The sequence below is a fragment of the Trachurus japonicus genome, unplaced genomic scaffold, assembly GCF_045865225.1.
Source record: "Trachurus japonicus isolate A0001 unplaced genomic scaffold, Traja_1.0 AP030420.1".
Classification (NCBI taxonomy): domain Eukaryota; kingdom Metazoa; phylum Chordata; class Actinopteri; order Carangiformes; family Carangidae; genus Trachurus; species Trachurus japonicus.
This window is the reverse complement of record NW_028220553.1, coordinates 1-70,074: the sequence shown is the minus strand read 5'-3', so window position 1 is coordinate 70,074 and position 70,074 is coordinate 1. Positions and strand designations below refer to the sequence as shown.

General features: G+C 42.4%; 6 protein-coding genes across 6 annotated transcripts in view; 3 read left to right on the top strand and 3 right to left on the bottom strand.

Annotated features, from left to right (window-relative positions):
• LOC146960396 (disintegrin and metalloproteinase domain-containing protein 17-like) overlaps positions 1 to 2,377 on the top strand; it is a 3,402-nt gene extending 1,025 nt beyond the window's left edge. The window contains exons 3-6 of the mRNA XM_085772412.1: positions 137 to 304; positions 861 to 917; positions 1,885 to 1,964; positions 2,079 to 2,377. Coding sequence (XP_085628538.1) covers positions 137 to 304; positions 861 to 917; positions 1,885 to 1,964; positions 2,079 to 2,361 — 588 coding nt within the window. The 3' untranslated portion in view covers positions 2,362 to 2,377. The remainder of the gene's footprint in view (positions 1 to 136; positions 305 to 860; positions 918 to 1,884; positions 1,965 to 2,078) is intronic.
• A 3,779-nt stretch (positions 2,378 to 6,156) lies between these two features.
• On the bottom strand, positions 6,157 to 21,681 carry LOC146960395 (cleavage and polyadenylation specificity factor subunit 3-like). Its single transcript, XM_085772411.1, has 14 exons — positions 21,583 to 21,681; positions 18,065 to 18,154; positions 17,795 to 17,945; positions 15,972 to 16,147; positions 14,482 to 14,640; positions 13,618 to 13,764; positions 12,438 to 12,590; positions 12,217 to 12,325; positions 10,241 to 10,339; positions 8,056 to 8,150; positions 7,435 to 7,522; positions 7,258 to 7,324; positions 6,962 to 7,058; positions 6,157 to 6,306 (listed from the first exon to the last, which is right to left on the bottom strand). The coding sequence occupies exons 1-14, from the start codon at positions 21,679 to 21,681 to the stop codon at positions 6,157 to 6,159; spliced, it is 1,680 nt and encodes a 559-aa protein (XP_085628537.1).
• A 7,544-nt stretch (positions 21,682 to 29,225) lies between these two features.
• Positions 29,226 to 32,400, bottom strand: LOC146960394 (disintegrin and metalloproteinase domain-containing protein 17-like). Its single transcript, XM_085772410.1, has 6 exons — positions 32,250 to 32,400; positions 32,022 to 32,152; positions 31,045 to 31,212; positions 30,676 to 30,732; positions 29,631 to 29,710; positions 29,226 to 29,519 (listed from the first exon to the last, which is right to left on the bottom strand). Exons 1-6 carry the CDS (start codon positions 32,398 to 32,400, stop codon positions 29,237 to 29,239), a joined length of 870 nt encoding a protein of 289 aa, XP_085628536.1. The 3' UTR covers positions 29,226 to 29,236.
• A 438-nt stretch (positions 32,401 to 32,838) lies between these two features.
• Positions 32,839 to 53,075, top strand: LOC146960393 (cleavage and polyadenylation specificity factor subunit 3-like). Its single transcript, XM_085772408.1, has 14 exons — positions 32,839 to 33,013; positions 39,773 to 39,862; positions 39,996 to 40,146; positions 41,786 to 41,961; positions 42,610 to 42,768; positions 43,502 to 43,648; positions 44,819 to 44,971; positions 45,078 to 45,186; positions 47,157 to 47,255; positions 49,080 to 49,174; positions 49,720 to 49,807; positions 49,930 to 49,996; positions 50,196 to 50,292; positions 52,870 to 53,075. The coding sequence occupies exons 1-14, from the start codon at positions 32,855 to 32,857 to the stop codon at positions 53,020 to 53,022; spliced, it is 1,743 nt and encodes a 580-aa protein (XP_085628534.1). The 5' UTR covers positions 32,839 to 32,854; the 3' UTR covers positions 53,023 to 53,075.
• Positions 53,076 to 59,191: 6,116 nt separating this feature from the next.
• On the bottom strand, positions 59,192 to 62,883 carry LOC146960392 (disintegrin and metalloproteinase domain-containing protein 17-like). Its single transcript, XM_085772409.1, has 6 exons — positions 62,733 to 62,883; positions 62,505 to 62,635; positions 61,598 to 61,765; positions 61,235 to 61,291; positions 59,471 to 59,665; positions 59,192 to 59,389 (listed from the first exon to the last, which is right to left on the bottom strand). The coding sequence occupies exons 1-6, from the start codon at positions 62,881 to 62,883 to the stop codon at positions 59,192 to 59,194; spliced, it is 900 nt and encodes a 299-aa protein (XP_085628535.1).
• A 378-nt stretch (positions 62,884 to 63,261) lies between these two features.
• On the top strand, positions 63,262 to 68,722 carry LOC146960391 (cleavage and polyadenylation specificity factor subunit 3-like; the record flags this gene model as incomplete). Its single annotated transcript, XM_085772407.1, has 3 exons — positions 63,262 to 63,436; positions 68,347 to 68,436; positions 68,572 to 68,722. Coding segments are annotated over exons 1-3 (400 nt in total), but the record flags the coding sequence as incomplete, so codon positions are not given.
• Between the last annotated feature and the right edge of the window lie 1,352 nt (positions 68,723 to 70,074).

Sequence of the window (70,074 nt, the reverse complement as noted above, 5' to 3'; positions counted from 1 at the left end):
TTTGGCTCCATGTAAACACAGCTTGTGTGTGTATGTGTGTAAACACAGCTTGTGTGTGTGTGTGTGTGTGTGTGTGTGTGTGTGTGTGTGTGTGTGTGTGTGTGTATGTGTGTGTGTGTGTGTGTGTCTCCTGCAGGGGAAGTGCATGAAGCAGGTGCAGGACGTGGTGGAGCGTCTGTGGGACTTCATCGACAAACTGGACATCAACACGTTTGGGAAGTTTCTGGCCGACAACATCGTGGGGTCGGTGGTGGCGTTCTCTCTGCTCTTCTGGGTTCCTATCAGCATCCTGGTCCACTGTGTGGTGAGTCGCTCCGTTCTGTCTCTGTCAGGAACTAAACTAAACTACACTCAGTCACACTGTCTGACTGACGCGTTACAGAGATGTATTACGACTAATACTAAGGGATTAAGGTGCTACAGCCAGAATCTGAAGATGATAAAGTCTTTCCTGTCTTTAGTCTGTATAGATCAGGTGGACAGTCATTTAAATATATATTTTACGGAGCTAATTAATTTAGTAGAGTAGAGCTGAGTTCTGTTTAGTTTACTCTTGTCTTTTCTTCTTTGCACTAAAATCAACACTGCCAATTTGTTGTATATACATTCGTACATAGCATTTTATCTGCTATTGCTATTTTGCTATTTTATTATGTATAGTTTGTTCTTTATATTCGTATCCTATATGTTGTTATCGTCACTGTAATGCTGCTGCTGCACTGTAATTTCCCAGGTTGGGATCAATAAAGTATATCTATCTGCCTGTCTGTCTGCCTGCCTGCCTGCCTGCCTGCCTGTCTGTCTGTCTAAACAACCTCCTTCAGGATTAATAAAGTTTCTTCTTTATCTTCTTCTCTCAGGACAAGAAGCTGGATAAACAATACGAGCAAACCACAAAGTCTCTGTTCTTCCCCAGTGTGAGTATCTGATTGTGTGTATTTTAGGGATGTCACAATTACTTGTTTTTCACAATTAATGTAATGAAATTGCAGCAAAAGGAGGAAATATGTCTGATACGAATCATTACCTGGGAGAATGGAGGCTCTCTGCCTTCCACCTAGCGTCTCTTGGCTGAAAACCAACCTTGTAAGATCAGAGCCTCCGACCCGGTGTCCCAGCTCTCGTCTCTGCGACACCGCCACACAAACGTAACCCGTAATCTCTTGTTTATGACAGATAAGACTACACAGATATACACATGGTAACATGGTAGATGATAAATAACGTTATCCACCGCTCCATGGATTGATTTCTCACCGGCTTCGTTGTTGAAAACAAACGCACATGGAGGAGAGGAGGGTTAGAGACACAGAGAGTTCATCTTTAACCATCAAACTAGGGATGTCACGATTACTTATTGTCACAATTAATCGTGGTATTAAACGCCACAATTAATCTATCGTAAAGATTTCTAAATACTGTCACTCTCCAAAAAAGATTGTCGGAACCGTATCGGCAGATGTGGCGCCAAAGTAAAGGTAAATGCACAGAAACTGGTCCATTTACCTCACGTAACATTAAATTGGTAGGAATTTAAATGTCAGTGTGCCATTTGTAATAATAAAATGTAAAAAATTATTAAAATAAACTCAAACATTTGGTATAGATGACAATTAATGACTTCAATATTTCAAATACTTCCTCTGGGGGAGTAATAATTGGTCCTATATTAATAGATACTTAAAATATTTTGTGTATATTATCAATAATGTAGTTATATTTTGACTATATTTGATTTTACACATTCATATATAGTGTTGTGAAATTAATTAATGCATAATAATCGTGGTAATCGTACTACCGTGATTATTTATCCAAGAAAATTTATAATCGTGACATCCCTACATCAAACTCAACTGACTCTGACTCTGTTCATTTTCCCAGAATGCCGAGCTCCTGAGCAGCCTGGAGTCCGCGTCCGTCCGGATCTTCAAGCCTCCGACCTTCCCGACCACCAACCTGCGCTTCCAGCCGTCCGGTCCGCAGCAGACCAGCACGCCGCCGGTCTCCGGCTTCGGCTTCGGCCCCGGTCCAGACTCCTGCTGTCATCATCCTCCTCTTCCTCCTCACCATCCTCCTCCTCCTCCTGCGGTGGCGGCCCCTCCCCCTCCCCCTCCTCCCCCACCTCCCCCTCTGGACTCCCCCCGCATGGCCACCATCCAGGAGGACCCGAGCTTCGACTCCCACCTGGACGAGGAGGCGCTGCAGGAGGCGTTCGGCCGCCCGGCGCAGCGCTCGGAGCAGCGGCGGCGCTCCTTCGAGGACCTGACGGAGACGAGCGCGGTGAGTCGCAGCGAGAAGGCGCTGATGTTCCGGCTGCAGAGGCAACACCAGATCGACACCAAGGAGACGCAGTGCTGAGGGACGGGACGGGACGGGACGGACGGTGCCCGGTTTGTCCCGCTCACGTCCTCCTGTGCTGGTTTCACAAACTTTTACGACTTTTTTTATTTTTTATTTTCTTAAAGCGGCTCCGTCCTGAAGCCGCCGCACTGACGCTTTGTTGCTGCAGCAGATCTCAGTCTGATCACATCGAGACACATTCAATCAGAAAAACGTTTTTAATGAATTTAATTACAATCAGAGTTCAACCGATTATCGACCGATATTTCCCTTTTTTTTTTTTTGATAATCGATATCGGCCGTTTTTTTTTCACCGGTAACCAATAAAATAAATGTATTTTTAAACGCATAAACGCACTCCTTTGGCTCTAACGAAGCCGTCTCTCTTGGCTGTTTAACAATGTCCCAAAGGTTTTCACAGTGAACAAAACAGAAACAAACTGTTGACTGTATTCAGTCTGATCCCTGGTGTGTTATTTTTAAATTCTGACACCAAAGTTTTCATTTTTACTGCAAATGAATATCGGTTAAATATCGGTTTCCTTGATTACTAATGATCGGTATCAGTATCGACCCTGATAAAACCATATCAGTTGATCCCTAATTATAATAAGAGAAAGAAAAAGAAACAAAACGTCTCCTTCCAGTCGTCCTCCTGTGTGGTCAGACCGTGGTTTCAAATCGCTGCTCCGTCCGTCCTCTCCGCGTCTCTTTAACGTCCTTTAGTGACTCGAACTAACATATTGTCCTGTTGAAGCTGTGGCAGCGAGGGGCCGCTGCTGGGTATCGAACCTTCTCCAGGTATCAAACCGTCGTTGGTGCTGATTGAACGGTGCTCAGATCAGATGTTGCTTCCACAATCAAACTGTGTTTAACTGTGGTGATCGATCATCTGGTCAATACTTTTATTCGTCCAATAAAATGTCGCTAAAGCTCCGATTGGTCCCCGCCAGCCACCGTACAAACTCAGACCAACTCGTCTTCTGATGACACACTACACGATACGACCAGCAACTGTACGCTCCTACGTCCGTTTTTAGTTCTTGAACGTCCCACCAAAGATTTTTTTTGCTCCTGAATGTTACACGTTTATTTCTGTTACATAAAGTCGTCGTTCACTTTTATAGCTGAAGCCCGGCTCTCGTTTTAGTTCCCTAAAGGCCAAATGTAACGCTTGTTGTAGCTCAGTCATCAGTCAAACTGTTGCTGAGTTGAACTTAAAGTTTTAAAAAGGTTCAACTTCAATGTGACAATCATTTATGTGCACGAGTTTCTGTCTAATGAGAGAAAAACATTTATTTCTAACTGACGCTATTGAGACAAAGTGTTTGTCACCAGCATTTTATAGAAACAGCATCAACACAACATGTTGTAATAATGGATAATGTTGTTAAAAGCTTTAGAAATATTATATATTTTTTATCACAACAGCACAAAAAATGCCAAAGATTTGACATTGTCAACTTCTAATTTGTGGTTATTTGATGTTTTTTTTTTGTCTTTACATCAGAATCAATTTTTACTGTGTGATAGACTAATTGATTAATTAATAGTCAAAATGATTATTAGTTGCAGCTTCAAAAGGTCAAAGTGCACTGAGAGTCAATGACACGTGCAGCTGCCAAATAAAAAAACAGTAAAAGTCAAAAACACAGAGGTCAAAGTTTTATTTTTAAGGATCAAAATGTTTTTATATTCTATAAATGATATTAATAAAGTACAAATAGGGTTAAAATAGGTTTGGAGAGTTTAAAGGGTTAAAAAGTGTTTCTGTTTTAAGACTCAGTGGGAATCGAACCCTTGAACGTGACAGTGTTAAGTGCCTTCAACTCGACCCACTGAGCTACATGACACCGTATTTTATATCACATAAATGTTCATCATCTCCTTAAAACCACTAAAACCTGTCAATCAATTTTATTTACTGTGTATCACATCTGCAACAATAAGCTGATTAATTGATTGAATGTTGATCAGCAATGAAACAAATAATTTCAGTCGTTTTTCAGTCAATAATTGTGATTGATAAATGGATGGCTCAACTGTTTTTTTTTTTTTTTATAATAAATTGAATATTTGATTGAAGGGACTTTTGATACATTTTAAGTTACATTGGGCATTTTTTTTTTTTTTTTACTATTTTGTAAATTTTTATAGACAAAATGTTAAATCACTTAATAAAAATAAAGGAAAAACTTAAAACTTCAGTATAAAATTGTCCTAACCTAAACAGTTTTAAAACACCTCTGTTATTTTATTTTATCCTGGTTTGAGGTCAGTTATCTGAACATTTCACCTGTTTGTTTCTTACTGTACGAGGGCAGATTATTATTATTATTACTGTGTGTATATATATATCTTTGTATAAAATATCGTTGTGTTGTTGCTTTTGTTGCTTTTATTTTTGTGACTGTGTCTGTTTTTTTTTTGGGGGGGGGGGGGGGGGATAAAGACACAGATGTTAAACTTCAGAGTGTTTTCAGCTGTTTGGTTTGTGTCACTCGAGCTGTTTGGTACCAGAGTTTATTCTCATCACATGTTTTTACTGTGTCAGATTTATTTTGTGGTAAGTTTTGTGTTTTTTTTTTTGTTTTTTTGTCGATTGATTGAAGCCATATTATCGTTTTAAATGTTTATTTTTGACATGTCAGAGCTCAAAGTGCCTTCTCTTCTCTTCTGTGGTATTCAAATGCACTTGTCAGTATTTTTAATATTGTGTCTATCTGATACTGTGTGTGTGTGTGTGTGTGTGTTGAGTCCTGTACACTGTGATGTGTGTGTCTGTGTGTTATGTACATGCTGACGATCGTCTGTATTGATCCAATTAAAGGTCGGTTGCGAGTCATGTTGTTAACGTCACTGTGTCGTCGTCGGACTGAGGCGTCCGCTCAGTCTGCCCTTTCACAATAAAACGTTCTACTGTCTGATTTAAAGTGCTGATCGATAAAGAGTTTTTATTGATATTCTGATATTTTATCAACTCACGTTTCTACCTGAGCTTTCAGCAAGATCTCATGGTTCTCATTAATAATAATGGATCATTATTTTGTCAAAACATTTTTAAATATTCTGCTTTAATGTAATTTATTGACTATTTTAATCTCTGGTGATTTTATTTTTATATTTTAATCTAAAAATATCAATATTCAGACCAAGATGAGATCGACTTGCATCATAGAAACATAAAACCTGTAGCCAAAAAATATTAAAGTTAGTGTAAAAAAGAAAATACTCTAAATTATTTATCAATAATTAAAATATTTTGCAGATAAATTCTTGTAGAAAATCTAAATTAATGAAAAAAAAAAAAAAAAATTCTGCCTCCAGTTTCTAAAATGCAACAATTTTCTGCTTTTATTTAACAATACGAACATTTTTGATGATTTTAACCTTAATTTTGTTTCATAGAAAACAAGATGATTGATAAATTATCTGCAGTATTGATGATGTCGTTGTTTCACTCACATTAACTCACTTTTTTATCTTCGAGGACAAAAACTCAGTGACCCTCTCTCTCTCTCTCTCTGGACAAATGTTTATTTTCCTTGTGAAGAACTCAAACTTTTGTTTTATAGACAAATCAAGTACAAAAACAATCAATCAATAAAGGTATTGGTGGTCCGTCTCCTGAAGCCGATTCCTTTGGAACCAAGTTTCCAACGAAGAAGCTGGAAAAACTCAAAAGTCCTCGAGTCAAAGAAATGAACGAACGAACATCTGCATCGGTCCGTTATCGACCGATTATTGCCGATCGATCGATACTACGAGGACTGAAGAGAGTGTGACAGAGAAACGTCAGTTCATCGTCCACCGCTACATCACCGACGGCAACGCGCTGCTGCTGCTGCTGATGACATCACAGAGGGGGCGTGGCGTGAAGGCGGGGCTTAGGGCGTCGTAGAGACGGTGGACGGCCACTTCCACCATCTCCCTCAGAGAGTCGTCGTCCGCGCAGGTCACGGCCTGAGGGTCAGAGGTCAGAGGTCAGAGGTCAGAGGTCACCATGGTGTTATCAGCTGATTATTGAGTATTGATTTATACCATTATGATGAACCAGACGTTAAAGGGATAGTTCAACATTTTGGCAAATTCTCCTATCACCATAATCCCTTGGTCGACCAATAGTCGTCATTAGTCGACTAATCATGTCACGACTTCCTGTATCTGGCCCTTCAAATTAAAAGCCCTATAGCCTTTATATATAGTTCAGTTATATTGATTTTGACTTCATTTTAACCAGACACGGCTCCAAATGTTTTTTTTTTTTTTCCTGCGACCAATCGACCAATGAAATTTTGGTTGGCTAATGATTTTTTGGTCGACCAGTGCTTGGTCGACTATTTGGGGGCAGCCCTATTAAATTCTGTGCAAAAAGATGTTGAAACAGTTTTCAATAAAGTAGCTAGTGAATTTAAAAGTACATGGGTTCTGTTTTGTTTTCGTTTTTTTAATCGTGGTATCGAATTAGTATCGAGAATCGTGGAAATTCACAGGTATTGGTATCGACTACTGAAATTCTGGTATCGTGACAACCCCTATACTGTAGGCGAATTTGCCAAAATATTGAACTATCCCTTTAATGTTCGTGTATAGAATAGATGTCAGAAGCTGGACTCACTCTGGTCTCTGGGTCGATGCACGCCGTGACTCCGTCCACCGTCACACTCAGGCTTTTACTGTCTTTGAAATTCACGCAGTCGTCCCCGAACATGTCGCTGAAACAGAAAAAAAAACATTTTACCAGGTGAAAACAGAAAATCTTTCATCTTTACCTTCATTTAAAAGTTTTATTCTCTTATATTTGGATCAATTAGGTTTAATTTTAACTTAAAAAGTGTCAGATTCTACAGTTTTGTCCGATATTTTAACCATTAAAACCATTTTCGAGGTGTAGCTACAGGTGTTCAGACTCACTGCAGCATCAGCTCCAGTCGCTCGACGAACAGCTCCATGTCGAACGTTTCCTTCCTGCCCTCGTGGACTGAAACAAACAAACAAACAAACAAACAAACAAACAAACAAACAAGCGTCAGTAAAGTTTCTGTTCATCAGTGAAATTAAAATAAATTCCCTCGTGATGCGTTCACTGACATTTCTGGGCGGTGGGGTTGGACTGGACCTCCAGGATCACCGTGGTGACGGCGTCTGCGTACATGTCGTTGAGCGGGTTGGCGACCCACTGAGACGAGAACATTTTTATTATTATCATTATTGATTTATATTGCTGCATCAATTAGTTCATAGAGTTTTTTACTTCAATTGTCTGTTGTTTTTACATTCTTCTCTGTTTTATTTGTGTTGAGATTTTTGTAGTGTTTGAAAAAGTGTGATAAAAATAAAAAATTGTCATAATTATTGTATATATCTGTATAATGAATGTATTAACATGTAATAACTGGCTAATAATGTATCTGTAACCAGGTCTGAGTGAGATCTGTGTCTGAAAACATAAATAAAATTATAAAATATACAAAATAGTTTGAAATAAACATGTAGAACAAATACTGAGCATTAATAAAAACCTGACTGCAGCTACATAATCATGTTATAAACTGTATATTTAACGTTTATAAACTGGTTTAAATAAAAACGGACGTGTTCGTGTGCTCGGAGTTAATAAAGTTTTGATAAACAGGTGAGTTTTAGCCACTTCAGGCGACATGTGGTGGATGATGAGTGTAAAAAGTGTCGTGTTGCGTTCGAGTGTCCGACCTCCAGTACGACCACCCCGGCCTCGTGAACCAGCGTGATGCTCTTAAAGATCTTCACCGTGATTTTCTCCGTCCCCTCGACCTGCTCCACGTCGCCTGAAACACACACACACACACACACACACACACACGAAGTTACAGCTTCTACTGCAGCATAGATATATATATATATGTACTGACTAGATGCCGCGTTCCTAGGCAACTCTATTGAGTGGAATGCGTCAACGCGGCGGCCATCTTGGTCAGGGGGAAGCCGTGTCTACTTACTGCACTAGTCAACAGAGGCAGACGTCTATCAACCATTAAAATCGCCATAACTCACCAAATATTCAACCGATTCTCAAGCCGTTTGGTTTATTATAAATGTCAGACACATGTTTATGATACAACAACAACAAAAAATCTTTTTTATGTATTAAACTTACACTTACATACTCAGACACACACCCACATGCATAAATACACTGAACTTAGTTCTACAAGGGTCTGACCGGTCTGACTGCTGGTCAGATGTATATTATGTCTATGGTCAGAAACCCCGGACCAAGATGGCGGCCGTGTTGACGTACGCTGAGAAGCAGAACGCGGCATCCAGTCAGTATATACAGTTATGTTCATAATAATAGCAGTGTGTTTAAAAAGGTGAGTAAACCTCAAAATTCTTCAAATAAATTGTATTTTGAGGAACACAACTGCATTGGGGACACTGCACATTCTATTTCAAACCAAGAAAATTGGAAAAAGTAATTTAATTTGATATATTTTACAGAAAGTCAAGAAATATAATGTTCAAAAAAATAGCAGTGTTGACATCTTTCTTTACACGCTTGCTGGTGTGTTTGGGGTCATTGTCTTGTTTGGGGTCATTTCCTCTTCAGCATACGGCAACATGACTACTTCCAGTATTCTGGTGTACTCAAACTGATCCATGATCCCTGGTATGCCATAAATAGGACCAACACCATAGCACGAGAAACATCCCCATATCATGATGCTTGCACCACCATGCTTGTGGGGGGGTGGGGGTCTTCACTGTGTACTGTGGCTCGAATTCAGTGTTTGCAGGACGTCTGACAAACTGTCTGTGGCCCTCAGACCCAAAAAGAACAATCTTACTCTCATCAGTCCACAAAATATTACGCCATTTCTTTTTAGGCCAGTCAATGTGTTATTTGGCAAATTGTAACCGCTTCATTACATGTATTTTTTTTAACAATGGGACTTTGCGGGGGCTTCTTGGTGGTAGCTTGGCTTCACATAGACGTTGTCTGATTGATACAGTACTCACAGGCAATCTTAGATCTTCTTTGATCCTCCTGGAGCTGATCATTGGCCGAGCCTTTGCCATTTTGGTTATTCTCCGATCCCTTCGAATAGTCGCTTTTCTTTTTCTTCCTCGCCTTTCTGGTTTTGGCTACCATTCTAAAGCGTTTGATATCATTTTAACTGAACAGCCTATCATTTTCTGCACTTCTTTATAGGTTTTCCCCTCTTTTATTAATTTCTTAATCAAAGAATGCTCTTCTTCTTAACAGTGTCTTGAACAACCCATTTTACTCTGTTTTTCAAGGACAAATGCACAGCCAGCATATGCAGCGTCAGTTGCCTTGATCCTTGAATAAGGGCCACCTGTTTAACACCTAGTTTTTTTCACATAATCAATGACCTCAATAATTGAACCTGGCACTGCTATTTTCTTGAACACCTTTCAGTAAATGATTCAGTTTCACAGAATCAGCAGCATGCACGTCATGCCTGTTGGGTCTGTTGGTTTTCTATACCTTTACTAAACCTTCTAGAAAAAGTTGAAAAAAAAAAAGTTGAAATTCTAACAAAATCAGTGATTTATCTTGCAAGTGATGTCGGACTGCTATTATTTTGAACACAACTGTATAATGTATATCTATGCTACTGCAGGAGGAGGAGGAGGAGGAAGAAGAGGAGGAGAAGGAAGAGGAGGAAGAGGAGGAGGAGGAGGAAGAAGAGGAGGAGAAGGAAGAGGAGGAAGAGGGAGGAGGAGGAGGAAGAAGAGGAGGAGAAGGAAGAGGAGGAAGAGGAGGAGGAGGAGGAAGAAGAGGAGGAGAAGGAAGAGGAGGAAGAGGAGGAGGAGGAGGAAGAAGAGGAGGAGAAGGAAGAGGAGGAGGAGTTAGAGGAGTTAGAGGACGAAGGGGGCGGAGCCAACTCACCTGCGAGGCTGCGCAGCTGCGTGACGAGCAGAGAGATCGGTCCAGTGAACGGGATCGCCTGAGTCTGTTTCACCGTTCCCATGGCGAGGTCGGTGTAGTCTGAGGAGGAGGAGGAAGAGGAGGAGAAGGAGAGGAGGAGGAGGAAGAGGAGGAGGAGGAAGGGGGAGGAGGAGGAGGAGGAGGAGAGGAGGAGGAGAGGAGGAGGAGGAGGAGGAGGAGAGGAGGAGAGGAGGAAAATGTGGAAGAAGAGGAGAAGGAGGAGTCTGTTAGTCACTCCATCATTTATGTCTCTACTTTCTTCACGTCTTCATGTTCATGTCTTTCTCTTTCTTTACTTTTTTGTCACTTCTCTCTCTTCTTTGCTTCTGTAGCCTTTTGTCTTTCTTTCTATTTCTTCTCTCTTTCTGTCCGTCTTTTTTCTTCCTACTATCTTTTTCTTGTTTTGCCTTTTTTGTTTGTTTGTTTCTCTTTTTTTCTTTCCTTTTGATTATTTCTTCCTTGATCTTCCTTTCTTTCTACCTTCATTGTCTTTATTATTATTTTGATTATTTTTTTCTTCTTTTCATTGTCTTTCTTTCCTCCTCTTTCTCTCTTTTTCTTTATTTCCTTCCCTCTCTTTTTCTTAAGTATTTCTAAGTATTTCTTCTTTCCTTTTTCTTCCTACTATCTTTTTCTTTCTTTGCCCTTTTTGTTTCTTTTCTTTCTCTCTATTTTCTTTCCTTTTGATTATTTCTTTCTTGATCTTCCTTTTTTCCTGTTTCTTTTCTTTCTCTCTTTCTTTATCTTCCCTCTTTCTTTTTTCTTCGTTTCTTTCCTTCTGATTATTATTTTCTTGGTCTTCCTTTCTTGCATTTTCTTTCAATCTTTCATTAGTTGGGTTTCCATCCACCTTTTCTTATGCGCATTTTGTGAAAATGCGCATAAATACTTGAATGGAAACGCCAGAAATTCGAATAAAGGCAGTAAATGCGCATAAAAGTTTATACGCTTGGAGGGGGTGAATTTGTCAGTGTATCGATTAAAGGAAATGCGAGTTTTTGTGATGGAAACAGATTATGCGAATTGAGGCAGAGTTTGTGGGTGAAGCTGCTGGACTTCACCCAGCGACGCCCCGGTCTCCCAGCTCTCCTCTCTGCACCGCAACACAAACGCGCTCCGTAACCCATAATCTTTTGTTTATGACGGTTAAGACTACACAAACACACGCCGTAACATCGTTATGTAACTTATTGATTTTTCACCGGCTTCGTATGTAAACAGATGCACATGGAGGAGAGGAGCATAACCAAAACAGCGGAAAAGCGAGCGGACTGTCACAGTTCCTACTGTCTTTCTGTGTAAATATCTCATGTTACAACATGAAAACCTGCAGCTTATATTCAAGTGCGGCCTATATATGTATTTTCTTTTAAAATGTAGCTGGTGCGGCTTATACAGGTGCGTCTATAGTCCGGAAAGTACGTAAATTGTCCATGATGTTGAGTGTCAGCTGAGTGTCAACTGTTGGATACAGTCACGCGCTCTTATGACGTAATCTCACGGTGCACTCCTCCTAATCGCAAAACACTAATGAATGGAAACGGGCATAAATTCGCATTTGCTTTTTGCGCATTTTCACAAAATCCGCTTTTAAATTCGATACGACTTGGATGGAAACCCAGCTATTGTCTTTCTTTCCACCTCTTTCTCTCTTTTTCTTTCTTTCCTTCACTCTTTCTTTATTTCCTTCTTTCTTTCTTTCTTTCTTTCTTTCTTTCTTTCTTTCTTTCTTTCTTTCTTTCTTTCTTTCTTTCTATCAACCAACCAACCAATCAGTCCAGATGTTGAGGTTTACTTTCTGTGACAGAAGCAGCTTGAAACATTTGTTGACGGATCAAAAACATTAAACATTCATCAATTATAATAAGTGTTTGACAATACACACACACACACACACACACACACACAGTCTCACACACACACACACGCAGACTGACTGGAGAGGTCGGACGGCGTCAGGATGTGGTAACTGAAGTTTCTCTTCACCAGGATCCCGGAGACTCTCTGACCCTGAGAGCACTTCTCATCCGCCAGCACGCCCATCACCTGCAGCACAGCACAGCAGAGCAAAGCATGCTGGGAGTTAACAACACGGTCCACACCAATACAACAACAACAACAACAACAACACACACAACACACAGACACACACACACACCTTGGCCAGTTTCTCTCCTCTGAAGTTCAGCGTCACGGCTTCAGTGTTTCGCGGGTTGTGGACTTCGATGTGAACCTCGTCGTTGTCTTCGTACTCTCGGATCAGAGCCGCCTTCAGCCGGGCCATCTCGTTCTGCTCGCCGTGCACCAGGATCTGCACACGCACACACACACAGGCACACACACACACACACAGACACACGGACACAAACACACACACAAACCAACTGCATTAAGGTGGGACACTGCAGGTGAATAGGGTAGAAATTTAAACTAACAGACATCACCATGAAACTTCCCAAGTTTATCACTCACATTAAGACAAATATTTTTTGTATTACAAGTTTTGTCAAGTTTTATGTTTAAATATGTAAATGAGGCAATATCTGATGAAATATGCGCTAATTTGCATACATTTCCAGAACCGAAATCTGAACAATGGATAAAGAACCTTTCAAAATTCTTGTTTTATTTTGTTGACATATCAGAGTCAGAAGTTTTTACAGAGGAGGATTTTGGATATCTCTTTTTATCACTCTGTAAATGAGAAAATACTGTCACCAAATTTCTCCATGTTTTTATGAATAAAATGTTGTATAAATCAGGCTGTGGATGATATATCAACAATCCCCTCTGTAAAAACCTTCAGAATATAGACAGGAATAAAACTGGAAGGTTTGGTGTCTGTAGGTGCTGCTGAAGTGGAGATTTCGGGTCCAGAGTCTGAGGAAAAACTCATTTTGAGAAAACGGCCTTTAAAGATTTGTACTGTAAAATTCCATAGATCATTAATGTGAATCGCACTTTTACGATTGGTCGCGGATACGGAGGAAACGACAATTTTTGGATCCACATAATTGTTCAGGAGAGAGAGGGAGCTTTACAGTGATACCTGACATAACTTTTGGTGAATTTAGGAGAAATCTACTGATGAAAGAGACAAAATGAAGTAAAATAAAAAACCTTAATGTGGATTTTCTACCATTTCTTTCCACTTTTCTGAGAGAAAAATAGCCCAAAATCTCAAAATTGATCAGTGCATGAAAAAACAGTGTTTTTGCCTGTTAGTGTGTCGGATTAAACCCAAAGGATCCAGGAACATCGCTTTGTGGATTTAATTAAATAGTGTGGATTTAAATAGTGTGTGTCTGTGTGTGTGTGTCTGTGTGTGTTGTTTTTACCACGTGCGGCGGTTTGAGCGCCCGGATGAACTCGCTGGTCTGCTGGTAGTCGGTGTGAGCGGAGAAGGAGATGTAGTCGACCGACATCTTGAGAGGAAGCTTCTGTCCCGACATGGCGGCGATCTCATCAGGCTCCGTCATGATGTGCTGCAACACACACACACACATTACACACATACATACACACACACACACACACACAGTACATTAAATAACCTGTGTGAAAAGTTTCATCATTTAAAATAATATAAAAATATTATTAAAAGTTCATTAAACCCCAGCGGCACTTGAACGCAACACGACACACTCTTCTGATCGGTCCTACGTCGTTAACACAGGCGTCTGTCACAGGTTCAGATTCTTGTTACGTAGCCACATTAAACTCAACATTATCAATAAAACTGACCGGACTGATCCAATACTGGGAACATCTATTGATGCCGATCAATAATATAATTTAAATAAGAGTCTTATTTCTGGTTTTTATTCAGATACACACACTGTAAAAGATTTTGTTTCAGCAATTACACTGTTCTCAGTCAGAGTTATTTGTGTTGTTGTTGTTCTTGCCATCGCAGTTATTATCTCCAAACGATAAGATACCGATAAAGGAGAAGTTATGAATAAAGAAAGATGCATTTGTGGCAGACAAACTAATTTTACAGCTGTTATTGTCTATTTTTATTTATTGCTGTGATTGTTTATTTGATTTCACTCTCTCACTCTCTGTTGTTCTTAACTTGTCTCCAAAAGTGAACACAGACCTGACATTTCTAAAACCAGTGGAGGAAACGTTTCACTTCCGGTGATAATAAAAAAAAAAACTGCAGAAGGGACCAGAGGTGTCGCAGGTTCGATTCCCACCTTGGCGAGCGTCCCCTCCACGCAGTAGCCGGCGATGATGACGCCGTTCCTCTTGTCCGTGCACCAGCTCTCAAACAGCTCCCGGGACAAACCGCTCTGCATCATGCCGGGCGACGCCATCACCACGCTGGGCCCGATGTCGTCGAAGTGCTCCATGCTCTGACACACACACACACACACACACACACACACACACACACACACACACACACACACACACACACACACACACACACACCCACACACCCACACACACACACACACACACACACACACACACACACACACACACACACGTCAGAAAACAAACGACAACGACAATGGAAACAGGCAATAGCATACATAGGGTTGCAAAATATCGGGTATCGGGTAATATCGGAAACTTTCTATGGGAATAAACGGGAATAAATCCGAAATTTACAAAATTGAAGGTTGGCCCTTAATAAGCAATTAGTAATATTTTACTCAACATTCATGTTTTTGTTGTTCAGTAAAATAGCTGATTGTTCATACAAGAATTAAAACTTGATAAAGTTCTACTCACAAATAAATCAATCCGAGAGTATGTGTCACTGATGCGAGCTGACATAGCCAAAACTCGGGAGGAAATCGAGAGAAATGGCGACGAAAACCGCAGAGAATGAGTAAAAAGAAGAATTGGCACAAAAAGGGCTCCCACACCATCCCACCATCCCAACAAATAATCAGTACACTGGACTTTTGCTCTCTGTCAATTGGACCATCTTGTGACTTTGTGACTTTTGTGACATGCCTGGCAATAAGAAGAGACTGTTGTTCGCTCATGACGGACACATGTGCAGACACACACGTAATCCTTATGCTCTATCTAGAGCTGGACTTCAATTTCTTCAACTCTACATACTGCCTAATGCTGCAACACATTATGTCAAAATGTCAAATGTTGAAAAAAAAAAAAAGAAAAAGTGAGAAATGTCATGTCAAAAAAAAAAAAAAAAAAATGTTATGTCAAATTGTTAAATTTTGAAAATACTGGAAGAATGTTATGTCAAAAATGTAACATGCAGAAAAAATGAATATGTGAGTATTGGGGGCGGGACTAGATAAGCTTTTGCTTCTCCCGCTTTCCCTTTCGGTCATGTGTATTGTATTATTGGATTAAGATGATGTGTGATGATGATGACTAATTGACATGCATCCTTGCATGGATGTCTGCTTATGACGAAACAAAATATTTACATTTATGTTTGGATATGATACAGTTTGTTTAAATTACCCCAAATTTCCAGTTAATCCCCATAAATTCCCATAATTTCCCATAATTCCCATGGATATTTTCCAATTTGGAATAAAAAACTGGAAATTTTCCGCCCCTTTGCAACCCTAAGCATACACAACGTATACACTGACAATACACTGACCAAAACAGACAAAACAGAAAACAAAGGACAGAACAAACCTGACGACACAATAAAACAGGACAGAAAAGTAAAAACAAAAACAAAACAAACCTTCAGGTTGCTGATGTGCTTGAAGACGAAGGGGTTGTTGATGTTGATGGCCTTGCGGATCTTGTCGTTCATGGCGTTGATGTAGGTCTGGTACACGGCCATGCACTTCCTGGCCAGAGACGAAGCGTAGAAGATCGGGATGTCGTGGAGCTCCGGGTGGTTCTGCCAGTACTCGTCTGGTCCACACACACACACACACACAAATAAAGTTAACAAACCTACTGCTATGAGTATAGGGATTATGGCAATGGACCAATTTGCCAAAATGTTGAACTATCCCTTTAAGGTAAAAATCCTGCATAGTTCCTCTTTAAAGGTATAGTATGTAGGAATTCCCCCCATCTAGCGGTGCGGTTGCATATCTGAACGTATTCTTAATGTTGCATTCACCTGAAATCGGGCAGACGTCAGACAGACAACAGACGCTGCATGTAACAGGATAAACAAGCGTTTATGTAAACAAGTGGTCCGCCAGCACGAGGCAAAATAATACAGGCGTGACAATATGTTGTCATGGTGATGTCGTATTGTTTACCCGACCCACGTTTTACCGGCTTTCTCTCGTCGAGTAAAATGACATCCGGTTGGTTTGCCGACGGCCGTCTGCCTGACTGCACCTGAATGCAACACCAGTGCCTCCGTCCTTCCTCACACTACACAGAGGCAGGGCCGTTGTATAGGGGAGAAAGGTGATGATAATTCTAGGGGCCCAGCACCCAGTGGGGCCCATAAAAAACCCCAGTAGTCTAATCTTTGTATGACTGATTTATTCTGTGTAAGACCCTGACTAATACTCATAGTACACTGTAAAAACTCAACATCCTTCCAAGAATATTTGTCTTATTTCTTGTCCAAATGTCTCATTTCTAGTCAAAACTAATCTCTTTCCACTTAAAATAAGACTCATAACCTAAAAATTAACTTGTTTTTAGATAATTTTCACTTGTTTCAAACTAATTTTCACTTGAAATAAGTAGAAAAATCTGCCAGTGAAAGCAAGTTTTTTGTGCTTGTAATAAGGAAGAAAAACTTGTTCCACTATCATATTTTTTCTACTTATTCCAAGTGAAAATATGCTTGAAAGAAGTAAAAAGTGTCTAAAAACAAGCTACTTTTAATATTCTGAGTCTTATTTTAGGTATAATGATATTTGTTTTGACTAGAAATTACATTTTGACTAGAAATAAGACAAATATTCTTGGTAAGATACTTGGGTTTTTGCAGTGTAATGTTGCATTAGCATCAAAACAAGGTAGGCTACTAGGCTAAATAAAAAATGATAATACATACGTAGTCTAAGAAAAAAAACTGGAAAAGTTAGGGGGAGGGGCCCACTTTAGTATTCTTTAAGGGGGCCCAGAATTCCTAGCAACGGCCCTGCACAGTGGTGACAGTTTTAACAGGCCGAGCCGACAGCTCCGCTGAGTTTCCGTGGTTACCTACGGTCACGATGCAACATGGCCGCCTCGGTTCGGTGCGTCGCCCACTCATGTATTTGTAACGACTTGTAACAACTCATTCTAAGGTACGAGAAAGCTTTCATTTGTATGCGGGTGTGATTCGACTTCAGTGAAATACGTATTTATGAAAGCAATATTTGATTTTTGCTACTAAAAAGCCAAATAAGTTACACACTGGGGCTTTAACGAGTGTGTATGGTGAATGAAAATGTTTCTGTGTGATCCATAGACAGAAACACGTCCCTTAGTTTAATCTTGTAAATAAAACTTGAAGCTTGAATTTATTTTTCCCTCAGCTGAAGGGAAAGCGCCACTCTTAGGTCGCCGTGCATCGTCATGGCGTCGTTGTTGCCGTGGTCTCACCGAGGATGAGCAGCAGCTCCTGCGCTCGGCCCAGAGCGAACACGGGGATCAGACATCGACCTTCTCTGTTGACGATGTCGTGGACCGTGTTGCAGAACCGAGCCTCTCGCTCCTCCCGCTTCTCGTGGATGTGAGTCCCGTAGGTCGACTCCTGACACACACACACACACACACACACACACACAACAAACACACACACACAGGTTCAATGTTAAGTGTCTGTGCTCTGTGTTTAAATAAAGATTGAACAGGTTGAACGGCTCCACTCACGGTGATGAGGATGTCTGGTTTGACGCTGGGGATCTCCGCCGCCATCAAGTGTCTGTCCTCCTGACGGGAGAAGTCTCCTGTGTACAACAACTACACACACACACACACACACACACACACACACACACACACACACACACACACACAGGGATGCAAACGGGTCAGGACCAAAAAAGAGAGGTATTGTCTGGCGGGGGGGGGGGGGGGGGGGGGGGCTCACCATTAACAATATCACAGAAAAGTCAATTTCCAGTAGTTCAACCCCAACCAAGTATTGAGTGCATATAGATGGACAGTTTTCAGAAGGCCAACATTTCTATATTAAAAATGCTTTAAAAAAATAAAAACCATTGCAATATTTCAATTTTGGAGATACTGATTTTTAGGTCTTCACTGAATGTTAGTCATAATTATTACTATTAAAATAAACTGAAGAAATAAAGACATGGGATTTAACATCCCATTCAGTGTGTAATGGACATATAGGCCTATATAATGTGTTAGTTTCACTTTAATTGAACACATTCTACATGGCGGAGGCGACGTCTTTCCACTTAGGGCTTCCTTCACCTCTGAAACGGGGCAGAGCTCCATGGAAACACCTGCCTGACACAGCAACGTAGGGAACCGTGCACGTCCGTGGAGCTGTGCGCCGCGGACGTGCACGGGGGAAAAAAACGGCGTCACCGCTTTGGGTAACGTGCGTGCATGTCGCGCGTCTACATTGGAGGTCGGCTGTTATCAGTATAATCAGAGACCATGAATGAGTTCGCCTCACGTGATTGTCACTGTCAGCCTGTTAGAAAAACATTTTACTGACCCCAGCTGAGACGCTGAGACCCCCCCCCCTCAAAACAAAAACTCTTCGGATCTGAACGATTCACACAAGTCACCTAATTGACCCTTCGCGTAAGCCCCGCCCCCTTGGTTACTGTTGCTACGCCGGGCAAGCTTTCACTCCCAGCCATGCTCCTGGCAGTATTTGGTATCGATTTCAAAGGAAATATCAGCAAATTTCTGGATAAACTGTTCTGAGATAATAGAGAGAAGAAGTCACAAAGATCATTCATAGTTTTCAGTGACGTGACTCGCGCAGGAGGATAAAACATCTGTTCAACGACACGACTGGACAATGTACAGAGCAGCAGTAAGGACCGGTAATTTTACCGTCTATCAACCCACCAAGACTTAGGTCATCTCACTGGTCATGAAACGTTGTCAAACTCTAAGTTTTTGGGCGATTGTGAACCACATACAGTTTTCGCTGCTGTTTTGTTTTCTCCCACCGCTGTATCAGTCAGTGAAAGCAGTCCCTGCCTGGAGGATCCCTCGCCTAAAAGCCCAGGTAAAAGCCCTAAAAGTACAGCTGTCATTTCGGAGGTGAACATATGGTTTTCCCCATATCTACACTTGCTCAAGTCGAAAAAAAAAGTCCGCTCATATCTGAACATCTCTATATTGCTTCTGCCGCCGCCGCCGCCGCCGTAGTAGCAGCAGCAACAACATCCTTCTCTACAAACAAATGTTTTTCGTCCTAGTCTCAAAATGTGTCCACAAAAGCAAACGTAATGACTCACTGCGGAAAGCTTGCCAGGCCTATAGTTACGGTTGCTAACGTAGGATTGGACAATAGCCGTTTGTGGGAGGAGTTGGCGAAGGGTCAATTGGTCATGAAAAAAGCGAGTTTCGCTTTTCGGCGCGCTGTTTGCATCCCTGTGTGATGTTCAGGGACAGTCAGGACAGTCTGAGGACTGACAGCTCTGAGGTTGAAGTTTATATTAATGCACCATGACACTGTGGCAGGTCTCTGTACTAGGGATGTGAATCTTTGGGTGGCTCACGATTCGATTCCGACTTTTAGGGTCACGATTCGATTCAAAATCGATTTTCGATTCAACCGATTCTTGATTTTCTTTTTGCGATTTTTAGTTTGCTTTATTAACACCAGACCATGTGAAAACGTTGAATGATGATGATGTCTACAGACTATTATATCAGAAGCCATATTTCCCCCCAAAAAATGCACATCACATGTTTCAGATTTATTCAGCAGCAATATATTCGAACCATTTAAAGTTAACTGCTACATGAAGCTGATTTTATAGGCTACTCTCTTTTCAAAAGCCTGGACTGAAGGATGTGAATATTTGGGTGTCTCTTCGATTCAAAATCAGTTCTCATGCACATGCACATGGACATGTAGCCTATCTGTAACAAAGGCTGCTAAAAAAAAAAAAAAAAAAAGAGACGGCACTCTGCTCTCAGGCCAGCTCACCTGCAGCCTGTCTGCAGCGCCACAGAGGAGCTGTCAGAGCTGCTGCTGCTGCTGGTCCTCTCTCTTCAGCCTGCTGTTTGGCTGCACTTTGTATGAGTTTAAAAAAGTGAAGATCTAACGTCACCTGAGCACCGATCAGCTGATCCAGAGCGCAGTGGATGTGGCTGCTCACACCGTGTCCTAACTGGATGCGACGCGAACGAGCGTCCGACAATCGCGTCACATCTGACGCTCTCTGTCCACACTGAATCCGTGCGTCTGTGGGAATGGAAGCACATCAGCTGTGCGCTCGCCCGCTCGACAGACTGGAGACGTAACTACCCGGTTAAAAGATGGGTGAATTGTGCCTTTTAAACAGAAAACAAGTTTCTTGAAATATAGAGCCAACAGCAAGTTGTCTCTATAGTGTAGGAACACGAGTTGTAAAAAACATAATGCAGGGTGTAAATGATAGTAATTGTTTTGAGCTGCCATCTCAGCCTTCCTGTGTCTTGTCTGCTGATTCCCCCCTTTATTTTTCTCACTCAAGTGCCTGTAAAAGTCAGTGTATCACTGCCATCTAGTGGTCAGTTTTCTGGGGTATAAAAGGGAGGAGGCCACTGTTACCTGTAAGCTCTTCCTGTGGGTGTGTGCGCTCACCTGTGCGCATCACCACCATCCTCCCTTTGTTCTCCCCTGGTTGGCTCAGTGTTTGTGCTGCTGGCTTTGTTTGAAGCATGTCCGTGGCTCGTTGAGTGAGTTTTCTTTGTTGAATTATTTGTAATTTTTGTGTTGGTGTAGGTTCCCTTATGGTTTGGTTTTGTTCTGTTATCAGGAGACAGTGACACACAGTATAGACGGCACCTTCCATCCTCCTATTAGCCCCTTGGTTTGTGGAACAAGGTGTGTATCTTAATTTTGGGCCAGTACTTTATTTTTGATGTTTTGTTTTATTTTTTGGTTTTGGGGTGATGCCGTTCAAATTATATTTTTATTCCTTAAATAAGGTTTTAGTGATTTTGTAATGGGTTAATAAAATGTGGTTTGTTTGTTTGCCTTTTTATAGTAATAAATTGGGTGTTTTTGAATCTGTGTTGGGGAAGTGGTATGTGAAGTGCAATGTGTTAAACTTTTTCTTCTTGTGTTTTTTGTATATTCCCTCAGTTTTCACGGTGCTACACCAAAGAAATAAACTCATGCACCCGTAAGGAACTCTCCGCCTCTTTTCTTGGGGAACCAAGGGCCGCTACAGTGAAAACTTGACCATCACGTCCGAGCCATCCTCGTCATCCTTCGTCAGCAGCCGACACAGCCCACGCAGCCTGCACTTTGGCACACACGCAGTAAATGAACAGTAACCCATCTTCTAAAGGTACAGCCAAATGCAGTAAGAGACACTGGACTGAAATAATAAAGAAACGGGAGAAAGAAAGAAAATGGAGCAACGCACTGAATGTTGTTTTTGAGTTAAATGTCAAGAATAAACATGAAGTAGAAATTAAATGTTTCAAGGGTTTAAGAGTCAAATACACGGTAAAGGCCACAGTAGCCCATGTATTTTATCCGTGAATGATACACTTACAATGTCTCTTTACATGAAAATGTTGAAAGGGTAAAGAGCAATATAAGTTTTTATGCTCATAGCTGTTGCGTGTTCATTTGGCTACAGTTATGATATTTTATTGTTAAATAATGTGTGAAGGCATCACCTTGTGAACTAAATTAACCACAGCCCAGTTATTTGAACACAAACCTTTAATACAATAAGCCTCATAAAATGTCACTCAAATCACAAAAGATGGACAACATTAATGGTCAATCATCCAGGTCCAGCTCCCGTGAAAGAACTTTAACAGACAAGGGTCGGGAGCTGCGAGAAGAGAGGGCTAAACAACATGAGAAAGACTTCATAAAAGCATACAGCTCTTGGAAACAAATAGCAAGAGACTCCAGAACAAAACTGAAGGGATTCTGCGCATTGGACGACCTTGACAGTATTCAACAAAACATAAAAGCCGAACATGAGACAGTGTGTGAATTCTATGAGCCTATCAGACGCAACTGCACCTCCACCCCAGAAATTACCAAGAAAATGGACGCCTGCATCTCCCTCACAATGGAGATCTGTGATCTTGTTTGTAAAAGAAAAGGAACTATTGAAAACATGTTTAATGATGAACTGGAGAAGGAGAGGGTAAGGGAGATATTAAATAAAAATGAACATGGCTCCATTTTTGGATACACCGACACAGAAACAGTAATCTCAAAGGCGTCCTCTAGTAAACAAACTGAAGCTGAAGCAGAACCCTCAGTAAAATCTGGATATGCGAAGGAAATGCAGAAAACAAAGACACCTTCGGTCCACTCCTCCCTCTCTATGGTTTCCAGCAAACGAGCCGAAGCTGAAGCAGAGCTTTTAGTAAAACTGGAGAAGTCAAGGGCAATGCAAAAAATACAAGTTCAACAAGTAAAATTGTGTCAAATGGAAAATGAATGGAAGCAGAGTGAAGCAAAAATGCTGGCAGAAATAAGGCAGAAGGAGGCTGAAATGCTTTTTAAACGAGAAGAGGAGAAGTTAAAGTTAAGACAGCTGGAAGCTGAAAACGAGGTGGAAGTAGCAGCAGCCCGGGTAAGAGCCTATAAAAATCTTGAAGGCAGTGTGAAGAATCAGGAAGAAGAGAGCGGGCCTGCTGAGATTCACTCTGTGCATCAAAGGGTGGAGTCCAGCTATTCGCTAAACCCACGGGCTGCTCCATTTCTTTCTCAGATCTCTCCTGAAACAACAAGTCAAGACACAGTCAGTTTAGCCCAAGCCATTGCAAGCTCTTTAAGTGTAAGCAGGCTGTCTCCCCTGAATTAATAACATTCACTGGTGACCCCTTAAAATTTATTGACTGGAAGATCTCCTTCATGGCCCTTATTGACCAGAAGCCCCTCCCAGCCTGTGAAAAAATGCTCTATCTTAAACATTATCTCTCAGGAGAAGCACGCAAGGCTGTGGAGGGATTCTTTTACCGGAATTCTGAAGATGCTTATTATAGCGCCTTGGCATTGTTGCAGGAAAGATATGGAAATCCCTTTATCGTCCAAAAGGCCTTCCGCGATAGACTTTTGAAATGGCCCAAAATTAGTGGAAGCGACCCTCCAGCCCTTAGAGAATTTGCAGACTTCCTAAAGGGCTGTGCTGAGGCCATGCCCCATGTTAAGGGGCTAGACATCTTAAATGACTGTGAGGAAAATCATAAACTACTTAAGAAGTTACCAGATTGGATTGTGCACAGATGGAGTAGAATCGTTGTGGATGAGTTGGATGCATCTGGTGATTATCCAAGCTTTTCTCGTTTTACAGATTTTATACAAAAGGAAGCCCGAATAGCATGCAACCCCATTGCATCCCCATTCCTGATTAACTCCAAGGCCATGGATGACAGACTACCCAAAAGAGCAAGTACTCTAAATACAAGCGCCCAGTCTAATAACCCCTCTGCTGTGACCCACAAACAAACTTATTTTAAGTCAAAACCACCTTGCTTAGTGTGTGAGGACGAAATGCATGGAATAGCTAAGTGCCCTACCTTTGCAGAGAAATCCATGGAAGATAAAAGGACATTCATTCGAGAAAACCAACTTTGTTTTGGCTGTCTGTGGAAGGGCCATGTCATAAAGGACTGCAAAAGGCGACACACATGTAGTGCATGCGGCCGGCGTCATCCTACCTGCCTGCATGAAGAAAGGGGAACTGCATCTATGGCAGCTTTGGAGCAAAATTCTACTTCCACAGAGGACAGCAGAAGTCAGGAAATCCACAATGTACTGTCCCATGCCGTGACTCAAAGTTCTTCCTCCACCTCTAATATTGTACCTGTATTTTTGTCATCAGTGAAAGAACCAAACAGAGAGCTGCTCACTTATGCTTTACTTGACACTCAGAGCGACTCAACCTTTATTTTGGAGGATTTGCTCAAGGAACTTAATGTGAACGCATCATCTGTTCAACTGAAGCTAAGCACAATGACAGCTGTCGACACTATCATATCAAGCAAGATTTCCCATGGGCTGCAAATTAGAGGAATTCATTCTGAAACCCACATTCAGCTACATAAGGCTTACTCCAGGGATTTTATCCCAGTGGACAGATCTCATATTCCAACTGCCAAGACAGCTCTGCAGTGGCCACACCTGAGACACCTAGCTGACAAACTTCCACCACTGCAAGACTGTGAAGTGGGGTTACTAATTGGATATGATTGTCCATTAGCACTGGCCCCTCTGGAGGTCATCAGAGGTGATGGAAACGAACCCTTTGCACAGAGAACCGAGCTTGGGTGGAGTATAACAGGCTCATCTAATCCCCATCTCGACAGACTGGGAAACCAGAGCTTCGTGCACAGAATTGCAGCGAAGGAAATACCAACTCCATCAGTCACTGAAGTTCTTAAAATTCTTGAGTCTGACTTTAATGAGAAGGGATATGAAGACAGGTATGTGTCACAAGATGATGTTCGCTTCATCCAACTCCTAAGCGACAACATAAAGCAGAGAGAAGACACACATTATGAGCTCCCCCTCCCCTTTAAGAGCAGCATTCCACCATCACTACCAAATAACAAAAGACTGGCCCTTGTCCGTCTGCAATCTTTGAGGAGGAAATTGAAGAACAATAAACAGTATCATGATCATTATAAAACCTTTATGGAAGAAACCATCAGCAGAGGAGACGCTGAACCAGTCCCCCCCCTGCTGAGAGAGATACTGTGTGGTACATACCGCACCACGGTGTATACCACCCACAAAAACCAGACAAGTTAAGGGTGGTTTTTGATTGCTCAGCAAAGTTCCGTGGAGTCTCCCTCAATGATACTCTCCTGACCGGTCCAGACTTAATTAATTCACTGGTGGGAGTCCTCTGTCGCTTCCGGAAGGAAGCTGTGGCTGTTGTATGTGATATTGAAAGGATGTTTCATCAGTTTTTTGTTCCATCTCGAGTTCGAAACTATCTGAGGTTTTTGTGGTGGGAGCATGGAGATTTGGAAACAGAACCCCAAGAATACCAGATGGCCGTCCATCTTTTTGGTGCTGCCTCATCCCCTGGTTGTGCCAACTTCGGCCTTAAGTATTTAGCACAGCAATACAGATCTGTTCATCCTTCAGCCTCAGCCTTTATCGAGAAGAACTTTTATGTAGATGACGGCCTAACCAGTGTTTGTTCAATCAAGGAAGCTAAAGACTTGATTGTTGAAGCACAAAGGTTGTGCAAAAGAGGAGGTTTGCGCCTACATAAGTTCAACTCAAATAGGCAAGAGGTTCTCAGCTGTGTTGATCCCTCAGAAAGGGTGACAACTGCTAAATCCCATGATTTTGGCTTGGATGTGACATCAGTCGGATGTGCACTTGGCATTCAGTGGTCAATAGAAGATGACACCTTCAGTTTTAATATCAACTTAAGGGACCAACCTGCTACTCGCCGGGGTATTCTCTCAGTTATCGCCTCCTTGTACGACCCTCTAGGCTTTGTCGCCCCCTTTGCCTTGCTTGGGAAGTGCATTTTGCAGGAATTGTGTCGCACGGGCAAGGGATGGGATGAGCCCCTTTCTGAGGATGTACATTCACGGTGGGAGGAGTGGAAAGGTGGCCTCCAAAACCTGAAAGAAGTAAAGATATCCAGATGCTATCACCCACACAACTTTGGCAACATTGTAAGGACAGAACTGCACTACTTCTCGGACGCTAGTAATGTGGGTTATGGTGCATGTTCCTATGTACGGTACATTAATGACAGAAATGAAATACACTGCAGCCTTGTGATGGCCAAAGCAAGAGTGGCACCCATAAAAATCTTGAGCATTCCGAGGCTGGAGCTTTCAGCTGCTGTAATCTCTGCCAGAATGAGCGTCATGTTGAAAACTGAACTTGAAATGAAAATTGATGAGGAGTTCTTTTGGACAGACTCTCAAGTTGTGCTGGCATACATCAATAATGATGCTAGAAGATTTCATGTGTTTGTCGCAAATCGCCTGCAAGTGATTAAGGAAAAAAACAGACCCTGGTCAGTGGCATTACGTTGAGACGTCAGAGAATCCAGCTGACCATGCATCTAGAGGCCTACATGTCTCCAATATCTCCTCAACAAGCTGGATGTCAGGACCCAAATTCCTGTGGGAGCAAGAGGTGAAACCTAGACCAAACTACTCCACTGAACTTCTGGTCGGTGACCCTGAAGTTAGAGCAGTTCAAGTGAATGTAGCCACCACTAACACCAGTGACTCCAACAGTGTGCTCGATGCTTTGAGCCGATTTTCATCTTGGTTAAAACTTCTCAAGGTTGTTGCAAGAATTAAAAGGCTGGCATCCAAGCGAAGACATGGTAATAATGTGACTGTGGAAGAACGAGAGAGAGCAGCTGATGTGGTTATTAAGCTTGCTCAGCAGCGAGCATTTTCCCAGGAGATGAAAACACTTGAAAGAGGAGGTAGTCTCCCTAGTTCCAGTCCTCTTTTCCGCCTTGATCCTATTGTGGATAAGGGCCTCTTTCGGGTGGGTGGGAGGCTAAAGCAATCATCCCTCAGTCAAGAACTAAAACATCCAGTCATCCTTCCAAAGGGCTCTCATGTTACTCAGCTCATTTTGTCACATTACCATGACAGGATTTGCCATCAAGGCCGAAGTCAAACTCAAATGGAGCTTAGAGCCAACGGATTTTGGATTATTGGTGGGAGTAAATCTGTTGCCAGGCTGATATACAATTGTGTGAAGTGTAGGAAGCTTCGACGCCCAGTAGAGGAGCAACGTATGGCTGAGCTTCCAATCGAACGAGTCGAGGTGTCAGCCCCCTTCACATATAGTGGTATGGATGTGTTTGGACCGTTCATTATCAAAAGGGCCCGCAAGGAACATAAGAGATATGGACTCATCTTTACCTGCCTCTCTTCCCGAGCTGTTCACATTGAAATGTTGGAAGATCTGTCGACAGACACATTTATGAATGCCTTAAGATGTTTCATCAGCCTCAGAGGAGCTGTGCGCCAACTCCATTGTGATCATGGCACAAACTTTGTGGGAGCCAGGAACGAGCTCAGAGAAGCATTAAAGCAGTGTGATGTCACTCAACTCGAGGCTCAACTGGCGGATAAACAATGTGAGTTCATTTTCAATGCCCCCGCGGCAAGTCATGCTGGTGGTGTTTGGGAGCGACAAATCCGGACTGTGAAGAATGTGTTGAACGCCACTCTTTCTCTCTGTCCTGGCAGACTTGATGATGCTTCACTTCGAACTCTGTTCTATGAAGCTATGGCCGTTGTTAACAGTCGCCCGCTGAATACAGATGGCATCAATGATCCCACATCACTAGAGCCCTTGACACCTAATCATCTAATCCTGATGAAGCCCAAAGTCGCTCTTCCACCCCCAGGGAAATTTGTGAAGGAAGACATGTATGCAGCAAAACGGTGGCGACGAGTGCAATATCTGATTGAACAGTTTTGGAGTCGCTGGAGGAAAGAATACCTTTTGAATATTTCTACAAGGCAAAAGTGGCATGTGCCTCGGCGTAACCTTAGAGTTAATGATGTTGTCATCATCAAGGATGATTTTCTTCCCAGAAATCAGTGGCAGTTGGGACGAGTGGTTGAACCCATCCAAGGGAGTGATGACCTAGTGCGTAAGGTCAAAGTGCAAGTGGGAGATCGGAAATCATCAGGGAAACTCACAATTGTCGAAAGACCCATTCAGAAGTTGGTGCTCTTGTTAGAGAATGAGCAACTTGGTGTTTGCTAGTGTTATGCCAATCTGTTAACATTTGTGGTTCAATACAGTGATGGCAAAGGTTATGAACCTGAACCCAAGGGAAATGTATTACTTGTTAAAAGGAAGAAAAAGAAAAAAAAAAAAAATCATGTATGATTCATTGAGGACATATTTATCATAACATGATTGGTGGGAGTGTAAATGATAGTAATTGTTTTGAGCTGCCATCTCAGCCTTCCTGTGTCTTGTCTGCTGATTCCCCCCTTTATTTTTCTCACTCAAGTGCCTGTAAAAGTCAGTGTATCACTGCCATCTAGTGGTCAGTTTTCTGGGGTATAAAAGGGAGGAGGCCACTGTTACCTGTAAGCTCTTCCTGTGGGTGTGTGCGCTCACCTGTGCACATCACCACCATCCTCCCTTTGTTCCCCCTGGTTGGCTCAGTGTTTGTGCTGCTGGCTTTGTTTGAAGCATGTCCGTGGCTCGTTGAGTGAGTTTTCTTTGTTGAATTATTTGTAATTTTTGTGTTGGTGTAGGTTCCCTTATGGTTTGGTTTTGTTCTGTTATCAGGAGACAGTGACACACAGTATAGACGGCACCTTCCATCCTCCTATTAGCCCCTTGGTTTGTGGAACAAGGTGTGTATCTTAATTTTGGGCCAGTACTTTATTTTTGATGTTTTGTTTTATTTTTTGGTTTTGGGGTGATGCCGTTCAAATTATATTTTTATTCCTTAAATAAGGTTTTAGTGATTTTGTAATGGGTTAATAAAATGTGGTTTGTTTGTTTGCCTTTTTATAGTAATAAATTGGGTGTTTTTGAATCTGTGTTGGGGAAGTGGTATGTGAAGTGCAATGTGTTAAACTTTTTCTTCTTGTGTTTTTTGTATATTCCCTCAGTTTTCACGGTGCTACACCAAAGAAATAAACTCATGCACCCGTAAGGAACTCTCCGCCTCTTTTCTTGGGGAACCAAGGGCCGCTACAGTGTCTCCATGTGACCAGACTGAGATCTGCTGCAGCAACAAAGCGTCAGTGCGGCGGCTTCAGGACGGAGCCGCTTTAAGAAAATAAAAAATAAAAAAAGTCGTAAAAGTTTGTGAAACCAGCACAGGAGGAGGACGTGAGCGGGACAAACCGGGCACCGTCCGTCCCGTCCGTCCCGTCCCGTCCCGTCCCTCAGCACTGCGTCTCCTTGGTGTCGATCTGGTGTTGCCTCTGCAGCCGGAACATCAGCGCCTTCTCGCTGCGACTCACCGCGCTCGTCTCCGTCAGGTCCTCGAAGGAGCGCCGCCGCTGCTCCGAGCGCTGCGCCGGGCGGCCGAACGCCTCCTGCAGCGCCTCCTCGTCCAGGTGGGAGTCGAAGCTCGGGTCCTCCTGGATGGTGGCCATGCGGGGGGAGTCCAGAGGAGGAGGAGGAGGGGGAGGAGGGGGAGGAGGGGCCGCCACCGCAGGAGGAGGAGGAGGATGGTGAGGAGGAAGAGGAGGATGACAGCAGGAGTCTGGACCGGGGCCGAAGCCGAAGCCGGAGACCGGCGGCGTGCTGGTCTGCTGCGGACCGGACGGCTGGAAGCGCAGGTTGGTGGTCGGGAAGGTCGGAGGCTTGAAGATCCGGACGGACGCGGACTCCAGGCTGCTCAGGAGCTCGGCATTCTGGGAAAATGAACAGAGTCAGAGTCAGTTGAGTTTGATGTTGGGATGTCACGATTATAAATTTTCTTGGATAAATAATCACGGTAGTACGATTACCACGATTATTATGCATTAATTAATTTCACAACACTATATATGAATGTGTAAAATCAAATATAGTCAAAATATAACTACATTATTGATAATATACACAAAATATTTTAAGTATCTATTAATATAGGACCAATTATTACTCCCCCAGAGGAAGTATTTGAAATATTGAAGTCATTAATTGTCATCTATACCAAATGTTTGAGTTTATTTTAATAATTTTTTACATTTTATTATTACAAATGGCACACCGACATTTAAATTCCTACCAATTTAATGTTACGTGAGGTAAATGGACCAGTTTCTGTGCATTTACCTTTACTTTGGCGCTACATCTGCCGATACGGTTCCGACAATCTTTTTTGGAGAGTGACAGTATTTAGAAATCTTTACGATTGATTAATTGTGGCGTTTAATACCACGATTAATTGTGACAATAAGTAATCGTGACATCCCTAGTTTGATGGTTAAAGATGAACTCTCTGTGTCTCTAACCTCCTCTCCATGTGCGTTTGTTTTCAACAACGAAGCCGGTGAGAAATCAATCCATGGAGCGGTGGATAACGTTATTTATCATCTACCATGTTACCATGTGTATATCTGTGTAGTCTTATCTGTCATAAACAAGAGATTACGGGTTACGTTTGTGTGGCGGTGCCGCAGAGACGAGAGCTGGGACACCGGGTCGGAGGCTCTGATCTTACAAGGTTGGTTTTCAGCCAAGAGACGCTATAGGTGGAAGGCAGAGAGCCTCCATTCTCCCAGGTAATGATTCGTATCAGACATATTTCCTCCTTTTGCTGCAATTTCATTACATTAATTGTGAAAAACAAGTAATTGTGACATCCCTAAAATACACACAATCAGATACTCACACTGGGGAAGAACAGAGACTTTGTGGTTTGCTCGTATTGTTTATCCAGCTTCTTGTCCTGAGAGAAGAAGATAAAGAAACTTTATTAATCCTGAAGGAGGTTGTTCACAGAAGAAAAGACAAAAGACAAGAGTAAACTAAACTAATCTCTGCACATCTTATAAAATATATATTTAAATGACTGTCCACCTGATCTATACAGACTAAAGACAGGAAAGACTTTATCATCTTCAGATTCTGTCTGTAGCACCTTAATCCCTTAATACTCATGAAAATACAGTGGTAATACGTCTCTGTAACGCGTCAGTCAGACAGTGTGACTGACAGTGTGTAGTTTAGTTCCTGACAGAGACAGAACGGAGCGACTCACCACACAGTGGACCAGGATGCTGATAGGAACCCAGAAGAGCAGAGAGAACGCCACCACCGACCCCACGATGTTGTCGGCCAGAAACTTCCCAAACGTGTTGATGTCCAGTTTGTCGATGAAGTCCCACAGACGCTCCACCACGTCCTGCACCTGCTTCATGCACTTCCCCTGCAGGAGACACACACACACACACACACACACACACACACACAAGCTGTGTTTACACACATACACACACAAGCTTTGTTTACATGGAGCCAAATATTCAGATTAGATTCGGTTTAGAGTCCAAACTGAATGAAAATGCTCCATATAAACAGCTCAATCACAACAAACAAGCCCAAACCAAATCAAGTTTCATTCGGTTTCACAGAGGCAGAATAAACCTTTTCTTAAATCGATCAAAAGTATAAAACAATAAAATAAAATCATGTAAACAGTTGACCTGAAAGACTCATTCAGAAAGGATTCAATCAGAAAGAGGAAAAAGTCTCCATGTAAACCCACCTACACACACTCACATCCCGCTTGTCTTTAATGTGTTTTTTTTTTGGGGGGGGGGGGGGGGTTCCCCCTTTTACAAAGCATTTTATATAATAACACGTGAACATGGGGTGTTTTCTATTATAATAACACAAGGAAATAAATAATTAACCAAAAACTTAAACAAAAGAGGGGCTTTTCAGGGAAATATACCTTTCCAATGCTTTCAGATGTCTTCAAATTTGGAATGAGTGTGATGTCATACCATTCATCAACAGATGGTTTAAGCCATTTCTTTGTGATTACACCTAAACTCAGTTCCAAATAAATAGTTTTCACACTCATAGTAGTTGAGCTAGAAGTTTGTCTTCAATGTGTTTTAAAGCTGCTGTGTGTGTGTGTGTGTGTGTGTGTGTGTGTGTGTGTGTGTGTGTGTGTGTGTGTGTGTGTGTGTGTGTGTGTGTGTGTGTGTGTGTGTGTGTGTTTCCACTCACCGCTCCGTCACAGAAGCCCACGGTGCAGGGTTTCCCTTTACGCAGGAACAGGAAGTTGCCCGTCTTGTCCTGGTAGGGGGCGCAGATGCCGCTGGTGCTCCGGCAGCAGACTCTGCACGACGCGTTGGTTTCTATAGAGACGAGAGGGAACAGATACAAGACTGAGACGGATGCATCATCATCATCATCACCACCACCACCTTGGTCTCACGCCGGTGTGGTCGTTACCGTTGCAGGCGCAGGGCTGCAGCTTCAGGACGGCCTGACAGAAAGGAACGCACTCCCCGTCCAGACACTCGCCGCTGTCCAGACACGCCGTCTTATCGGGAGCGTTTTCAGGAGGAGGACACTCGCTGCTGTTTCCTGTCACAACACACATAACAACACACACACGTGTAGTTTTTTGGTTATTGTTAGATGATTTGATCAGATCTGATCCAAGAGCATTTGTTGTTGTGAGTCTGTCCCTCACACACCTTGTGCTTCTGAAAGTAAACTGTAAATTATCAGTCAACATGTTGTTGTCAAGGTAACATGAAAGGGGGTAGGTGCTGTTCCATTCATGTTTATAGTATCTGGACCCTCACAGACTCTCACACTCAGTCACTTTACAGCTGACAAAGAGAGAGGGAGTGATGCTGCCTGTCGCTCAGGTGGAGCTGTGACACAGCAGTGTGTTGATGCTGTGTGTGTGTGTGTGTGTGTGTGTGTGTGTGTGTGTGTGTGTGTGTGTGTGTGTGTGTGTGTGTGTGTGTGTGTGTGTGTGTGTGTGTGCGTGCGTGTGTGTGTGTGTGTGTGTGTGTGTGTGTGACAGTAACATCTCGGCAGACGACATGCTCTACACGGAGACGGACCTGGAGGACAGCATGGAGAAGATCGAGACCATCAACTTCCACGAGGTGAAGGAAGTGGCCGGCATCAAGTTCTGGTGTTACCACGCCGGACACGTGCTGGGCGCCGCCATGTTCATGATCGAGATCGCCGGCGTCAAGGTAACGGACGCTCACCGCCACTCACATGACTCAGCTGTTCAACCCTCTGTTGGTGTTTTGTTTTTTGCTTTTTTACTTTATTTTGCAAATAAATCGATGTACAAACCAATAAGGCAAATAGTAAACTTGTAAATATAAATAAATACAAAACATAAGATATAAGAGCATGAAATAAAATAAACAAACATCAAATAAACAAGACAAAGAAAAGAAAGTATGTACAGTAAAGTAAATAAATTAGAAAAATTAAACATTTCAATCAATAATCGATGTGACCAGATCAATAAACTGAGTCTGACAAACAGGAAATCAGAAGTAAGGCTTCTAAAACATGCAGCATCCCTTCAAAATAAAAGCATGGAAATACAAATCCTTTTAAAAAAAGAAACTGTTTTTAACACCGTGTTGTCCTGCACTTTATCGTCATCATGTCTAAATGGAAGCGCATATTGATAAGTAATTTCATCAACTCACAAAAAATATTTCCCAGAATGCACCTCTTCACCTAAACTTCATTATCACATAATATCACATTATGCAAATTATAAACATATGAATCGCAGTGATTCACTCTCTCTGCTGCGACAAAGAACAGATGTTATTATGATTTATTTATCTTAGTTGGAGCAGAAACAGTGAAGATTAAAACGCAGCTGTGTTTTGATTAAAAAGTGATTGATTGAAAATCCTAATCAATAATCACAGACTTCAGGCTCCAGAGTCAATTTCTCTTCATTTGATGAGCAAAATAAACTGTTTAAAGACGTCGCCTCGGGCTTTAAGTTGAAGGATGGTTTTATAATTTTAACATTTTGTTGAATAATCCAATTAATAATAAACAAATGTATACTTTTAGATCATTTTATTCATTTGTATGTTGTGTTAATCCTATATATGCTGGTGTTGATGTATAATTAATTCAAATATCATGACAAGGAGAGTTTGAAGGTGATCCGTGACTAAATCTGAAGTTAATTCCCATCTACTGATTACCTTGTTTTAACCAGTCAACAGGCCTCCTGAGGTGTGTGTATATTAACCTACACCTGAAATACACAGCATCATAAAATATGCATGCACTTAAACTTTTATATGAAATAACAGGGTATCCACGGGGTCTTAAAAGTCTAAAATTTGAAAATCTAAATTTTAGGCCTTAAAATGTCTTAAATTTGTTGAATTATTGTGTTCAAGTCTTAAATAATTTTAGACAGGTCTTAAATTTTCTTATGCCCACCATGGACGAGCATTTCACTCGCATTTGCCCCTAAAAAAAAATACATGTGTGAACCAGGAAAATCACAAAAAGAAAGAGCACAACCTGCGATTGGTCAAAAACTACAAATCCCACAATTCTCTGGCCTCAACAATAACAGTAGTTAGTGTAAGTAAGGGAGAGTGGAGCTGTCGGTGAAAAGAGGAAACAACGCCACGTCTGGTCCTGTTCTATGGCTGTTTTCGAAACCGCATACTACCGTACTGCCTACTACATACTGCGTTATATGTACTGTATACTGCATACTGAATGTGGGATTCAGTATGCTGCTTGAGCAGACCGACGCCGTTATCATCACAGTATGCAGTATACGAGTTTCCCAGAATGCATTTCACGGCAACCGGTAGCAGCAGCTGTAAACAGGCTAAAAGCTGTTTTATTTCTCGCTCTAGCGCTGTAATTATGTAACTTTATTAAGTTTTAATATTTTTTCATGCGAGAAAGTAACTGTTAAGACCCCAAATATACGGCCAGTTTATCCAAATGACGGCTGTTTAAAAGTTTTCTCCGATGTTTTTCGGAGAAGTGAAGCTCCGCAGCGACCGGGACATCACAGAGGCAGCAGCCGGTCTGCAGAGCTGCTCGGCCGGCCAGCACTACGACGTCATTCCGGAGGAGAAAACCATCGCTAATTAACTTACCCACAGGTTTTTAAAGGTTTACCACCGGCTGGTTAAATTATTTTTAGGAGAAAAATGTTGGTCTCAGTGATGAAATCTCAATTGTGGCAGTAGCATTAAGTTAGTTTGTTTGAATGTAAAGTGAAGCTTCTTGTGTGTAAGCAGCGCTGCCTCGGGGCTCTGGAGCCTGACGTTACGTACAGAAATCACCACATTTACAAAAAATAAATAAATATTTTACAATGAACCGATCAGTCTGCATGAAGTTTTATTTTATTAAACTATACGGTACACGGCTACACTACCGTCTTTGGTTACGCTCTGGTTACGGTTAGACGTCAGGGGAGCGTTGCATTGTGGGATACAGTAGGCGATGTAGACTGGTCAGATGCATACTGGAGATATTTTCCGAATCAGTACGACATCCGGGAACTTTTCGCATACTGCAGATTTTGCTTTTGTTCGCATACTGCATACTACATACTACATTTTGGCCAAATCAGTACGTACTAGCAGTATAGTATGTGGTTTCGAATACAGCCTATGTTGTTCGTTCACACCGTCACCGTTTATTCGTTACGTCCGCGGTGTAAAAGGCCGTGACGCAAAGACGCGATTAGGCGCGAGACGCGATTAGGCGCGCGACGCGGTAGACGCGACTTTTTTTTTTTGCGACGCAATACACCCGATTTGTTTTGTGCGACGGGACCTTCGCGTCTTCGTCTATTTCATCGTGTTTGGTGGGAAGACCCACAAGGGGCTTCCCACCAAACACGAGGAACGCTTTTTTTTTCGCTCGAGTTGTGACGCGCGACCAAACGCGAGATACGCGGTTTGACGCTCTTTTTGACTCGTGTCACAAAAAAATTCACGAGCCCGCCAACAACTTTTTTTTTTTTTCAAAGCAGGTTCAACTGGACTTAGTTATTTGTCTAGGAAGACGTTTCACCTCTCATCCAAGAGGCTTCATCAGTTCATGTAGCATCTGACCAGGCTGGGACTGGTCCAACTAACTGGTCTGGAGACTCAGTATAAGTCCAGTTGCTTTCGATTTAACCTCCTTTGAAATACTATGACCTGGACAAATGAGAATATGCACAGGCCTACAACAACATTTCTGCTCTCATCGACCATGGTTGAGGTCACAACGCTGCTCTGTAGCTGCTCTGGAAGTCCGAGACACTGAGGCCAAACGCCGCCGTCGCTTCTGATCCATGTCGGCGAGTTCCGGGCTGATGAGCTACAGAGACTTTAGAGTCAAAGGAGCAGTGCGTCGCTGTGTCGGACTGTTTGGATTTAATGAAGAAGCTGCACAGAGTCAGGTGAGCAGAAGCTGCCCCCCCCCCCCCCTCACCGTGGAGCCGCTGCTGTCTCACAGCCGCCACCGACCCCTAGAATAAAACACCACCGACCCCTAGCGTGACGCACAGTATACTGTTATGAGACACATTATGCATCCCAACTGTCTTTTTTTTTAGAGGATTTTTTTTTTTAACCAAGAATGCGAAAAATCATGATCCAGGGGCCAAAATTCGAAACAAATATATTTTTAATCATAATTCTCATTATTCTCCTGATGTCGGTTTAATGTAAACAGATTGAGCTGATACGCGAGAGTAATGTGACAGCGGGGCAGTGCTGCAGCTGCTGTGCTGTGATGGACCTGATCAGACTGGTGGTGGTCCACAGTCAATCAGTCCCAGATCCTCCACCGTCAGCAGATCCCCCGAAAGCCCCCGCAAATAATACATCGACAAGAAGTTAAGTGGCAAGTTGCACCTTTTCGTCGGCTTATTATTTGCGGATTTTTTTTTTTATAGCCTATATAACGTCACTGCAACATGCGGCTCTCAGTGCTTGTCGGTGTTGTGTCTATAAATTGTGAAATAACTTTTCCTCAATAGAAATATGAGACGTGGTCGATAGGTTTCATTCATCCATGTTTTGGCAGACAATACAAATAACCAATGATAATGAGATTTCCACCGCGTCGAACCAATCATGTGGCTGGAATAGAGCCAGTCAACAGTAACATGTGCATTTGTTTGGGTTGCTGCAGATGTGCACATCAGCTGACACCGCCAGAGAGAGACACATAACAGCCGCTTCAAGGAGACTAGCGGACTTTTTTTTTTTTTTAATAGCCTCTTCATTCATCTTGGGCGGGGGGCGGTGCGCCGTCTTATAATGTTACAGAAAACCCTGCATTATGTTTTTTACAACTCGTGTTCCTACACTATAGAGACAACTTGCTGTTGGCTCTATATTTCAAGAAACTTGTTTTCTGTTTAAAAGGCACAATTCACCCATCTTTTAACCGGGTAGTTACGTCTCCAGTCTGTCGAGCGGGCGAGCGCACAGCTGATGTGCTTCCATGACAACAGACGCACGGATTCAGTGTGGACAGAGAGCGTCAGATGTGACGCGATTGTCGGACGCTCGTTCGCGTCGCATCCAGTTAGGACACGGTGTGAGCAGCTACATCCACTGCGCTCTGGATCAGCTGATCGGTGCTCAGGTGACGTTAGATCTTCACTTTTTTAAACTCATACAAAGTGCAGCCAAACAGCAGGCTGAAGAGAGAGGACCAGCAGCAGCAGCAGCAGCTCTGACAGCTCCTCTGTGGCGCTGCAGACAGGCTGCAGGTGAGCTGGCCTGAGAGCAGAGTGCCGTCTCTTTTTTTTTTTTTTTTTTTAGCAGCCTTTGTTACAGATAGGCTACATGTCCATGTGCATGTGCATGAGAACTGATTTTGAATCGAAGAGACACCCAAATATTCACATCCTTCAGTCCAGGCTTTTGAAAAGAGAGTAGCCTATAAAATCAGCTTCATGTAGCAGTTTACTTTAAAATGGTTCGAATATATTGCTGCTGAATAAATCTGAAACATGTGATGTGCATTTTTTTGGGGGAAATATGGCTTCTGATATAATAGTCTGTAGACATCATCATCATTCAACGTTTTCACATGGTCTGGTGTTAATAAAGCAAACTAAAAATCGCAAAAAGAAAATCAAGAATCGGTTGAATCGAAAATCGATTTTGAATCGAATCGTGACCCTAAAAGTCGGAATCGAATCGTGAGCCACCCAAAGATTCACATCCCTAGTACAGAGACCTGCCACAGTGTCATGGTGCATTAATATAAACTTCAACCTCAGAGCTGTCAGTCCTCAGACTGTCCTGACTGTCCCTGAACATCACACAGGGATGCAAACAGCGCGCCGAAAAGCGAAACTCGCTTTTTTCATGACCAATTGACCCTTCGCCAACTCCTCCCACAAACGGCTATTGTCCAATCCTACGTTAGCAACCGTAACTATAGGCCTGGCAAGCTTTCCGCAGTGAGTCATTACGTTTGCTTTTGTGGACACATTTTGAGACTAGGACGAAAAACATTTGTTTGTAGAGAAGGATGTTGTTGCTGCTGCTGCTACTACGGCGGCGGCGGCGGCGGCAGAAGCAATATAGAGATGTTCAGATATGAGCGGACTTTTTTTTTCGACTTGAGCAAGTGTAGATATGGGGAAAACCATATGTTCACCTCCGAAATGACAGCTGTACTTTTAGGGCTTTTACCTGGGCTTTTAGGGCTTTTACCTGGGCTTTTAGGGCTTTTACCTGGGCTTTTAGGGCTTTTACCTGGGCTTTTAGGCGAGGGATCCTCCAGGCAGGGACTGCTTTCACTGACTGATACAGCGGTGGGAGAAAACAAAACAGCAGCGAAAACTGTATGTGGTTCACAATCGCCCAAAAACTTAGAGTTTGACAACGTTTCATGACCAGTGAGATGACCTAAGTCTTGGTGGGTTGATAGACGGTAAAATTACCGGTCCTTACTGCTGCTCTGTACATTGTCCAGTCGTGTCGTTGAACAGATGTTTTATCCTCCTGCGCGAGTCACGTCACTGAAAACTATGAATGATCTTTGTGATTTCTTCTCTCTATTATCTCAGAACAGTTTATCCAGAAATTTGCTGATATTTCCTTTGAAATCGATACCAAATACTGCCAGGAGCATGGCTGGGAGTGAAAGCTTGCCCGGCGTAGCAACAGTAACCAAGGGGGCGGGGCTTACGCGAAGGGTCAATTAGGTGACTTGTGTGAATCGTTCAGATCCGAAGAGTTTTTGTTTTGAGGGGGGGGGGGTCTCAGCGTCTCAGCTGGGGTCAGTAAAATGTTTTTCTAACAGGCTGACAGTGACAATCACGTGAGGCGAACTCATTCATGGTCTCTGATTATACTGATAACAGCCGACCTCCAATGTAGACGCGCGACATGCACCCACGTTACCCAAAGCGGTGACGCCGTTTTTTCCCCCCGTGCACGTCCGCGGCGCACAGCTCCACGGACGTGCACGGTTCCCTACGTTGCTGTGTCAGGCAGGTGTTTCCATGGAGCTCTGCCCCGTTTCAGAGGTGAAGGAAGCCCTGAGTGGAAAGACGTCGCCTCCGCCATGTAGAATGTGTTCAATTAAAGTGAAACTAACACATTATATAGGCCTATATGTCCATTACACACCGAATGGGATGTTAAATCCCATGTCTTTATTTCTTCAGTTTATTTTAATAGTAATAATTATGACTAACATTCAGTGAAGACCTAAAAATCAGTATCTCCAAAATTGAAATATTGCAATGGTTTTTATTTTTTTAAAGCATTTTTAATATAGAAATGTTGGCCTTCTGAAAACTGTCCATCTATATGCACTCAATACTTGGTTGGGGTTGAACTACTGGAAATTGACTTTTCTGTGATATTGTTAATGGTGAGCCCCCCCCCCCCGCCAGACAATACCTCTCTTTTTTGGTCCTGACCCGTTTGCATCCCTGTGTGTGTGTGTGTGTGTGTGTGTGTGTGTAGTTGTTGTACACAGGAGACTTCTCCCGTCAGGAGGACAGACACTTGATGGCGGCGGAGATCCCCAGCGTCAAACCAGACATCCTCATCACCGTGAGTGGAGCCGTTCAACCTGTTCAAACTTTATTTAAACACAGAGCACAGACACTTAACATTGAACCTGTGTGTGTTTGTGTGTGTGTGTGTGTGTGTGTGTGTGTTTGTTGTGTGTGTGTGTGTGTGTCAGGAGTCGACCTACGGGACTCACATCCACGAGAAGCGGGAGGAGCGAGAGGCTCGGTTCTGCAACACGGTCCACGACATCGTCAACAGAGAAGGTCGATGTCTGATCCCCGTGTTCGCTCTGGGCCGAGCGCAGGAGCTGCTGCTCATCCTCGGTGAGACCACGGCAACAACGACGCCATGACGACGCACGGCGACCTAAGAGTGGCGCTTTCCCTTCAGCTGAGGGAAAAATGAATTCAGGCTTCAAGTTTTATTTACAAGATTAAACTAAGGGACGTGTTTCTGTCTATGGATCACACAGAAACATTTTCATTCACCATACACACTCGTTAAAGCCCCAGTGTGTAACTTATTTGGCTTTTTAGTAGCAAAAATCTAATATTGCTTTCATAAATACGTATTTCACTGAAGTCGAATCACACCCGCATACAAATGAAAGCTTTCTCGTACCTTAGAATGAGTTGTTACAAGTCGTTACAAATACATGAGTGGGCGACGCACCGAACCGAGGCGGCCATGTTGCATCGTGACCGTAGGTAACCACGGAAACTCAGCAGAGCTGTGGGCTCGGCCTGTTAAAACTGTCACCACTGTGCAGGGCTGTTGTTAGGAATTCTGGGCCCCCTTAAAGAATACTAAAGTGGGCCCCTCCCCCTAACTTTTCCAGTTTTTTTTCTTAGACTACGTATGTATTATCATTTTTTATTCAGCCTAGTAGCCTACCTTGTTTTGATGCTAATGCAACATTACACTGCAAAAACCCAAGTATCTTACCAAGAATATTTGTCTTATTTCTAGTCAAAATGTAATTTCTAGTCAAAACAAATATCATTATACCTAAAATAAGACTCAGAATATTAAAAGTAGCTTGTTTTTAGACACTTTTTACTTCTTTCAAGCATATTTTCACTTGGAATAAGTAGAAAAAATCTGATAGTGGAACAAGTTTTTCTTCCTTATTACAAGCACAAAAAACTTGCTTTCACTGGCAGATTTTTCTACTTATTTCAAGTGAAAATTAGTTTGAAACAAGTGAAAATTATCTAAAAACAAGTTAATTTTTAGGTTATGAGTCTTATTTTAAGTGGAAAGAGATTAGTTTTGACTAGAAATGAGACATTTGGACAAGAAATAAGACAAATATTCTTGGAAAGATGTTGAGTTTTTACAGTGTACTATGAGTATTAGTCAGGGTCTTACACAGAATAAATCAGTCATACAAAGATTATTCTACTGGGGTTTTTTATGGGCCCCACTGGGCGCTGGGCCCCTAGAATTATCATCACCTTTCTCCCCTATACAACGGCCCTGCCACTGTGTAGTGTGAGGAAGGACGGACGCACTGGTGTTGCATTCAGGTGCAGTCAGGCAGACGGCCGTCGGCAAACCAACCGGATGTCATTTTACTCGACGAGAGAAAGACGGTAAAACGTGGGTCGGGTAAACAATACGACATCACCATGACAACATATTGCTACGCCTGTATTGTTTTGCCTCGTGCTGGCGGATCACTTGTTTACATAGACGCTTGTTTATCCTGTTACATGCAGCGTCTGTTGTCTGTCTGACGTCTGCCCGATTTCACCTGAATGCAACATAAAGAATACGTTCAGATATGCAACCGCACCGCTAGATGGGGGGAATTCCTACATACTATACCTTTAAAGAGGAACTATGCAAGATTTTTACCTTAAAGGGATAGTTCAACATTTTGGCAAATTGCTCCATTGCCATAATCCCTATAGTCATAGCAGTAGGTTCGTTAACTTTATTTGTGTGTGTGTGGACCAGACGAGTACTGGCAGAACCACCCGGAGCTCCACGACATCCCGATCTTCTACGCTTCGTCTCTGGCCAGGAAGTGCATGGCCGTGTACCAGACCTACATCAACGCCATGAACGACAAGATCCGCAAGGCCATCAACATCAACAACCCCTTCGTCTTCAAGCACATCAGCAACCTGAAGGTTTGTTTTGTTTTGTTTTTGTTTTTACTTTTCTGTCCTGTTTTATTGTGTTGTCAGGTTTGTTCTGTCCTTTGTTTTCTGTTTTGTCTGTTTTGGTCAGTGTATTGTCAGTGTATACGTTGTGTATGCTCAGGGTTGCAAAGGGGCGGAAAATTTCCAGTTTTTTATTCCAAATTGGAAAATATCCATGGGAATTATGGGAAATTATGGGAATTTATGGGGATTAACTGGAAATTTGGGGTAATTTAAACAAACTGTATCATATCCAAACATAAATGTAAATATTTTGTTTCGTCATAAGCAGACATCCATGCAAAATAACAATACAATTAAAAAACATGACATTTCCACAGATTTATTTGTGAGTAGAACTTTATCAAGTTTTAATTCTTGTATGAACAATCAGCTATTTTACTGAACAACAAAAACATGAATATTGAGTAAAATATTACTAATTGCTTATTAAGGGCCAACCTTCAATTTTGTAAATTTCGGATTTATTCCCGTTTATTCCCATAGAAAGTTTCCGTTATTACCCGATACCCGATATTTTGCAACCCTATGTATGCTATTGCCTGTTTCCATTGTCGTTGTCGTTTGTTTTCTGACGTGTGTGTGTGTGTGTGTGTGTGTGTGTGTGTGTGTCAGAGCATGGACCACTTCGACGACATCGGGCCCAGCGTGGTGATGGCGTCGCCCGGCATGATGCAGAGCGGTTTGTCCCGGGAGCTGTTTGAGAGCTGGTGCACGGACAAGAGGAACGGCGTCATCATCGCCGGCTACTGTGTGGAGGGGACGCTCGCCAAGGTGGGAAGGAATCGAACCTGCGACACCTCGGGTCCCTTCTGCAGTTTTTTTTAAATTTTTATTATCACCGGAAGTGAAACGTTTCCTCCACTGGTTTTAGAAATGTCAGGTCTGTGCTCACTTTTGGAGACAAGATAAGAACAACAGAGAGTGAGAGAGTGAAATAAAATAAACAATCACAGCAATAAATAAAAATAGACAATAACAGCTGTAAAATTAGTTTGTCTGCCCCAAATGCATCTTTCTTTATTCATAACTTCTCCTTTAATCGGTATCTTATAGTTTGGAGATAATAACTGCGATGGCAAGAACAGCAACACAAATAACTCTGACTGAGAACAGTGTAATTGCTGAAACAAAATCTTTTACAGTGTGTGTATCTGAATAAAAACCAGAAATAAGACTCTTATTTAAATTATATTATTGATCGGCATCGATAGATGTTCCCAGTATTGGATCAGTCCGGTCAGTTTTATTGATAATGTTGAGTTTAATGTGGCTACGTAACAAGAATCTGAATCTGTGACAGACGCCTGTGTTAACGACGTAGGACCGATCAGAAGAGTGTGTCGTGTTGCGTTCAAGTGCCGCTGGGATTTAATGAATTTTTAATAATATTTTTATATTATTTTAAATGATGAAACTTTTCACACAGGTTATTTAATGTACTGTGTGTGTGTGTGTATGTGTGTGTGTGTGTGTGTGTGTGTGTGTGTGTGTGTGTGTGTTGCAGCACATCATGACGGAGCCTGATGAGATTGCCACCATGTCGGGACAGAAGCTTCCTCTCAAGATGTCGGTCGACTACATCTCCTTCTCCGCTCACACCGACTACCAGCAGACCAGCGAGTTCATCCGGGCGCTCAAACCGCCGCACGTGGTAAAAACAACACACACAGACACACACACACACTATTTAAATCCACACTATTTAATTAAATCCACAAACCTTTGGGTTTAATGCGACACACTAACAGGCAAAAACACAGTTTTTTCATGCACTGATCAATTTTGAGATTTTGGGATATTTTTCTCTCAGAAAAGTGGAAAGAAATGGTAGAAAATCCACATTAAGGTTTTTTATTTTACTTCATTTTGTCTCTTTCATCAGTAGATTTCTCCTAAATTCACCAAAAGTTATGTCAGGTATCACTGTAAAGCTCCCTCTCTCTCCTGAACAATTATGTGGATCCAAAAACTGTCGTTTCCTCCGTATCCGCGACCAATCGTAAAAGTGCGATTCACATTAATGATCTATGGAATTTTACAGTACAAATCTTTAAAGGCCGTTTTCTCAAAATGAGTTTTTCCTCAGACTCTTGAGCTAGAAATCTCCACTTCAGCAGCACTTACAGACACCTAACCTTCCAGTTTGATTCCTGTCTATATTCTGAAGGTTTTTACAGAGGGGATTGTTGATATATCATTCACAGCCTGATTTATACAACATTTTATTCATAAAAACATGGCGATATTTGAATTTTTAGGGCTGGTGACAGTATTTTCTCATTTACAGAGTGATACAAAGACATATCCAAAATCCCCCCTGTAAAAACTTCTGACTCTGATATGTCAACAAAATAAAACAAGAATTTTGAAAGGTTCTTTATCCATTGTTCAGATTTCTGTTTTGGAAATGTATGCAAATTAGCGCATATTTCATCAGATATTGCCTCATTTACATATTTAAACATAAAACTTGACAAAACTTGTAATACAAAAAATATTTGTCTTAATGTGAGTGATAAACTTGGGAAGTTTCATGGTGATATCTGTTAGTTTAAATTTCTACCCTATTCACCTGTAGTGTCCCACCTTAATGCAGTTGGTTTGTGTGTATGTGTGTGTGTGTGCGTGTGTCCGTATGTGTGTGTCCGTGTGTGTGTGTGTGTGTGTGTGTGCGTGTGTCCGTATGTGTGTGTCCGTGTGTGTGTGTGTATGTGTGTGTGTGTGCGTGTGTCCGTATGTGTGTGTCCGTGTGTATGTGTGTGTGTGTGCGTGTGTCCGTATGTGTGTGTCTGTGTGTGTGTGTGTGTGTGTGCATGTGCAGATCCTGGTGCACGGCGAGCAGAACGAGATGGCCCGGCTGAAGGCGGCTCTGATCCGAGAGTACGAAGACAACGACGAGGTTCACATCGAAGTCCACAACCCGCGAAACACTGAAGCCGTGACGCTGAACTTCAGAGGAGAGAAACTGGCCAAGGTGTGTGTGTGTGTGTGTGTGTGTTGTTGTTGTGTTGTTGTATTGGTGTGGGCCGTGTTGTTAACTCCCAGCATGCTTTGCTCTGCTCCGCTGTGCTGTGCTGCAGGTGATGGGCGTGCTGGCGGATGAGAAGTGCTCTCAGGGTCAGAGAGTCTCTGGGATCCTGGTGAAGAGAAACTTCAGTTACCACATCCTGACGCCGTCCGACCTCTCCAGTCAGTCTGTGTGTGTGTGTGTGTGTGTGTCTGTGAGACTGTGTGTGTGTGTGTGTGTGTGTGTGTGTGTGTGTGTCTGTGAGACTGTGTGTGTGTGTGTGTGTGTGTGTATTGTCAAACACTTATTATAATTGATGAATGTTTAATGTTTTTGATCCGTCATCAAATGTTTCAAGCTGCTTCTGTCACAGAAAGTAAACCTCAACATCTGGACTGATTGGTTGGTTGGTTGGTTGATAGAAAGAAAGAAAGAAAGAAAGAAAGAAAGAAAGAAAGAAAGAAAGAAAGAAAGAAAGAAAGAGTGAAGGAAAGAAAGAAAAAGAGAGAAAGAGGTGGAAAGAAAGACAATAGCTGGGTTTCCATCCAAGTCGTATCGAATTTAAAAGCGGATTTTGTGAAAATGCGCAAAAAGCAAAGCGAATTTATGCCCGTTTCCATTCATTAGTGTTTTGCGATTAGGAGGAGTGCACCGTGAGATTACGTCATAAGAGAGCGTGAATGTATCCAACAGTTGACACTCAGCTGACACTCAACATCATGGACAATTTACGTACTTTCCGGACTATAGACGCACCTGTATAATCCGCACCAGCTACATTTTAAAAGAAAATACTGTACATATTATATAGGCCGCACTTTAATATAAGCTGCAGGTTTTCATGTTGTAACATGAGATATTTACACAGAAAGACAGTAGGAACTGTGACAGTCCGCTCGCTTTTCCGCTGTTTTGGTTATGCTCAATTCGCATAATCTGTTTCCATCACAAAAACTCGCATTTCCTTTATTCGATACGCTGACAAATCCACCCCCTCCAAGCGTATAAACTTTTATGCGCATTTACTGCCTTTATTCGAATTTCTGGCGTTTCCATTCAAGTATTTATGCGCATTTTCACAAAATGGAAAACCCAACTAATGAAAGATTGAAAGAAAATGCAAGAAAGGAAGACCAAGAAAATAATAATCAGAAGGAAAGAAACGAAGAAAAAAGAAAGAGGGAAGATAAAGAAAGAGAGAAAGAAAAGAAACAGGAAAAAAGGAAGATCAAGAAAGAAATAATCAAAAGGAAAGAAAATAGAGAGAAAGAAAAGAAACAAAAAGGGGCAAAGAAAGAAAAAGATAGTAGGAAGAAAAAAGAAAGAAGAAATACTTAGAAATACTTAAGAAAAAGAGAGGGAAGGAAATGAAAAAAAAGAGAGAAAGAGGAGGAAAGAAAGACAATGAAAAGAAGAAAAAAATAATCAAAATAATAATAAAGACAATGAAGGTAGAAAGAAAGGAAGATCAAGGAAGAAATAATCAAAAGGAAAGAAACAAAGAAAAAAAGAGAAACAAACAAACAAAAAAGGCAAAACAAGAAAAAGATAGTAGGAAGAAAAAAGACGGACAGAAAGAGAGAAGAAATAGAAAGAAAGACAAAAGGCTACAGAAGCAAAGAAGAGAGAGAAGTGACAAAAAAGTAAAGAAAGAGAAAGACATGAACATGAAGACGTGAAGAAAGTAGAGACATAATTGATGGAGTGACTAACAGACTCCTCCTTCTCCTCTTCTTCCACATTTTCCTCTTCCTCCTCCTCCTCCTCTCCTTCCTCCCCCTTCCTCCTCCTCCTCCTCCTCCTCCTCCTCTCCTCCTCCTCCTCCTCCTCCTCCTCCTCCTCCTCCTCCTCCTCCTCCTCCTCCTCCTCTTCCTCCTCCTCTCCTCCTCCTCCTCCTCCTCCTCCTCCTCCTCCTCCTCTCCTCCTCCTCCTCTTCCTCCTCCTCCTCCTCCTCCTCCTCCTCCTCCTCCTCCTCCTCCTCCTCTTCCTCTCCTCCTCCTCCTCCTCCTCCTCCTCTCCTCCTCCTCTCCTCCTCCTCCTACTCCTCTTCCTCCTCCTCCTCCTCCTCCTCCTCCTCCTCCTCCTCCTCCTCCTCCTCTCCTCCTCCTCCTCTTCCTCTCCTCCTCCTCCTCCTCCTCCTCCTCCTCCTCAGACTACACCGACCTCGCCATGGGAACGGTGAAGCAGACTCAGGCGATCCCGTTCACTGGACCGATCTCTCTGCTCGTCACGCAGCTGCGCAGCCTCGCAGGTGAGTTGGCTCCGCCCCCTTCGTCCTCTAACTCCTCCTCCTCCTCCTCCTGCAGTAGCATAGATATACCCCCAATTCCAATCCGCCCCCTAAAGCCCTGAACCCTCACTGACTAAAGTGACGTCAGCTGTAAGTGACAGAGTGTGAGAGTCTGTGAGGGTCCAGATGCTGTAAATATGAATGGAACAGCACTTACCCACTCTCACGACACGTTACCTTGACAACAACATGTTGTTGACTCCGGTCTTGGGCCGATAATTTACCGTAGGCCTACTTTCAACGCGCACAAGGTGTGTGAGGTGGACGGACTCAAAACAAAATGTTCCCGGATCAGATCTGATCAAATCATCATCAATAATCACAAACTGCACGTTAATACTGACAGTAAACTGCTTCTTTTCTTTTTTCTTTCTTTCTTTTTTTTGGTTGTTGCTCCTGTCCATTAACAATAAAGAGAGCGGCGGAGCTCTCTCTGACTACGTGTGGTAATTTACTTTTTTTTTTTTAACACTTGCGTTCCGACGGCATCTCATGTGTTTGACTTCACAACGCTATGAACTGTGGGTAATTCCCCTACCCCTAGGGTAAGGGGGCAGTAAGGGCTCATTCACTGACTCACTGACTTGATGATCTGACAGTGGAACAGCCCTCACACACTCACGGACTTCCCGTGAACGCGCCTCTAAGTCAGTGAGTCCGTGAGGGGTCGGCTTGGAATTGGGCCATAGTATATACTGGCCCAATTCCAATCCGACCCCTCACAGACTCACTGACTTAGAGGCGCGTTCACGGGAAGTCTGTGAGTGTGTGAGGGCTGTTCCGTTGTCAGATCATCAAGTCAGTGAGTCAGTGAATGAGCCCTTACTGCCCCCTTACCGTAAGTCAGCACCGATGCTGACTTTGGGTAGGGGAATTACCCACAGTTCATAGCGGTGTGAAGTCAAACCATAACACATGGGATGCCGTCGGAACGCAAGTGTTAAAAAAAAAAAGAAATTAACCCAAGTAGTCAGAGAGAGCTCCGCCAGTCTCTTTATTGTTAATGGACAGGAGCCAAAAAAAGGGAATTTGATTTTGATTATTGATGATGATTTGATCAGATCTGATCCAGGAATATTTTGTTTTGAGTCCGCCTCCCTCGCACACCCTATGCGTATTGAAAGTACAGTAAATTTATCGGTCCAAGGGTGGAGTTAAAAACATTTTGTTGTCAAGGTAACGTGTCGTGAGAGTGTGTAAGTGCTGTTCCATTCATGTTTACAGCATCTGGACCCTCACAGACTCTCACACTCTGTCACTTAGAGCTGACGTCACTTTAGTCAGTGAGGGTTCAGGGCCTGAGTCTTTAGGGGGCGGATTGGAATTGGGGGACTGACTAGATGCCGCGTTCTGCTTCTCAGCGTACGTCAACACGGCCGCCATCTTGGTCCGGGGTTCTGACCATAGACATAATATACATCTGACCAGCAGTCAGACCCTTGTAGAACACATTTCAGTGTGTTTATGCATGTGGGTGTGTGTCTGAGTATGTAAGTGTATGTTTAATACATTAAAAAAAAATTATAAAGATTTTTTGTTGTTGTTGTATCATAAACATATGTCTGACATTTATAATAAACCAAACGGCTTGAAAATCGGTTGAATATTTGGTGAGTTATGGCGATTTTAATGGTTAATAGACGTCTGCCTAGGAACGCGGCATCTAGTCAGTACATATATATATATATCTATGCTGCAGTAGAAGCTGTAACTTCCTGTTTCCTCTGTGTGTGTGTGTGTGTGTGTGTGTGTGTGTGTGTGTGTGTGTGTGTGTGTGTGTTTCAGGCGACGTGGAGCAGGTCGAGGGGACGGAGAAAATCACGGTGAAGATCTTTAAGAGCATCACGCTGGTTCACGAGGCCGGGATGGTCGTACTGGAGGTCGGACACTCGAACGCAACACGACACTTTTTACACTCATCATCCACCACATGTCGCCTGAAGTGGCTAAAACTCACCTGTTTATCAAAACTTTATTAACTCTGAGCACACGAACACGTCCGTTTTTATTTAAACCAGTTTAGAAACATTAAATATACAGTTTATGACATGGTTATGTAGCTGCAGTCAGGTTTTATTAAAGCTCAGTATTTGTTCTACATGTTTATTTCAAACTATTTTGTATATTTTATAATTTTATTTATGTTTTTAGACACAGATCTCACTCAGACCTGGTTACAGATACATTATTAGCCAGTTAATACATTCATTACACAGATATATACAATAATTATGACAATTTTTTATTTTTATCACACTTTTTCAAACACTACAAAAATCTCAACACAAATAAAACAGAGAAGAATGTAAAAACAACAGACAATTGAAGTAAAAAACTCGATAAACTAATTGATGCAGCAATAAAATTTATAAATCAATAAATAACTGAAATAAAATTATTAATAATGAAAATGTTCTCGTCTCAGTGGGTCGCCAACCCGCTCAACGACATGTACGCAGACGCCGTCACCACGGTGATCCTGGAGGTCCAGTCCAACCCCACCGCCCAGAAATGTCAGTGAACGCATCACGAGGGAATTTATTTTAATTTCACTGATGAACAGAAACTTTACTGACGCTTGTTTGTTTGTTTGTTTGTTTGTTTGTTTGTTTGTTTGTTTGTTTGTCTGTTTCAGTCCACGAGGGCAGGAAGGAAACGTTCGACATGGAGCTGTTCGTCGAGCGACTGGAGCTGATGCTGCAGTGAGTCTGAACGCCTGTAGCTACACCTCGAAAATGGTTTTAATGGTTAAAATATCGGACAAAACTGTAGAATCTGACACTTTTTAAGTTAAAATTAAACCTAATTGATCCAAATATAAGAGAATAAAACTTTTAAATGAAGATAAAGATTAAAGATTTTCTGTTTTCACCTGGTAAAATGTTTTTTTTTCTGTTTCAGCGACATGTTCGGGGACGACTGCGTGAATTTCAAAGACAGTAAAAGCCTGAGTGTGACGGTGGACGGAGTCACGGCGTGCATCGACCCAGAGACCAGAGTGAGTCCAGCTTCTGACATCTATTCTATACACGAACATTAAAGGGATAGTTCAATATTTTGGCAAATTCGCCTACAGTATAGGGTTGTCACGATACCAGAATTTCAGTAGTCGATAACCAATATCTGTGAATTTCCACGATTCTCGATACTAATTCGATACCACGATTAAAAAAACAAAAACAAAACAGAACCCATGTACTTTTAAATTCACTACTTTATTGAAAACTATTTCAACATCTTTTTGCACAGAATTTAATAGGGCTGCCCCCAAATAGTCGACCAAGCACTGGTCGACTAGAGCACTGGAAAAGAGAGTAACGACACCACCATTGACTCCCGTGGTAAGGGTTTTGCGCCCCGAGTGGCAGGATATGGGTATTGCAAAAGCGCCCAGAAAACTCATTCACTCCAATGTATGTGTGTTGCCTATGTGTTAATATTTATCTGTAAAGGGTCCTCAATGATGCTATTAAAGCAGATATCAGTGGAATGTTTTTGTTAATATAAGTCCTAAATAGTCCTATTTTCCGTCAGCAATCACTTACATGAAGTATTTCAGCCTAAACACGAGTCTCTCCGTCACTCTGCTCTGCTGTAAGCCGAGGAGAAAATTTTCCTTGTGGGATACAAGTGTTATCCAATGAGGGGAGAGAACGGCATGAAGGGCTGTGTGTGCAGCCAAGGGATGCGCGTGAATGTGGTGACGTAGCACGAGGACCAATTGATGCCTGACAAGGGCGGGGGCTGCTAACTCATGGTGCGTTCAATGAAACTCGTACTTTGTGTTTTTCCTTCCTGTGAAGTCATACCAGTTCGATCTGGTACGAGTTCACGGGTCGGAAGTTACGAGTGGCCGTTATAGGGAACTTTCACAGACAACAGGACGGTAAAAACACGAGCTACGGGTTACCTGGAACGCTACCAAGTCGTAGTTGTGACTTGAAGCTGTAACTTACGGTTTCAAAAGCCTGCCTTGAACACAGCATTAGCCGAAACGGCCCTGCCACTGATATCTGCTTTAACGTGGGTGATCTATAAATGTCCTTAAATTATTGAAAATACCACACTTGCTCATTCACCAACAATGCAGTTGTCAGTTCTTGGGCGCTTTTGCAACACCCATATTCCGCCATCAGGAGGCGCTTCCATTGGACCAATGCGTGTCGTTACTCACTTTTCCAGTGCTCTATGGTTGACCAAAAAAATCATTAGCCAACCAAAATTTCAATGGTCGATTGTTCGCAGGAAAAAAAACAAACATTTGGAGCCGTGTCTTGTTAAAATAATCAAAATCAATATGACTGAACTGTATATGAAAGGCTATAGGGCTTTTAATTTGAATGGCCAGATACAGGAAGTCGTGACATGATTAGTCGACTAATGACGACTATTGGTCGACCAAGGGAATTATGGTGATAGGAGAATTTGCCAAAATGTTGAACTATCCCTTTAACGTCTGGTTCATCATAATGGTATTTACAGGGTTCCTACGCAAGTATGGAAAGTATGGGAAAGTATGGAATTTGATTTTATACATTTCCAGGTCTGGAAAAGTATGGAAAATGGAAATTATTGTATGGAAATGATCTGGCTTAATACTTAATACTTATCTGGGTTTGGTCTTATTATATCTGAAGTTATCTGGGTTAATTATTTTTGTATGTGCTACCTATAGCTACAATCTCCTGGAAATAATTTGGTAACATAATGGCATAGGGGAGAGTGGGGTAATTTGTGCCATGGGGCCTGGGTTAAGTTGTGCCAGTGGCAGTGCTGTCTGTGTATAGGAGAAACATGGCAGTGGGCACGGATTCGCTTGAAACTTAACATGTGTGATGAGGGACCGCCCCTGAACACACCTGCCCAGTCTGGTTGTGCTCGTAGTCTGGTGGATGAACAAAACATGGCGTTTCTTTGTGCCACAGCCCCCAGCCTGCCTCAGGCCTCCACGACTACATGGGGACAAGCGAGGGCCCGATCATCGCCGCTTCTGGCTTTAATTTTGTATTGAATGTCTTGCTTTTATATAGCATTAACATTTGTGAGATTAAAATTATCTGTTTTACTTCAATTATCAATGGCACAATTTACCCTAGTGTATTCTCTCTAATGGCACAACTTACCCCGCACCGGGGGCAAGTTGTGCCAGATTTTTTTTTTTTTTTCTAAAGCTATATTTCTGAAACAGTTGATTTAAGATTCAAAGTGATTGTTCCCAGGGATGCACAACATCCTAAACTATATGTACATATATTAGTTGGGGGCATTATTATAATCCCCTTGCTTTAAAGGCAATTTAAGTAAAAATTGGCACTACTTACCCCGCTCTCCCCTACACATTCAGAATAATGAAAACAAATGATTAATTGCATGATTTGTTTATATAATGCACAACTATTTACTCAAATATCACAAATTATTTAAATTTTTTTACCGAGAAGTCTGGAAATTAGGGTCTGGAAAAAGTATGGAATTTGGAGATTTCAAATGTGTAGGAACCCTGGGTATAAATCAATACTCAATAATCAGCTGATAACACCATGATGACCTCTGACCTCTGACCTCTGACCCTCAGGCCGTGACCTGCGCGGACGACGACTCTCTGAGGGAGATGGTGGAAGTGGCCGTCCACCGTCTCTACGACGCCCTAAGCCCCGCCTTCACGCCACGCCCCCTCTGTGATGTCATCAGCAGCAGCAGCAGCAGCGCGTTGCCGTCGGTGATGTAGCGGTGGACGATGAACTGACGTTTCTCTGTCACACTCTCTTCAGTCCTCGTAGTATCGATCGATCGGCAATAATCGGTCGATAACGGACCGATGCAGATGTTCGTTCGTTCGTTCGTTCATTTCTTTGACTCGAGGACTTTTGAGTTTTTCCAGCTTCTTCGTTGGAAACTTGGTTCCAAAGGAATCGGCTTCAGGAGACGGACCACCAATACCTTTATTGATTGATTGTTTTTGTACTTGATTTGTCTATAAAACAAAAGTTTGAGTTCTTCACAAGGAAAATAAACATTTGTCCAGAGAGAGAGAGAGAGAGAGAGGGTCACTGAGTTTCTGTCCTCGAAGATAAAAAAGTGAGTTAGATTTAATGTGAGTGAAACAACGACATCATCAATACTGAAGATAATTTATCAATCATCTTGTTTTCTATGAAACAAAATTAAGGTTAAAATCATCAAAAATGTTCGTATTATTAAATAAAAGCAGAAAATTGTTGCATTTTAGAAACTGGAGGCAGAATTTTTTTTTTTAACTTTCATTAATTTAGATTTTCTACAATAATTTATCTGCAAAATATTTTAATTATTGATAAATAATTTAGAGTATTTTCTTTTTTACACTAACTTTAATATTTTTTGGCTACAGGTTTTATGTTTTTATGATGCAAGTCGATCTCATCTTGGTCTGAATATTGATATTTTTAGATTAAAGCAGAAGTAAGTGATATATTTGTGTTAACTCATTGAGTGCCAACCACGTAATTTCTCGTTTTTCGTTCCCATGCGTTGAGTGCCAAAAACGAAATTTTTCGTTTTTTGCTTTTTTTTTAAATTATGAAAATAGACAGTTTAATACACATTATATGTAAATTTGGGGACTCTACGACGAGGAGAACTGAAATAGATGACGATCAAAGTCACATGACAGCTCATGATCTGGAAGTTTTTATCATAACTCAGCTTCTGCAAACGGAGGTCTGCATGTGGATGCAGCAGCTGCTCCGCTGCTGCTCCGCTCTCACCCGCGAGGCTGCAGCAGCTGGGAGCTGAACCAGGAAGCTCTCAGCCCACTGTCCCGCCCGGTCTTCATCTGGAGCAACACCGTGTCCTCCCTAAAGTCCTCCCGCGGTAAAATCTGATGGTCTCTGGACCAAAGCAGACCGGCACCACCGACCCGTACCACAGAAGGACCACGACCACCGGCGGGACCGGTGTTCGCGAGCCGCTGTGGCCGACAGAGCCTCACGTTCCGCGGCGAGAGGCTGTGACACGGCACGGTGCGTCTGTGTTATTGCTGTTTAGTGGCGCCCCCCCCGCCCCCGATGGTGGTTTTGTGAATAGAACAACAATTGTTGTGTATATTTATCTTATACGAGCCCTTTGATCCAGAAATGCGAGTGTGAGAAGAGCGACAGACACAAACAGCGCACCTTTCATAAAAGACGCTCTATCTCCTTTTCTAGAAAAAAAGGAGGGATTTTGGTGAAACCCAGCCATGTTTAGCTTGACTTTTCTCAGGAACGGAGGCACGTAGAAACAAACGGTTTGTGGTCATTTGAAGGATAAAGTTAAACCTTTCAAATGAGCTACAGTATGTGTTGGTGGCAATAATATAGAATACACTATGGCTCTAAAATAAAAAGTCAAATATGGTCTAATTTGCCGGTACACTTGACTAAAACTTTGGAAAGGAGCGCGGCACTCAATGAGTTAATATAAGTCTTAAATAGTTGTATCTTCCGACAGCAATCACTTACATAGAGTGTTTGGACTGAAACACGGGTCTGTCAGTCACTCTGCTCTGCTCTGAGCCGAGGAGAAAACATTTATCGTATCCTACAGTTTTTATCCAATGAGGAGAGAGAACGGCATGCAGGGCTGTGTGTGCAGCCAAGGGACGCCGTGAATGTGGCGACGTAGCGACGAGGACTGTTATGGTGCGTTCAAGGAAACTCGTATTTTTCCGACCGTGAAGTGGTACCAGTTCGATCTGGTACGAGTTCACGGGTCAGAAGTTACGAGTGGCCGTTATAGTGACTTTCACCGGTAAAACAGGTCGGAAAAACACGAGTGGGTTGCCTGGAACGCTACTAAGTCGTAAGTTGTGACTTGAAGCTGTAATTTACGATTTCAAAAGCCTGCCTGGAACGCAGCATTAGCGAAAACGACCGGACCACTTACTTCTGCTTTAAAATATAAAAATAAAACCACCAGAGATTAAAATAGTCAATAAATTACATTAAAGCAGAATATTTAAAAATGTTTTTGACAAAATAATGATCCATTAATGAGAACCATGAGATCTTGCTGAAAGCTCAGGAAGAAACGTGAGTTGATAAAATATCAGAATATCAATAAAAACTCTTTATCGATCAGCACTTTAAATCAGACAGTAGAACGTTTTATTGTGAAAGGGCAGACTGAGCGGACGCCTCAGTCCGACGACGACACAGTGACGTTAACAACATGACTCTCAACCGACCTTTAATTGGATCAATACAGACGATCGTCAGCATGTACATAACACACAGACACACACATCACAGTGTACAGGACTCAACACACACACACACACAGTATCAGATAGACACAATATTAAAAATACTGACAAGTGCATTTGAATACCACAGGAGAAGAGAAGGCACTTTGAGCTCTGACATGTCAAAAATAAACATTTAAAACGATAATATGGCTTCAATCAATCGACAAAAAAACAAAAAAAAACACAAAACTTACCACAAAATAAATCTGACACAGTAAAAACATGTGATGAGAATAAACTCTGGTACCAAACAGCTCGAGTGACACAAACCAAACAGCTGAAAACACTCTGAAGTTTAACATCTGTGTCTTTATCCCCCCCCCCCACAAAAAAAACAGACAGTCACAAAAATAAAAGCAACAAAAGCAACAACACAACGATATTTTATACAAAGATATATATATACACACAGTAATAATAATAACCTGCCCTCGTACAGTAAGAAACAAACAGGTGAAATGTTCAGATAACTGACCTCAAACCAGGATAAAATAAAATAACAGGGAGGTGTTTTAAAACTGTTTAGGTTAGGACAATTTTATACTGAAGTTTTAAGTTTTTCCTTTATTTTTATTAAGTGATTTAACATTTTGTCTATAAAAATTTACAAAATAGTAAAAAAAAAAAATGCCCAATGTAACTTAAAATGTATCAAAAGTCCCTTCAATCAAATATTCAATTTATTATAAAAAAAAAAAAAAACAGTTGAGCCATCCATTTATCAATCACAATTTTTTTTTAAAGCAATTACTGACTGAAAAACGACTTAAATTATTTGTTTCATTGCTGATCAACATTCAACCAATTAATCAGCTTATTGTTGCAGATGTGATACACAGTAAATAAAATTGATTGACAGGTTTTAGTGGTTTTAAGGAGATGATGAACATTTATGTGATATAAAATACGGTGTCATGTAGCTCAGTGGGTCGAGTTGAAGGCACTTAACACTGTCACGTTCAAGGGTTCGATTCCCACTGAGTCTTAAAACAGAAACACTTTTTAACCCTTTAAACTCTCCAAACCTATTTTAACCCTATTTGTACTTTATTAATATCATTTATAGAATATAAAAACATTTTGAGCCTTAAAAATAAAACTTTGACCTCTGTGTTTTTGACTTTTACTGTTTTTTTATCTGGCAGCTGCACGTGTCATTGACTCTCAGTGCACTTTGACCTTTTGAAGCTGCAACTAATAATCATTTTGACTATTAATTAATCAATTAGTCTATCACACAGTAAAAAAAAACCAATTGATTCTGATGTAAAGACAAAAAAAAAACATCAAATAACCACAAATTAGAAGTTGACAACGTCAAATCTTTGGCATTTTTTGTGCTGTTGTGATAAAATATATAATATTTCTAAAGCTTTTAACAACATTATCCATTATTACAACATGTTGTGTTGATGCTGTTTCTATAAAATGCTGGTGACAAACACTTTGTCTCAATAGCGTCAGTTAGAAATAAATGTTTTTCTCTCATTAGACAGAAACTCGTGCACATAAATGATTGTCACATTGAAGTTGAACCTTTTTAAAACATTAAGTTCAACTCAGCAACAGTTTGACTGATGACTGAGCTACAACAGGCGTTACATTTGGCCTTTAGGGAACTAAAACGAGAGCCGGGCTTCAGCTATAAAAGTGAACGACGACTTTATGTAACAGAAATAAACGTGTAACATTCAGGAGCAAAAAAAAATCTTTGGTGGGACGTTCAAGAACTAAAAACGGACGTAGGAGCGTACAGTTGCTGGTCGTATCGTGTAGTGTGTCATCAGAAGACGAGTTGGTCTGAGTTTGTACGGTGGCTGGCGGGGACCAATCGGAGCTTTAGCGACATTTTATTGGACGAATAAAAGTATTGAACAGATGATCGATCACCACAGTTAAACACAGTTTGATTGTGGAAGCAACATCTGATCTGAGCACCGTTCAATCAGCACCAACGACGGTTTGATACCTGGAGAAGGTTCGATACCCAGCAGCGGCCCCTCGCTGCCACAGCTTCAACAGGACAATATGTTAGTTCGAGTCACTAAAGGACGTTAAAGAGACGCGGAGAGGACGGACGGAGCAGCGATTTGAAACCACGGTCTGACCACACAGGACGACGACTGGAAGGAGACGTTTTGTTTCTTTTTCTTTCTCTTATTATAATTAGGGATCAACTGATATGGTTTTATCAGGGTCGATACTGATACCGATTATTAGTAATCAAGGAAACCGATATTTAACCGATATTCATTTGCAGTAAAAATGAAAACTTTGGTGTCAGAATTTAAAAATAACACACCAGGGATCAGACTGAATACAGTCAACAGTTTGTTTCTGTTTTGTTCACTGTGAAAACCTTTGGGACATTGTTAAACAGCCAAGAGAGACGGCTTCGTTAGAGCCAAAGGAGTGCGTTTATGCGTTTAAAAATACATTTATTTTATTGGTTATCGGTGAAAAAAAAAGGGAAATATCGGTCGATAATCGGTTGAACTCTGATTGTAATTAAAGGACAATTCCAGGCGAATTCAACTCGGGGGTGTATTTTCATATCATTTTAGGTCTAAAAGAAGGAATCTGAAGATTTTCAGTTTAATCGCTCCCGTTTTGCGGTAGTTGTGTCTGTCCCCGCATCGCCACGGCAGCAATGAATGGGAGTGGATGTAAGTTCTGCTGTTTAGGCTGTTTACATCCCTCAAAGCCGCATTTTTTTTCCACAGACAGCGTCAGATGGCGACTCAAACATGCACCGAGAAGTTTATTTACTTCAAGCAAGCCGACATGTTTGTAAAAGTCGATCTAATTCAAAGTCTCCCGGAGTCTCGCGCGAGACCCAAGTTGCAGTGCTGGTGTATTCAGGCGCAGTAAGAGCTACCGCTTGTGTCATAAACACAGGAATATCAACTCTTTACTTGCTTGAAGTGTACATTTTTTTCCACAGACAGCGTCAGGTGGCTACTCAAACATGCGCCCAGAAGTTTTTTTTACTTGAAGCAAGTAAAGAGTTGATATTCCTGTGTTTATGACACAAACGGTAGCTTTTCCCACTGCACCTGAACACACCGCACACAGCAACTGGGTCTCGCGCGAGACTCCGGGAGACTTTGAATTGGATCTAGTTTTACAAACATGTCGGCTTGCTTGAAGTAAATAAACTTCTCGGTGCATGTTTGAGTCTCCATCTGACGCTGTCTGTGGAAAAAAATTGCGGCTTTGAGGGATGTAAACAGCCTAAACAGCGGAACTTACATCCACTCCCATTCATTGGCGCCGTGGCGATGCACGGACAGACGCAGCTACCGCAAAACAGGAGCGATTAAACTGAAAATCTTCAGATTCATTCTTTTAGACCTAAAATGATATGAAAATACACCCCCGAGTTGAATTCGCCTGGAATTGTCCTTTAAATTCAATAAAAACGTTTTTCTGATTGAATGTGTCTCGATGTGACCAGACTGAGATCTGCTGCAGCAACAAAGCGTCAGTGCGGCGGCTTCAGGACGGAGCCGCTTTAAGAAAATAAAAAATAAAAAAAGTCGTAAAAGTTTGTGAAACCAGCACAGGAGGAGGACGTGAGCGGGACAAACCGGGCGCCGTCCGTCCCGTCCGTCCCGTCCCGTCCCGTCCCTCAGCACTGCGTCTCCTTGGTGTCGATCTGGTGTTGCCTCTGCAGCCGGAACATCAGCGCCTTCTCGCTGCGACTCACCGCGCTCGTCTCCGTCAGGTCCTCGAAGGAGCGCCGCCGCTGCTCCGAGCGCTGCGCCGGGCGGCCGAACGCCTCCTGCAGCGCCTCCTCGTCCAGGTGGGAGTCGAAGCTCGGGTCCTCCTGGATGGTGGCCATGCGGGGGGAGTCCAGAGGAGGAGGAGGAGGGGGAGGAGGGGGAGGAGGAGGGGGAGGGGCCGCCACCGCAGGAGGAGGAGGAGGATGGTGAGGAAGATGACAGCAGGAGTCTGGACCGGGGCCGAAGCCGAAGCCGGAGACCGGCGGCGTGCTGGTCTGCTGCGGACCGGACGGCTGGAAGCGCAGGTTGGTGGTCGGGAAGGTCGGAGGCTTGAAGATCCGGACGGACGCGGACTCCAGGCTGCTCAGGAGCTCGGCATTCTGGGAAAATGAACAGAGTCAGTCCGAGTTTGATGGTTAAAGAGCAGCGCAGTCTCCGCCCACCTTCCAGAGCTGCATTGCTAATGAGCTGGTTTTAAAATGACCAAAAAGGGTCATGGGAGGGGGACTTTAAAGATGAACTCTCTTTGTCTCTAACCCTCCTCTCCTCCGTGTGCATTTGTTTTCAACAACGAAGCCGGTGAGAAATCAATCCATGGAGCGGTGGATAAGGTTATTTATCATCTACCATGTTACCATGTGTGTATTTGTGTAGTCTTATCTGTCATAAACAAGGACGCAGCAACACGCCTCCCTGGAACTAGTTACAAGTCATTGATTTAACCAGCACTAGGACTCTGGAGCTGGTTAATTAAGGGACAAATGCTGCATAGTTCCTCTTTAAAGGAGAAGACTTTTAGATTTTTTAATGTTCAACTGACGTCAACATGTCGACCTCCTCTCTCAGTCAGATCTCAGAGGGAACTGTGATGTGTTCAAGTGTCTAAATTCATCTTAAAACCCCCAAAATATGGGGCGGCATTTAGCTCACTGGGTAGAGCTGCCGCCCCATGTTGAGGCTCAGTCCTGTCCCGAGTCCCACGTCGGACGGCCCTTTCCTGCGTGTCATTCCCCCCCTCTCTGCCTCCCCATTTCCTGTCTCTCTCTCGACTGCACTATCAATTAAAGGCAATAAAAGCCCAAAAAATATACTTTAAAAAAATATATATATATATTCACTTTACAAAAGCCACCGCTCCTTTGTTCCCTCTTCATCCACATCAGGTCTCACCATCTTAATGAGTCTGAATGTTCAGGAACCAAATACAGTGAAAATATAATTGCATTCTAATTATATAAACAAAATATTAAATCCTTCAGAGGACAGGAAGTTTTTTTAAATAATTTTTCTTACGAATGACATTTCAATTCCTACCAATTCAGTGTTACGTTAGATCAATTGACATTAACGTAATTTAACCCATTTACTGTGTAATTTCTTTTACTTTGGCTACAAAGCCAGGTGGGTATCCTGCAGGTGATGATTCATATCAGACATGCAGTATTTTCCTCCTTTCGCTGCAATTTCATTGCATTAAAGCTCCAGTTGGTAAGTTGACGAAAGTGAAAGTAAACTCCGCGACTTGGTCGGAAAATTTCAAGACAATACTCCGTCAGGTCCCTTTATGAACCTCTGCCAAGCGCCCCACACACACACAGACACACACAAAGTAGCCATGAACGCACCCACAGAGAAAAAAAAAAAAAAAAAAAAGATGTACCGTATCCATAGCACGACGTGTAGGAGCGGCGATTGGCTGCTCCTCCTGCTCCCTCTACCTGACTGGTGGAGAATCGTCGGGCGCGGTGGATTTTGGCAAATACGATTACAGGCTGTAGGTGGAGCCAGAGGAGTTGGATTTTGTCCTAAATTACTCATTTAATGTCTGACCATCAGAATATAGTGACAATTCCAGCAAATATGACTGAATAATTGTTACCAACTGAAGCTTTAATTGTGAATAACAAGTAATTGTGACATCCCTAAAATACACACAATCAGATACTCACACTGGGGAAGAACAGAGACTTTGTGGTTTGCTCGTATTGTTTATCCAGCTTCTTGTCCTGAGAGAAGAAGATAAAGAAACTTTATTAATCCTGAAGGAGGTTGTTCACAGAAGAAAAGACAAGAGTAAACTAAACTAATCTCTGCACATCTTATAAAATATATATTTAAATGACTGTCCACCTGACCTATACAGACTAAAGACAGGAAAGACTTTATCATCTTCAGATTCTGTCTGTAGCACCTTAATCCCTTAATACTCATGAAAATACAGTGGTAATACGTCTCTGTAACGCGTCAGTCAGACAGTGTGACTGAGTGTAGTTTAGTTTAGTTCCTGACAGAGACAGAACGGAGCGACTCACCACACAGTGGACCAGGATGCTGATAGGAACCCAGAAGAGCAGAGAGAACGCCACCACCGACCCCACGATGTTGTCGGCCAGAAACTTCCCAAACGTGTTGATGTCCAGTTTGTCGATGAAGTCCCACAGACGCTCCACCACGTCCTGCACCTGCTTCATGCACTTCCCCTGCAGGAGACACACACACACACACACACACACACAAGCTGTGTTTACACACATACACACACAAGCTTTGTTTACATGGAGCCAAATATTCAGATTAGATTCGGTTTAGAGTCCAAACTGAATGAAAATGCTCCATATAAACAGCTCAATCACAACAAACAAGCCCAAACCAAATCAAGTTTCATTCGGTTTCACAGAGGCAGAATAAACCTTTTCTTAAATCGATCAAAAGTATAAAACAATAAAATAAAATCATGTAAACAGTTGACCTGAAAGACTCATTCAGAAAGGATTCAATCAGAAAGAGGAAAAAGTCTCCATGTAAACCCACCTACACACACTCACATCCCGCTTGTCTTTAATGTGTTTTTTTTTTTTGGGGGGGGGGTTCCCCCTTTTACAAAGCATTTTATATAATAACACGTGAACATGGGGTGTTTTCTATTATAATAACACAAGGAAATAAATAATTAACCAAAAACTTAAACAAAAGAGGGGCTTTTCAGGGAAATATACCTTTCCAATGCTTTCAGATGTCTTCAAATTTGGAATGAGTGTGATGTCATACCATTCATCAACAGATGGTTTAAGCCATTTCTTTGTGATTACACCTAAACTCAGTTCCAAATAAATAGTTTTCACACTCATAGTAGTTGAGCTAGAAGTTTGTCTTCAATGTGTTTTAAAGCTGCCGTGTGTGTGTGTGTGTGTGTGTGTGTGTGTGTGTGTTTCCACTCACCGCTCCGTCACAGAAGCCCACGGTGCAGGGTTTCCCTTTACGCAGGAACAGGAAGTTGCCCGTCTTGTCCTGGTAGGGGGCGCAGATGCCGCTGGTGCTCCGGCAGCAGACTCTGCACGACGCGTTGGTTTCTATAGAGACGAGAGGGAACAGATACAAGACTGAGACGGATGCATCATCATCATCATCACCACCACCACCTTGGTCTCACGCCGGTGTGGTCGTTACCGTTGCAGGCGCAGGGCTGCAGCTTCAGGACGGCCTGACAGAAAGGAACGCACTCCCCGTCCAGACACTCGCCGCTGTCCAGACACGCCGTCTTATCGGGAGCGTTTTCAGGAGGAGGACACTCGCTGCTGTTTCCTGTCACAACACACATAACAACACACACACGTGTAGTTTTTTGGTTATTGTTAGATGATTTGATCAGATCTGATCCAAGAGCATTTGTTGTTGTGAGTCTGTCCCTCACACACCTTGTGCTTCTGAAAGTAAACTGTAAATTATCAGTCAACATGTTGTTGTCAAGGTAACATGAAAGGGGGTAGGTGCTGTTCCATTCATGTTTATAGTATCTGGACCCTCACAGACTCTCACACTCAGTCACTTTACAGCTGACAAAGAGAGAGGGAGTGATGCTGCCTGTCGCTCAGGTGGAGCTGTGACGGAGCTGTGTGTTGATGCTGTGCGTGTGTGTGTGTGTGTGCGTGTGTGCGTGTGTGTGTGTGTGTGTGTGTGTGTGTGTGTGTGACAGTAACATCTCGGCAGACGACATGCTCTACACGGAGACGGACCTGGAGGACAGCATGGAGAAGATCGAGACCATCAACTTCCACGAGGTGAAGGAAGTGGCCGGCATCAAGTTCTGGTGTTACCACGCCGGACACGTGCTGGGCGCCGCCATGTTCATGATCGAGATCGCCGGCGTCAAGGTAACGGCCGCTCACCGCCACTCACATGACTCAGCTGTTCAACCCTCTGTTGGTGTTTTGTTTTTTGCTTTTTTACTTTATTTTGCAAATAAATCGATGTACAAACCAATAAGGCAAATAGTAAACTTGTAAATATAAATAAATACAAAACATAAGATATAAGAGCATGAAATAAAATAAACAAACATCAAATAAACAAGACAAAGAAAAGAAAGTATGTACAGTAAAGTAAATAAATTAGAAAAATTTAACATTTCAATCAATAATCGATGTGACCAGATCAATAAACTGAGTCTGACAAACAGGAAATCAGAAGTAAGGCTTCTAAAACATGCAGCATCCCTTCAAAATAAAAGCATGGAAATACAAATCCTTTTAAAAAAAGAAACTGTTTTTAACACCGTGTTGTCCTGCACTTTATCGTCATCATGTCTAAATGGAAGCGCATATTGATAAGTAATTTCATCAACTCACAAAAAATATTTCCCAGAATGCACCTCTTCACCTAAACTTCATTATCACATAATATCACATTATGCAAATTATAAACATATGAATCGCAGTGATTCACTCTCTCTGCTGCGACAAAGAACAGATGTTATTATGATTTATTTATCTTAGTTGGAGCAGAAACAGTGAAGATTAAAACGCAGCTGTGTTTTGATTAAAAAGTGATTGATTGAAAATCCTAATCAATAATCACAGACTTCAGGCTCCAGAGTCAATTTCTCTTCATTTGATGAGCAAAATAAACTGTTTAAAGACGTCGCATTCAACATTTTGTTGAATAATCCAATTAATAATAAACAAATGTATACTTTTAGATCATTTTATTCATTTGTATGTTGTGTTAATCCTATATATGCTGGTGTTGATGTATAATTAATTCAAATATCATGACAAGGAGAGTTTGAAGGTGATCCGTGACTAAATCTGAAGTTAATTCCCATCTACTGATTACCTTGTTTTAACCAGTCAACAGGCCTCCTGAGGTGTGTGTATATTAACCTACACCTGAAATACACAGCATCATAAAATATGCATGCACTTAAACTTTTATATGAAATAACAGGGTATCCACGGGGTCTTAAAAAGTCTAAAATTTGAAAATCTAAATTTTAGGCCTTAAAATGTCTTAAATTTGTTGAATTATTGTGTTCAAGTCTTAAATAATTTTAGACAGGTCTTAAATGTTCTTATGCCCACCATGGACGAGCATTTCACTCGCATTTGCCCCTAAAAAAAAATACATGTGTGAACCAGGAAAATCACAAAAAGAAAGAGCACAACCTGCGATTGGTCAAAAACTACAAATCCCACAATTCTCTGGCCTCAACAATAACAGTAGTTAGTGTAAGTAAGGGAGAGTGGAGCTGTCGGTGAAAAGAGGAAACAACGCCACGTCTGGTCCTGTTCTATGTTGTTCGTTCACACCGTCACCGTTTATTCGTTACGTCCGCGGTGTAAAAGGCCGTGACGCAAAGACGCGATTAGGCGCGAGACGCGATTAGGCGCGCGACGCGGTAGACGCGACTTTTTTTTTTTGCGACGCAATACACCCGATTTGTTTTGTGCGACGGGACCTTCGCGTCTTCGTCTATTTCATCGTGTTTGGTGGGAAGACCCACAAGGGGCTTCCCACCAAACACGAGGAACGCTTTTTTTTTCGCTCGAGTTGTGACGCGCGACCAAACGCGAGATACGCGGTTTGACGCTCTTTTTGACTCGTGTCAAAAAAAAATTCACGAGCCCGCCAACAACTTTTTTTTTTTTCAAAGCAGGTTCAACTGGACTTAGTTATTTGTCTAGGAAGACGTTTCACCTCTCATCCAAGAGGCTTCATCAGTTCATGTAGCATCTGACCAGGCTGGGACTGGTCCAACTAACTGGTCTGGAGACTCAGTAGAAGTCCAGTTGCTTTCGATTTAACCTCCTTTGAAATACTATGACCTGGACAAATGAGAATATGCACAGGCCTACAACAACATTTCTGCTCTCATCGACCATGGTTGAGGTCACAACGCTGCTCTGTAGCTGCTCTGGAAGTCCGAGACACTGAGGCCAAACGCCGCCGTCGCTTCTGATCCATGTCGGCGAGTTCCGGCTGATGAGCTACAGAGACTTTAGAGTCAAAGGAGCAGTGCGTCGCTGTGTCGGACTGTTTGGATTTAATGAAGAAGCTGCACAGAGTCAGGTGAGCAGAAGCTGCCCCCCCCCCCCCCCCCTCACCGTGGAGCCGCTGCTGTCTCACAGCCGCCACCGACCCCTAGAATAAAACACCACCGACCCCTAGCGTGACGCACAGTATACTGTTATGAGACACATTATGCATCCCAACTGTCTTTTTTTTTAGAGGATTTTTTTTTTTAACCAAGAATGCGAAAAATCATGATCCAGGGGCCAAAATTCGAAACAAATATATTTTTAATCATAATTCTCATTATTCTCCTGATGTCGGTTTAATGTAAACAGATTGAGCTGATACGCGAGAGTAATGTGACAGCGGGGCAGTGCTGCAGCTGCTGTGCTGTGATGGACCTGATCAGACTGGTGGTGGTCCACAGTCAATCAGTCCCAGATCCTCCACCGTCAGCAGATCCCCCGAAAGCCCCCGCAAATAATACATCGACAAGAAGTTAAGTGGCAAGTTGCACCTTTTCGTCGGCTTATTATTTGCGGATTTTTTTTTTTATAGCCTATATAACGTCACTGCAACATGCGGCTCTCAGTGCTTGTCGGTGTTGTGTCTATAAATTGTGAAATAACTTTTCCTCAATAGAAATATGAGACGTGGTCGATAGGTTTCATTCATCCATGTTTTGGCAGACAATACAAATAACCAATGATAATGAGATTTCCACCGCGTCGAACCAATCATGTGGCTGGAATAGAGCCAGTCAACAGTAACATGTGCATTTGTTTGGGTTGCTGCAGATGTGCACATCAGCTGACACCGCCAGAGAGAGACACATAACAGCCGCTTCAAGGAGACTAGCGGACTTTTTTTTTTTTTAATAGCCTCTTCATTCATCTTGGGCGGGGGGCGGTGCGCCGTCTTATAATGTTACAGAAAACCCTGCATTATGTTTTTTACAACTCGTGTTCCTACACTATAGAGACAACTTGCTGTTGGCTCTATATTTCAAGAAACTTGTTTTCTGTTTAAAAGGCACAATTCACCCATCTTTTAACCGGGTAGTTACGTCTCCAGTCTGTCGAGCGGGCGAGCGCACAGCTGATGTGCTTCCATGACAACAGACGCACGGATTCAGTGTGGACAGAGAGCGTCAGATGTGACGCGATTGTCGGACGCTCGTTCGCGTCGCATCCAGTTAGGACACGGTGTGAGCAGCCACATCCACTGCGCTCTGGATCAGCTGATCGGTGCTCAGGTGACGTTAGATCTTCACTTTTTTAAACTCATACAAAGTGCAGCCAAACAGCAGGCTGAAGAGAGAGGAGCAGCAGCAGCAGCAGCAGCTCTGACAGCTCCTCTGTGGCGCTGCAGACAGGCTGCAGGTGAGCTGGCCTGAGAGCAGAGTGCCGTCTCTTTTTTTTTTTTTTTTTTAGCAGCCTTTGTTACAGATAGGCTACATGTCCATGTGCATGTGCATGAGAACTGATTTTGAATCGAAGAGACACCCAAATATTCACATCCTTCAGTCCAGGCTTTTGAAAAGAGAGTAGCCTATAAAATCAGCTTCATGTAGCAGTTTACTTTAAAATGGTTCGAATATATTGCTGCTGAATAAATCTGAAACATGTGATGTGCATTTTTTTGGGGGAAATATGGCTTCTGATATAATAGTCTGTAGACATCATCATCATTCAACGTTTTCACATGGTCTGGTGTTAATAAAGCAAACTAAAAATCGCAAAAAGAAAATCAAGAATCGGTTGAATCGAAAATCGATTTTGAATCGAATCGTGACCCTAAAAGTCGGAATCGAATCGTGAGCCACCCAAAGATTCACATCCCTAGTACAGAGACCTGCCACAGTGTCATGGTGCATTAATATAAACTTCAACCTCAGAGCTGTCAGTCCTCAGACTGTCCTGACTGTCCCTGAACATCACACAGGGATGCAAACAGCGCGCCGTAAAGCGAAACTCGCTTTTTTCATGACCAATTAGGTGACTTGTGTGAATCGTTCAGATCCGAAGAGTTTTTGTTTTGAGGGGGGGGGGGTCTCAGCGTCTCAGCTGGGGTCAGTAAAATGTTTTTCTAACAGGCTGACAGTGACAATCACGTGAGGCGAACTCATTCATGGTCTCTGATTATACTGATAACAGCCGACCTCCAATGTAGACGCGCGACATGCACGCACGTTACCCAAAGCGGTGACGCCGTTTTTTCCCCCGTGCACGTCCGCGGCGCACAGCTCCACGGACGTGCACGGTTCCCTACGTTGCTGTGTCAGGCAGGTGTTTCCATGGAGCTCTGCCCCGTTTCAGAGGTGAAGGAAGCCCTGAGTGGAAAGACGTCGCCTCCGCCATGTAGAATGTGTTCAATTAAAGTGAAACTAACACATTATATAGGCCTATATGTCCATTACACACCGAATGGGATGTTAAATCCCATGTCTTTATTTATTCAGTTTATTTTAATAGTAATAATTATGACTAACATTCAGTGAAGACCTAAAAATCAGTATCTCCAAAATTGAAATATTGCAATGGTTTTTATTTTTTTAAAGCATTTTTAATATAGAAATGTTGGCCTTCTGAAAACTGTCCATCTATATGCACTCAATACTTGGTTGGGGTTGAACTACTGGAAATTGACTTTTCTGTGATATTGTTAATGGTGAGCCCCCCCCCCCCGCCAGACAATACCTCTCTTTTTTGGTCCTGACCCGTTTGCATCCCTGTATATATGTGTGTGTGTGTGTGTGTGTGTGTGTGTGTAGTTGTTGTACACAGGAGACTTCTCCCGTCAGGAGGACAGACACTTGATGGCGGCGGAGATCCCCAGCGTCAAACCAGACATCCTCATCACCGTGAGTGGAAGCATTCAAACCGTTCAAACTTTATTTAAACACAGAGCACAGACACTTAACATTGAACCTGTGTGTGTTTGTGTGTGTGTGTGTGTGTGTGTGTGTGTGTTTGTTGTGTGTGTGTGTGTGTGTCAGGAGTCGACCTACGGGACTCACATCCACGAGAAGCGGGAGGAGCGAGAGGCTCGGTTCTGCAACACGGTCCACGACATCGTCAACAGAGAAGGTCGATGTCTGATCCCCGTGTTCGCTCTGGGCCGAGCGCAGGAGCTGCTGCTCATCCTCGGTGAGACCACGGCAACAACGACGCCATGACGACGCACGGCGACCTAAGAGTGGCGCTTTCCCTTCAGCTGAGGGAAAAATGAATTCAGGCTTCAAGTTTTATTTACAAGATTAAACTAAGGGACGTGTTTCTGTCTATGGATCACACCGAAACATTTTCATTCACCATACACACTCGTTAAAGCCCCAGTGTGTAACTTATTTGGCTTTTTAGTAGCAAAAATCTAATATGTCTTTCATAAATACGTATTTCACTGAAGTCGAATCACACCCGCATACAAATGAAAGCTTTCTGGTACCTTAGAATGAGTTGTTACAAGTCGTTACAAACACATAAGTGGGCGACGCACCGAACCGAGGCGGCCATGTTGCATCGTGACCGTAGGTAACCACGGAAACTCAGCAGAGCTGTCGGCTCGGCCTGTTAAAACTGTCACCACTGTGCAGGGCTGTTGTTAGGAATTCTGGGCCCCCTTAAAGAATACTAAAGTGGGCCCCTCCCCCTAACTTTTCCAGTTTTTTTTCTTAGACTACGTATGTATTATCATTTTTTATTCAGCCTAGTAGCCTACCTTGTTTTGATGCTAATGCAACATTACACTGCAAAAACCCAAGTATCTTACCAAGAATATTTGTCTTATTTCTAGTCAAAATGTAATTTCTAGTCAAAACAAATATCATTATACCTAAAATAAGACTCAGAATATTAAAAGTAGCTTGTTTTTAGACACTTTTTACTTCTTTCAAGCATATTTTCACTTGGAATAAGTAGAAAAAAATCTGATAGTGGAACAAGTTTTTCTTCCTTATTACAAGCACAAAAAACTTGCTTTCACTGGCAGATTTTTCTACTTATTTCAAGTGAAAATTAGTTTGAAACAAGTGAAAATTATCTAAAAACAAGTTAATTTTTAGGTTATGAGTCTTATTTTAAGTGGAAAGAGATTAGTTTTGACTAGAAATGAGACATTTGGACAAGAAATAAGACAAATATTCTTGGAAAGATGTTGAGTTTTTACAGTGTACTATGAGTATTAGTCAGGGTCTTACACAGAATAAATCAGTCATACAAAGATTATTCTACTGGGGTTTTTTATGGGCCCCACTGGGCGCTGGGCCCCTAGAATTATCATCACCTTTCTCCCCTATACAACGGCCCTGCCACTGTGTAGTGTGAGGAAGGACGGAGGCACTGGTGTTGCATTCAGGTGCAGTCAGGCAGACGGCCGTCGGCAAACCAACCGGATGTCATTTTACTCGACGAGAGAAAGACGGTAAAACGTGGGTCGGGTAAACAATACGACATCACCATGACAACATATTGCTACGCCTGTATTGTTTTGCCTCGTGCTG

Excerpts from the sequence above, each read along its gene's own strand:
- LOC146960395 (XM_085772411.1), bottom strand. The coding sequence starts at position 21,681 with ATGGGTTACTGTTCATTTACTGCGTGTGTGCCAAAGTGCAGGCTGCGT. Across the intron at positions 18,155-21,582 it reads AGGATGGCTCGGACGTGATG|TTGTTGTACACAGGAGACTT; the intron begins GTCAAGTTTTCA and ends GTGTGTGTGTAG. Across the intron at positions 16,148-17,794 it reads GGAGCTGCTGCTCATCCTCG|ACGAGTACTGGCAGAACCAC; the intron begins GTGAGACCACGG and ends TGTGTGGACCAG.
- LOC146960394 (XM_085772410.1), bottom strand. The coding sequence starts at position 32,400 with ATGTGTGTTGTGACAGGAAACAGCAGCGAGTGTCCTCCTCCTGAAAAC. Across the intron at positions 32,153-32,249 it reads GCAGCCCTGCGCCTGCAACG|AAACCAACGCGTCGTGCAGA; the intron begins GTAACGACCACA and ends TCGTCTCTATAG. Across the intron at positions 29,520-29,630 it reads TTCCCGACCACCAACCTGCG|TCCTCCTCCTGCGGTGGCGG; the intron begins CTTCCAGCCGTC and ends TCACCATCCTCC.
- LOC146960393 (XM_085772408.1), top strand. The coding sequence starts at position 32,855 with ATGCTCTACACGGAGACGGACCTGGAGGACAGCATGGAGAAGATCGAG. Across the intron at positions 33,014-39,772 it reads TCGAGATCGCCGGCGTCAAG|TTGTTGTACACAGGAGACTT; the intron begins GTAACGGACGCT and ends GTGTGTGTGTAG. Across the intron at positions 50,293-52,869 it reads GCATCGACCCAGAGACCAGA|GCCGTGACCTGCGCGGACGA; the intron begins GTGAGTCCAGCT and ends TCTGACCCTCAG.
- LOC146960392 (XM_085772409.1), bottom strand. The coding sequence starts at position 62,883 with ATGTGTGTTGTGACAGGAAACAGCAGCGAGTGTCCTCCTCCTGAAAAC. Across the intron at positions 62,636-62,732 it reads GCAGCCCTGCGCCTGCAACG|AAACCAACGCGTCGTGCAGA; the intron begins GTAACGACCACA and ends TCGTCTCTATAG. Across the intron at positions 61,292-61,597 it reads GCATCCTGGTCCACTGTGTG|GACAAGAAGCTGGATAAACA; the intron begins GTGAGTCGCTCC and ends TTCTTCTCTCAG.